Source organism: Triticum aestivum, chromosome 2A, assembly GCF_018294505.1.
Source record: "Triticum aestivum cultivar Chinese Spring chromosome 2A, IWGSC CS RefSeq v2.1, whole genome shotgun sequence".
Taxonomy (NCBI): Eukaryota; Viridiplantae; Streptophyta; class Magnoliopsida; order Poales; family Poaceae; genus Triticum; species Triticum aestivum.
In genome coordinates this window covers 787,523,578-787,595,666 of record NC_057797.1, presented here as the reverse complement: position 1 = coordinate 787,595,666, position 72,089 = coordinate 787,523,578, and the positions used below count along the sequence as shown (strand labels likewise).

The window sequence follows — 72,089 nt, the reverse complement described above, 5'->3', positions numbered from 1 at the left end:
TGATCTTCGACGGATTCGAGCCACAACCGAGCGCGCCGCACTGTCAAGTTGGGCATGATTTAGCTCTGCCGCCGGACAGTACCCTGGAGGCCGCACTCGAGCCCGCTCCGATCTTCAATTCGGAGCCGGCCGTGCAGATCAAGGACGGATGGCTAGACATCACCTCGGGTGCCGCAACCTCTACGGCGATAGAGCCGAACACTGATTTTGTCCCTCATGAGGCTCGTGACTCCGAGGTGCCGGACTCCCTGCCGGATTCCGAACCTCCCGCGCCCCCACCAATCGAATCCGGTTGGGCGCCGATCATGGAGTTTACAGCCCCGGACATCTTTCAACACTTGCCTTTTGGCGACATCCTGAGTTCGTTAAGGTATCTCTCATTATCAGGAGAGCCCTGGCCGGACTGCGTCCAGGACGGTTGGGATGCGGATGACGAAGAAATTCAAAGCCCACCCACCGCCCACTTGATAGCCACTGTCGATGATCTAACCGACATGCTAGACTACGACTCCGAAGACATCAATGGTATGGACGACGATGCCGGAGACGACCAAGAACCAGCGCCTACCGGGCACTGGAAAGCCACCTCGTCATATGATATATACATGTTGGATATCCCGAAGGATGGGAATGGCGAAGGGGCAGCGGAGGATGACCCCTCCAAGAAACAGCCCAAGCGCCGGCGTCAGCGGCGCCGCTCTAAATCCCGCCATAGCAAGAATGAAGATTCTGGCACCGGAGATAATAATACACCGGATAGTGCCGAAGACAACCCACTCCAGCAAGATCCAGCGCAGGAGGAGGGGGACGCCAGCCCTCATGAGAGAGCGGCTGAAGAAGAGGTAGAGGACTACATGCCTCCCTCCGGAGACGAGGCAAGCCTCGACGACGATGAATTCGTCGTGCCTAAGGATCCCGTCGAACAAGAGCGTTTTAAACACAGGCTTATGGCCACGGCGAACAGCCTCAAGAAAAAGCAGCAACAGCTTAGAGCTGATCAGGATCTGCTAGCCGACAGATGGACTGAAGTCCTCGCGGCCGAAGAGCATGAGCTCGAACGCCCCTCCAAAAGCTACCCTAAACGTAAGCTGCTCCCCCGATTAGAGGAGGAGGCATATGAACCCGCATCACTAGGAGAAAATACGGCTGATCGACCACCCCGTGGTCGCGACAGAGAGGCCTCTAGGCCCTTCACTAGACCCGTACCCTGGCATCGCTCGAAAAGCACAAGGCCACAGGGGAACGCTCCGGACTTGCGAGATATATTGGAGGATAGGGCAAGACAATCAAGATCAATCTATGGATCACGTGGGCGCCCCACGATACATGACGATTACCGTCACCCCGGACACAGTAAGTCCGGCTGGGCCAAACACAACAGACAAAGTTCTTTTGAGCTCCGTTGCGATATCACCCAGTACAGAGGCGCCGCACACCCACTATGCTTCATAGATGAAGTAATGGATCATCAAATCCCCGAAGGGTTTAAACCCGTGAATATAGAATCTTACGATGGCACAACAGACCCCGCGGTTTGGATCGAAGACTATCTCCTCCACATCCATATGGCCCGCGGTGACGATCTTCACGCCATCAAATATCTCCCCCTCAAGCTTAAAGGACCAGCCCGGCATTGGCTTAACAGCTTGCCAGCAAAGTCAATTGGGAGTTGGGAAGACCTGGAAGCCACATTTCTCGATAACTTCCAAGGCACGTATGTGCGACCACCTGACGCTGATGACCTAAGCCACATTCAACAGCCAGACGAATCGGCCAGACAATTCTGGACACGGTTCTTAACCAAGAAAAACCAAATCGTCGACTGTCCGGATGCGGAGGCCCTTGCAGCCTTCAAGCATAATATCCGCGACGAGTGGCTTGCCCGGCACCTGGGACAGGAAAATCCGAAATCCATGGCAGCCCTCACATCACTCATGACCCGCTTCTGTGCGGGTGAGGACAACTGGCTAGCACGCAGCAACAACCTTAGCAAACATTCTGGCAGTCCGGATACCAAGGACCGTAATGGCAGGCCGTGTCGTAACAAAAACAAACGCCGCATTAATGGCGACAACAGTGAAGATACGGCAGTCAACGCCGGATTCAGAGGCTCTAAACCCGGTCAACGGAAAACGCCATTCAAAACAACTACTCAGGGTCCGTCCAATTTGGACCGAATTCTCGACCGCTTGTGCCAGATACATGGCACCCCTGAAAAGCCAGCTAACCACACCAACAGGGACTATTGGGTATTCAAGCAGGCAGGCAAGTTAATTGCCGAAAACAGCGACAAGGGGCTGCATAGCGATGACGAGGAAGAGACCCGACTGTCGAACAATAAAGGATAGAAGGGTTTCCCCCCCACAGGTGCGGACGGTGAACATGATATACACAACGCACATACCCAAAAGGGAGCGGAAGTGTGCACTCAGGGATGTATACGCGATGGAGCCAGTTGCCCCGAAGTTCAATCCATGGTCCTCCTGCCCGATCACTTTTGACCGAAGGGACCACCCCACCAGCATTCGCCATGGTGGATTCGCCACATTGGTTCTAGACCCAATCGTCGATGGATTTCACCTCACCAGAGTCCTGATGGACGGCGGCAGCAGCCTGAACCTGCTTTATCAGGACACAGTGTGCAAAATGGGCATAGACCCCTCAAGGATTAAATCTACCAAGACGACCTTTAAAGGCGTCATACCAGGTGTAGAAGCCAATTGTACAGGCTCAGTTACACTGGAAGTGGTCTTCGGATCCCCGGATAACTTCCGAAGCGAGGAGTTAATCTTCGACATAGTCCCGTTTCGCAGCGGCTATCATGCCTTCCTCGGACGTACCGCATTTGCAAAATTCAACGCGGTGCCGCACTACGCATACCTCAAGCTCAAGATGCCAGGCCCTCGAGGAGTCATCACGGTCAACGGAAACACTGAACGCTCCCTCCGAACGGAGGAACATATAGCGGCTCTCGCGACAGAAGTACAAAGCAGCCTCTTAAGGCAATTCTCGAGTCCGGCCGTTAAGCGGCCGGACATAGCTAAGCGCGCCCGGAGTAACCTACAACAAGACCACCTGGCACGTTCCGAGCACGTGTAGCAGTGCGGCCCCAACCCCAGCCCCTGTAAAACGTCGAGACAGGTCCTTCGCGTATACCATTACGCTCTGAAGATACCATGGGCATGGGGATAGGGGCGCGACCACGATAGGCCCAGACTGCGGTTCAACCACACCAGGGGCTCTCAAGTGTGTCGTTCTTTTTTTCCTTTTCTTTCTTTCTATTTTTTACCCGCAGGACTCCGTTCGTCAGAGGCCCTATCCGACAATAGACCTGCCGAACTCACGATGCAACCGCCAGGGAAGAAGAAAGGCTACAACAAATATTCAGGTGGTCTCCATTACGAGCATTAAATCTGTTTTATGTACCATTCCGCAGCCTACCCCTGGAGGGGGACATATTTTACAGTCCCATCCCTTGCTTATCGCACCATTTGTATCGTTCCGCACTTATAGCAGTTTTTCATGCATCAGTAATGCAGCATCCTTTCGCTTCCAATTGCATTTCTCCTTTATACATATGTTCATTTATGACATTAAGCATCCATATGTTTTGGTACGGCTAAATACACCAGGGGCTTATGTTTCCCGCATCATGGTGTGATCAGTCCGAACACTTTCACAAGTGCGGCACCCCAAACTTATAACACTATATGCATCAACTCCGAATCATGTCTTGGGTCAATAGTTGGGTTTGCCAGGCTCCCATGTTTTGGTGCCTTACATTCCGTTGTATCGGCTAAGGTAGCACTGGGAGAACCACTGCGATTGCACCCCAGTTGAGCTGGGTTAACGCCTCAGTGGAGAAAGCTAAAACTGACCGTCATCATGAGGCGAGAGCTGGTCGCTGTTCGAGAGGTTTTTGCGAGTCCTTAAAGACTTATGCCGCTTAGAGCGAGGAACCGGATTTTGTCCGGCCCAGGCGTGGATAGCGCCCCAAATTCGGCCTTCCAAAGACTAGGGGCTTCGCCGAAATTTAAAATTATAGAATTCTATGGCTAAGTGAGAGTGTTCAAGCACTATAAGTCCGGTTGCCTTGTTCATTGCGTTGAGCGCCTCCCTAGATGGACCCAAATATGGGAACAAGAGCGCTCAAATTTATCCCGAACACCCTAGCACTCGTGGCGTGGGGGCTGAAGCCGACGACTTGCCATCTCTCAGATTTGATAAACAGCCGTACAGAAGGTAATATTTTAAATTAAAAAGCGTTGCTTCACGCAAATGAGCTAAGTTTTCAGCGCACAGGATAACAAAATGCGAGTCTACTAAAATATTACATCTTTTGAGCACTCACCCGCAATAGTGCGGGCGCCCTTCAGCACACTCTTATAATACATCTCGGGCGTGCGATGCTCCTTGCCCTCTGGTGGGGGGTCCGTCACAAGCTTCTGGGCATCCATCTTGCCCCAGTGCACCTTTGCGCGGGCAAGGGCCCGACGGGCACCCTCAATACAGGCGGAGTGCTTGATAACTTCAACCCACGGGCACGCATCCACCAGCCGCTGCACCAGGCCGAAGTAGCTCCCAGGCATAGCCTCCTTAGGCCACAACCGAACTATGAGGCCCTTCATGGCCTGTTCGGCCGCCTTGTGGAGCTCGACCAGCTGCTTCAGCTGGTCGCTAAGGGGCACCGGATGTCCGGCCTCAGCATATTGAGACCAGAAGACCATCTCCGTCGAGCTCCCCTCCTCGGCCCGGTAGAATGCGGCAGCATCGGACATGCTACGAGGAAGATCTGCGAACGCTCCTGGAGAGCTCCGAATTTGGGTAAGCGACAGGTAATTAACACTCACATGCTTACTTTGCGTGAAAAATGCCTTACCCGCTGCTATTTTCTTTACCGCCTCGATCTCCAGGAGGGCCTTGTAGGCTTCGGCCTTAGCGGCTTTGGCACTCTTAAGAGCCGTTGCAAGCTCAGACTCTCGAGTCTTCTAGTCACGCTCCAGGCTCTCATGTTTCTTCACGAGATCCTGGAGCTCTTGTTGTACCTCCGCCACCCGCGCCTCCTGTTTCTCTCGCTCGGTGCGCTCCACAGCCGCATTGCGTTCGGCCGCGGCCACTGCCTCTTTCAGGGTCGCCACCTCGTTAGTGGCCCCTGCAATACCCATGTTATCCTCGTCATTCTTTTTGCAACCAAAATCCTTTTCTATAAGGTGCAATTTTAATAAGGTGTTACTCACCTTCCTTGTCCTCGAGCTTCTTCTTGGCACGGCCGAGCTCGTTCTCGGACCGCTCGAGGTTCTTCTCAAAAGTATCGACCTCCGCAGTCAGTGCGGCAGAGGTCAGCAGTGCAGCCTGCAATCCCATATTGACATATTTTTCATGTCTCATGTGTACATCTTATTAGATCCTCACACCGGCTTTTCTTTCCGAACACCGGCCCGAGCATCAGGGGCTACTGTCTATGCAGTACCATTTTATACATATTGAAATTCTTACCTCAAAGCCTGTTAGAAGGCTGCTGCAGGCTTCGGTCAGCCCGCTCTTGGCGAGCTGCACCTTCTGAATCACCGCACTCATAACAGTGCGGTGTCCCTCTTCAATAGAGGCGCCATTGAGCGCCTCCAGCAAATTATCCGGCACCTCCGGTTGGACGGAGGCAGCCGGCGTCACGGTCTTGCCCTTCTTGCGAAGGTGTCGCCCGCCGGACTCCGGAGCCACTGTGGGTTCCGAAGCCGAGTCCGGTGCAAAGTCCGGAAGGTTGTCCTGCGACACCTCCGGGGCCTCCTCCTCCTTGCGGGTCCCTTCCTGGGATCCCACCTCGGCGTCGTCCGTGTCACGGGGGGTGGAGGCGGTCGGAAGAGAATCCATATCCGACGCACCTAAGGACCCGCTCGACGAAGCGAGGAGATTGTCCTTGGGCGGACTGTAGGGTTGTATGCGACATTAGAAAGACATTGCATAAACCGTGAAGTTATTCGGGAGTCCGGATACTCACGATCTTGCCAGGGGCTTGGCCCTTGGAGCCCAGTCCTCGTCGTCGTCACTGGCGTTGGCGGAGCAGTCCGGGGGAAGAGTTTTTCCCCTCTTGGACCCTTCGGCCTCCCTTGTTGGGGTGGCCTTCCTTTTCTTCTCTCCCCCCGCTGGGGAAGAGGCTTTCTTCTTCTCCTCCTCACCTTGGTGAGAGGAGTCGGCCTCGGATTCATCATCCGATAGCACCTGAAACCGGGAACTCTTCCGAGTCCCCGTGGCCTTCTTCTTGGCCTTCTTCTCCGGCACCACATGGGGTGCCGGAGCCAGCAGCCCCGTCAAACGGGCGTCTGCTGGGTCCTCTGGCAATGGGGCCGGACAGATAGCCTGTGCGGCCTTCTTCAGCCTCGGCGCATAGAGTCCTGTCAAAGGAAAGGGAGTTTAGATCCCGCATAGAGTCAAACTATGGAAAACACGCGTCCCTTAAAGGACAGAATCACTTACCTCATCAGCTGGACGCTCCAAGCTGAATCCGTGATCTTCGGTAGCGGATGCGGGAGCCTCGGCGCCCTTGAACAGCACCTTCCAGACATCTTCATACGTAGTGTCGAAGAGCCCCTTCAGAGTCTGGTGCTGCACCGGATCGAACTCCCACATGTTGAAGCCTCGTCGTTGGCACGGGAGAATCTGGCGGATGAGCATGACCTGGACTACGTTGACAAGCTTGAGCTTCTTGTCCACCAGCTTTTGGACGCAGGCTTGGAGTCCGGTCAGCTCCTCCGAATCGCCCCAAATCCGGCCACTCTCTTTCCAGGAGGTAAGCCGTGTGGGGATGCCGGATCTGAATTCGGGGGCCGCTGCCCAACCAGGGTCACGCGGCTCGGTGATGTAAAACCACCCCGATTGCCACCCCTTGATGGTTTCCACAAAGGTGCCCTCCAGCCACGTAACGTGGGACATCCTGCCCACCATGGCGCCTCCGCACTCCGCTTGGGTGCCCTTCACAACCTTCGGCTTGACACTGAAGGTCTTGAGCCACAAGCCGAAGTGGGGCTGGATGCAGAGAAAGGCCTCACACACGACGATAAATGCCGAGATGTTGAGGATGAAATTCGGGGCCAGATCGTGGAAATCCAGGCCGTAGTAGAACATGAGCCCCCGGACAAAGGGATGGAGCGGGAAGCCCAGTCCGCGGAGGAAATGGGGAAGGAATACTACCCTCTCATGGGGCTTGGGGGTGGGGATGAGCTCTCCCTCAATGGGGAGCCGGTGCGCGATGTCGCTGGACAAGTATCCGGTGTTGCGCAGCTTCTGGATCTGCCCCTCCGTGACGGAGGAGGCCATCCACTTGCCTCCTGCTCCGGACATATTTGGAGAAGGTCGAGGTGAAATGTGCGGGCTTGGGCGCTGGAGCTCGAGTTCGCAGAGATGGATAAACCAAGGAGGAAGAAGGCGCAGGTAAAAGGGTTGGATCTTTATCCCCTTATATGGGTGGACGCAAACATGCGTCCCCACCGGCCTGATAAAACTCGCTTATCCCCAAGCGCCGCAATCAATGGCGCGGTTGGGTTACCCACGTCCGTATTGATGGGAATCCAGGAATAAGGGGAACACGATCTCTGCTTCGACAGGACGTGCCAAGGAAACCGCTTCGCTAAACGCACTGAGGTGGTACAATAAAGACAATTTCAGTAAAGGCTTGGTAGTGGTGTGACGTCACGCCATTAAATACGTCGACAGATTGAACTTATGTAAATATTATTCTCTCTACGGTGGTATGTGGAAATTATTTTGCAGAACTGGACACTATCTTGGTGTTCACAATCTTCTATGAATTATTCGGAGGGAGAACCCGCCTTGCAATGCCGCAGACAACATGCGCGCCGGACTCATCGTTATTGAAGCCTGGTTCAGGGGCTACTGAGGGAGTTCCGGACTAGGGGGTGTCCGGATAGCCGAACTATCATCATCGGCCGGACTCCAAGACTATGAAGATACAAGATTGAAGACTTTGTCCTGTGTCCGGATGGGACTTTCCTTGGCGTGGAAGGCAAGCTTGGCGATACGGATATGTAGATCTCCTACCGTTGTAACCGACTCTGTGTAACCCTAGCCCTCTCCGGTGTCTATATAAACCGGATGGCTTTAGTCCGTAGGACGAACAACAATCATACCATAGGCTAGCTTCTAGGGTTTAGCCTCCTTGATCTCGTGGTAGATCTACTCTTGTAACCCACATCATCAATATTAATCAAGCAGGACGTAGGGTTTTACCTGCATCAAGAGGGCCCGAACCTGGGTAAAAACATCGTGTCCCTCGTCTCCTGTTACCATCCTCCTAGACGCACAGATCGGGACCCCCTACCCGAGATCCGCCGATTTTGACACCGACAACGAGTGTGTGCACAAATTTTAGTGTTGGGACATCGGAACACCTTGACTCTATCGTTGTGGGAAATGACAAAGAGTCAAAAGGTAATGATGAAATCTCCACTATGTATATGATATCGGGAGAATCATATAATAAAGACTACATTATGTCGACATTTATTTCTCCTCAAGAATTGCAAAAGACCTTGAATTGGATCTAGAACTTAAGTCCATGCATGGCTGAGTGTCTTAGACGCTCTGGTTGATCCAATGGAAGGCAACAATTGAGTGAGATGAAAGACTTGGTTGAGACCAAACTTTGCTTAAGTTCCAAACTTATGCATATTCCTTCAGGAATACTTGTTCATCAGTCCACATCAATCCATAAGATATTTGAATAATTCAATATGGATAAATCATATCCATCAAGAACTATGGTTGTCAGATCTCTTGATAGAGATTAAAACCATTAATACCTAAGGGCAGTGATGAAGAGATGTTTGGACATGAGTTTTAATATCTTAGTGCAATGAGAGCAATAATGTATCTAGCAACTGCACCAGGCTTGGTATATTATTTATATTGAATTGATTGGCTAGATACAATGCATCACCGATTAAAAGGCGTTGGTTTGGTGTGAAGAATATTTTTAGATATCTTCTGGACACCATAAATCTTGGATTGTTCTATAAATCAAGAGAGGACCATGGTTGGATATTGTGATGCTGGGTATATATTAGATCCCCATAATCCTAGATCACACAGTGATTTTTGTCTCCTCGAATGAAGGTGTGACCTTCTCTGGGAAGTCGAGAAGACATATTTTAGTGGCTGCATCCACTAATCATTCTAAAATCGTTGATTTGTATGAAGCATCACATCAATGTATGTGACTTCGCAGAATGATGAACTTTGTGGAAAGTTCAAGTGGGATTGGTTGATAGGAACCACCCACCCTTATCTATGAAGATAGTGTTTTGTTTGTATTACGCAGATGTAGACATGTTATAAACAGCAACACTAGAATGTGTATGGCTCTAAAAAGTATTTTATTCCCTGTGAGTTAAAGAAAGGTGGAAAATAAATATCTTGCAAATGAAGTCATGTGATAACTTTGATGATTTATTCACAAAGTATTTACCAAGTTCTTCATTCCAGAAATAAGTTAATAGAATTGGTATGAGATGATTTTGTTATTTGCAAGGTTCAGGGGGAGTGTACTCCTGAACGATAACATGTTCGAGATCTTCGGATCTTTTGTATTGCACTCTTTTCCTTTATGAGATTTTCCTGAATGGTTTCTCATGAAAGGTTTTTAATGAGGCAATAGTAATACAAGCATTTTGATATGTCATTTTCTCCTTATTGTTCCACTAGGTTTTGGAAGGAGTTTTTCATGGCATATTATGTATATCTCCTCATATTTTTCCTGCAGGGTTTTTGGAGGAGAGTATTTCAAGGATAATCATTCACAAGGACAAGCGGGGATTAGGGGGAGTTTTAGGATTTAATTAATAATGTTATTAAGTAGATAATCCTCTCTTGTGTAACTACACGTGTGTTCGCAACAATCACGACGGTTCCCTCGTTCCCCATCAAGTGGACGGGCCTCTCCACTTGCGTCCCCTCCAGTTGTATATAAGGATTGATCATCAATGGAATTGACCCCGGTTGGATTCTTCTACATCTCTCCTGTTTACTCATATCAAAGACAAAGTCATTGCCGTTGAAAGAATCTGGCTGGGTAGCACCACAACCATGCCATCAAACTCCAGATCTAAGATGCCAGGACCCTTTCCAAAGATTACCTTCAAATCCTTGACCATATCATGTACACCATCACCAGTACGGACAAGGCTTCATCCGGTGATCTGCCTCACCTTTGAACTGCTTGCCTATCTTTCTTATGGGATGCCTGCTTGGAAGAAATCGACGATGTCCCAGGTACACATTCTTGTTACAATTATCCAAATATATACTGTCAGTGTCACCCAAACAGTGTGTGCATGCGCGGTATCCCTTGTTTGTCTGTCTTGAAAGGTTACTGAGAGCAGGCCAATCATTGATGGTCACAAACATCAACGCATGTAGGTCAAATTCCTCATGTCCGTGCTCATCCCACGCACGCACACCTTTTTCATTCCACAGCTATAGGAGTTCTTCAGCTAATGACCTTAGGTACACATCAATGTCGTTGTCGGGTTGCTTAGGGCCTTGGATGAGCACTAGCATCATAATGAACTTCCGCTTCATGCACAACCAAGGAGGAAGGTTATACATACATAGTCACAGGACAGGTGCTATGGTTGCTACTCTGTTCCCCAAAAGGATTAATGCCATCCGCGCTTAGACCAGACCATACGTTCCTTGCGTCACCTGCGAAGTCCTCCCAATACTTTCTCTCGATTTTTCTCCACTGCGGCCCGTCAACGGGTACTCTCAACTTCCCGTCTTTCTTATGGTCTTCTCTGTGCCATCACATCAACTTGGCATGCTCTTTGTTTTGGAACAAACGTTTCAACTGTGCTATTATAGGAGCATACCACATCACCTTGGCAGGAATCTTCTTCCTAGGGTGCTCGCCCTCGACATCACCAGGGTCATCGCGACTGATCTTATAGCACAATGCACCGCATACCGGGCACATGTTCAAATCCTCGTACTCAATGCGTTAGAGGATACAGTCATTAGGGCATGCATGTATCTTCTGCACCTTTAATCCTAGAGGGTAGACAACCTTCTTTGCTTTGTACATACTCTCGGGCAATTCGTTGTTCTTTGGAAGCATCTTCTTTAACATTATCAGCAACTTTCCAAATCCCTTGTCAGATACACCATTCTCTGCCTTCCATTGCAACAATTCTAGTGCAGTGCCCACCTTTTTCTTGTCAGCTTCGCAATTTGGGTACAACAATTTCCTCCTCTAACATGCGCTGCAACTTCAGCCTATCCATCTCACTTGCGCAGTTTCTCTTTGCATCGGCAATGGCCCGACCTAGATCATCAGTGGGCTCATCTGATGCCTCTTCTTCAGCTTCTTCCCGCATTGCCAGCTCAACTTCTTCCCGCATTGCCGGCTCAACTTCTTCCCCCATTGTTGTACCATCGTATTCAGGGAACCCATGGCCAGGATAGCTGTCGTCGTCCTCTTCTTCTTCATTGTCTTCCATCATAACCCCTCTTCATCCGTGCTTGGTCCAAAAATTATATTGGGGCATGAAACCGGACTCAAACAGGTGGATGTGATTGGTTTTTGACTTAGAGTAATTCTGATCATTCTTACAGCCAGCACATGGACAAGACATAAAACCATCCGCCCGTTTGTTTGCCTCAGCCGCAAGCAAAAAAGTACGCATGCCGTTAATGAACTAGGGAGAGCATCGGTCATCGTACATCCATTGCCGTCTCATCTTCATTACAAATCACCGAAAAGACCAAATTAATACAAGTTCATGTTCGAAATATGCCCTAGAGGCAATAATAAAATAGTTATTATTGCATTTCCTTGTTCATGATAATTGTCTATTGTTCATGCTATAATTGTATTAACTAGAAACCGTAATACATGTGTGAATACATAGACCACAACATGTCCCTAGTGAGCCTCTAGTAGACTAGCTCATTGATCAATAGATGGTTATGGTTTCCTGAACATGGACATTGGATGTCATTGATAACAGGATCACATCATTAGGAGAATGATGTGATGGACAAGACACAATCCTAAGCATAGCACAAGATCGTGTAGTTCGTTTGCTAAGAGCTTTTATAATGTCAAGTATCATTTCCTTAGACCATGAGATTGTGCAACTCTCGGATATCGTAGGAATGCTTTGAGTGTACCGAACGTCACAACATAACTGGGTGGCTATAAAGGTGCACCACAGGTATCTCCGAAAGTGTCTGTTGGGTTGGCATGAATCGAGACTGGGATTTGTCACTCCGTATGACGGAGAGGTATCTCTGGGCCCACTCGGTAATGCATCATCATAATGAGCTCAATGTGACTAAGTAGTTAGTCATAGGATCATGCATTACGGAACGAGTAAAGTGACTTGCCGGTAACGAGATTGAACGAGGTATTGGGATACCCACGATCGAATCTCGGGCAAGTAATGTACCGATTGACAAAGGGAATTGCATACGGGATTGCTTGAATCCCCGACATCGTGGTTCATCTGATGAAATCATCGTGGAACATGTGGGATCCAACATGGGTATCCAGATCCCGCTATTGGTTATTGTCTAGAGAGCTGTCTCGGTCATGTCTACATGATTCCCGAACCCGTAGGGTCTACACACTTAAGGTTCGATGACGCTAGGGTTATAAGGGAAGTTTGTATGTGGTTACCGAATGTTGTTTGGAGTCCCGGATGAGATCCCGGACATCACGAGGAGTTTCGGAATGGTCCAGAGGTGAAGATTTATATATGGGAAGTCCAGTTTCAGTCACCGGAATAGTTTCTAGGTTATCGGTATTGCACCGGGACCACCGAAAGGTGTCCGAAGGTCCACCGGGTGGGGCCACCTGCCCCGGGGGACTTGATGGGCTGAATATGGGAGGGAACCAGCCCCTAGTGGGCTGGTGCGCCCGTCCCCAAGGGCCCAAGGCTCCTAGGGTTGAAAACCCTAGGGGAGGGGGCACCTCCACCTTGCTTGGGGGGCAAGTCTCCCCCTCCTGGCCGCCGCCCCCTGATACGTCTCCAACGTATCTATAATTTTTGATTCCTCCATGCTACTTTATCTACTATTTTAGGCAATATTGGGCTTTATTATCCACTTTTAAATTATTTTTGGGACTAACCTATTAACCGGAGGCCCAGCCCAGATTTGTTGTTTTATGCCTATTTCAGTGTTTCGAGGAAAAGGAATATCAGACGGAGTCAAAACGGAACGAAATCAACTGGAGAAGTTACTTTTGGAAGGAAATCAACCTGATGGACTTGGAGTGCATGTCAGGGGAGTCCCGGGCTGCCCATGAGGGTGCCCCCCCCCGGGCGCGCCCCCTGCCTCGTGGGACCCCCGTAGCTCCTCCGACGTACCCCCTACACCCATATATACCTACGTACCCTAAAACTTCTAGAACAGAAGATAGATCGGGAGTTCCACCGCCGCAAGCCTCTGTAGCCACCAAAAACCAATCGGGACCCTGTTCTGGCACCCTGCCGGAGGGGGATCCCATCACCGGAAGCCATCTTCATCATCCCGACGCTATCCATGACGAGGAGGGAGTAGTTCACCCCTGGGGCTGAGGGTATGTACCAGTAGCTATGTGTTTGATCTCTCTCTCTCATGTTCTCGACTTCACACGATCTTGATGTATCCCGAGCTTTGCTATTGTAGTTGGATCTTATGATGTTTCTCCCCCTCTACTCTCTTGTGATGAATTGAGTTCCCCTTTGAAGTTATCTTATCGGATTGAGTCTTGATGAGAACACTTGATGTATGTCTTGCCGTGATTATCTGTGGTGACAATGGGATATCATTTCATACATGTCACTCTTGATTCATTGCACCATCCCAGTACACCGTCGGAGGCATTCATATAGAGTCATATCTTGTTCTAAGTTTCGAGTTGTAATCCTTGTGTTGTAATCAATAGAAGTGTGATGATCATCATTATTAGAGCATTGCCCAAATAAAAAAAAGAGAAATGCCAAAAAGAAAAAAAAGGAAGGCCCAAAAAAAATAAAAAAAATAAAAAGGGCAATGCTACTATCACTTTTTCCACACTTGTGCTTCAAAGTAGCACCTTATTCTTCATGTAGTGAGTCTCATATATTGTGCTTCAAAGTAGCACCTTGTTCCTCATGTAGTGAGTCTCATATGTTGTCCCTTTTTACACTAGTGGGAACCTTTCATTATGAAACTTGGCTTGTATATTCCTACGAGGGGCTTCCTCAAATGCCCTAGGTCTTCATGAGCAAGCGAGTTGGATGCACACCCACTAGTTTTCTTTTGTTGAGCATTCATAGCTCTAGTGCATCCGTTGCATGGCAATCCCTACTCCTCATGTTGACATCAATTGATGGGCATCTCCATAGCCCGTTGATTATCCTCGTCAATGTGAGACTTTCTCTTTTTTTGTCTTCTCCACACAATCCCCATCATCATATTCTATTCCACCCATAGTGCTATATCCATGGCTCACGCTCATGTATTGCGTGAAAGTTGAAAAAGTTTGAGATTATTTAAGTATGAAACAATTGCTGGCTTGTCATCGGGGGTATAGAAGTTGGGAACATCTTTGTGTGATGAAAATGAAGCATAGCCTAACTATATGATTTTGTAGGGATGAACTTTCTTTTGCCATGTTATTTTGAGAATGATTGTTTTGATTAGTATGCTTGAAGTATTATTATTTTTGTGTCAATATGAACTTTTGTCTTGAATCTTATGGATCTGAATATTCATGTCACAATTAAGAAGATTTACATTGATTATTCCAAAGTATCACTCCGCATCAAAAATTCTTTTTTATCATTTACCTACTCGAGGACGAGCAGGAATTAAGCTTGGGGATGCTTGATACGTCTCCAACGTATCTATAATTTTTGATTGCTCCATGCTACTTTATCTACTGTTTTAGGCAATATTGGGCTTTATTATCCACTTTTATATTATTTTTGGGACTAACCTATTAACCGGAGGCCCAGCCCAGATTTGCTGTTTTATGCCTATTTCAGTGTTTCGAGGAAAAGGAATATCAGACGGAGTCAAAACGGAATGAAATCAACCGGAGAAGTTATTTTTGGAAGGAAAGCAACCTGATGGACTTGGAGTGCACGTCAGGGGAGTCCCGGGCTGCCCACGAGGGTGGGGGGCGCCCCCTGGGCGCGCCCCTTGCCTCGTGGGACCCCTGTAGCTCCTCCGACGTACCCCCTGCACCCATATATACCTACGTACCCTAAAACTTCCAGAACAGAAAATAGATCGGGAGTTCCGCCGCCGCAAGCCTCTATAGCCACCAAACACCAATCGGGACCCTGTTCCGGCACCCTGCCGGAGGGGGATCCCATCACCGGAGGCCATCTTCATCATCCCAGTGCTATCCATGACGAGGAGGGAGTAGTTCGCCCTTGGGGCTGAGGGTATGTACCAGTAGCTATGTGTTTGATCTCTCTCTCTCTCTCTCTCGTGTTCTCGACTTCACACGATCTTGATGTATCCCGAGCTTTGCTATTGTAGTTGGATCTTATGATGTTTCTCCCCCTCTACTCTCTTGTGATGAATTGAGTTTCCCCTTTGAAGTTATATTATCGGATTGAGTCTTTATGAGAACACTTGATGTATGTCTTGCCGTGATTATCTGTGGTGACAATGGGATATCATGTGCCACTTGATGTATGTTTTGGTGTTCAACTTGCGGGTTTTGTGACATTGGGAACCTATGCATAGGGGTTGTCACACGTTCTTGACTCTCCGGTAGTAGCTTTGGGGCACTCTTTGAAGTACTTTTATGTTGGTTGGATGAATCTGAGATTGTGTGACGCATATCGTATAATCATGCCCACGGATACTTGAGGTGACAATGGAGTATCTAGGTGACATTAGGGTTTTGGTTGATTTGTGTCTTAAGGTGTTATTCTAGTATGAACTCTATGATGGATTGAGCGGAAAGAATAGCTTTACATTATTTTACTATGAACACTTGAATAGATAGAACAGAAAGGATAACTTTGAGGTGGTTTCATACCCTACCATAATCTCTACATTAGTTCTCTGCTATTAGTGGCTTTGGAGTGACTCTTTGTTGCATGTTGAGGGCTTGTTATATGATCTATCTATGTTATTATTGTTGAGAGAACTTGCACTAGTGAAAGTATGAACCCTAGGCGTTGTTTCCTATCATTGCAATACCGTTTACGCTCACTTTTACCGCTCGCTACCTTGCTGTTTTTATTATTTCAGATTACAAAAACTTTTATCTACTATCTATTTTGCACTTGTATCTTCATCTCTTCGCCGAACTAGTGCACCTATACAATTTACTATTGTATTGGGTGTGTTGGGGACACAAGAGACTCTTTGTTATTTGGTTGCAGGGTTGTTTGAGAGAGACCATCTTCATCCTACGCCTCCTACAGATTGATAAACCTTAGGTCATCCACTTGAGGGAAATTTGCTACTGTCCTACAAACATGTGCACTTGCAGGCCCAACAACGTCTACAAGAAGAAGGTTGTGTAGTAGACATCAAGCTCTTTTCTGGCGCCGTTGCCGGGGAGGCTAGGTAAAGGGTACTCACACTCTGTCAACTAAGCTCTTTTTTGGCGCGGTGAGTGCTTGAAGGTATATCTTTAGATCTTGCAATCGAATCTTTTTGTTTCTTGTTTTAGCACTAGTTTAGGTTATAAAAGAAAACTACAAAAAAATGGAATTGAGTTTGTCTCATACGCTTCATCTTTTTAATATCTTTCGTGAGTACGATGGAAAGGATAATTGTGCTCAAGTGCTAGAAGAAGAAATCTCTAAATTGTTTGGCACTAAATATGTGAATGATGAGCATGATTGCAATGTTGTTAGTATGAATTCCCCGAATACCCATGATGCTAATGATATGCAAAGCCACAAGCTTGGGGAAGCTATGTTTGATGAAGATGATATTTCTTGTCCCCCAAGCTTTGATGAGCAAATTTACTATGATGAAAGCATGCCTCCTATCTATGATGATTATTGTGATGACATGTATGCTTTAAAGAATAATGATAACCATGAAACGTGTCATCTTGATCTTAATTTTCAATCACATGATAGTTATTTTGTTGAGTTTGCTCCCACTACTATTCATGAGAAGAATTTTTCTTATGTGGAGAGTAGTAAATTTTTTATCCTTGTAAATCATGAAAAGAATACTTTAGGTTCTGGTTATATTGTTGAATTCATTCATGATGCTACTGAAAACTATTATGAGAGAGTAACATATGCTTGTAGGAGTTGCAATAATGTCAAATTTCCTCTCTATGTGTTGAAAATCTTGAAGCTATGCTTGTGTTACCTTCCTATGCTAGTTGATTATTGTTCCCATAAGTTGTTTGCTCACAAAATGCCTATGCATAGGAAGTGGGTTAGGCTTAAATGTGCTAGTCATATGCTTCATGATGCTCTCTTTATGTTTCAATTCTTATCTTTTATGTGAGCATCATTGTCATCATCATGCCTAGCTAAAAAGGCATTAAAGAAAAGTGCTTGTTGGGAGACAACCCAATATTTATCCTTACTGTTTTTGTGTGTCCACATGATTATGCTAATTTAGTAATCATGTTTTATAGCTTTTGTTTCAATAAAGTGCCAACTAGAACCTTTGGGAAGACTTGGGTGAAGTTTATATGATCTTGCTGTAAAAAACAGAAACTTTTGCGCTCACGAGAATGGCTGCCATATTTTACTGGAGAGTGCTTTTAGGTTGATTCTTTTTGAAGATGATTAACAGACTAATTCCTCAGGTCCAGAAATTTATTTCATAAGTGTTGGGGTTCCAGAAGTATACGGTTTATACAGATTACTACAGACTGTTCTGTTTTTGACAGATTCTGTTTTCTATGTGTTGTTTGCTTATTTTGATGCATCTATGGATAGTATTAAGTGGTATGAACCATAGAGAAGTTGGAATACAGTGGGTTTAACACAAATATGAATTTAGAACAAGTTCATTACAGTACCTAAGTGGTGGTTTTATTTTCTTATACTAACGGAGCTTACGAGTTTTGTGTTGAGTTTTGTGTGGTTGAAGTTTTCAAGTTTTGGGTAAAGATTCGATGGACTATGGAATAAGGAGTGGCAAGAGCCTAAGATTAGGGATGCCCAAGGCACCCCAATGTAATATTCAAGGACAACCAAGCAACTAAGCTTGGGGATGCCCCGGAAGGCATCCTCTCTTTCGTCTTCGTTCATCAGTAACTTTACTTGGAGCTATATTTTTATTCACCAAATGATATGTGTTTTGCTTGGAGCGTCATTTTATTTTGTTATTTTTTGCTTGATGTTAGTTAGAATAAAGTTTTGCATCTTTAGTTTCAATAAAAAAAGTCAAGGATAGCCTTTGCCATGCTTATTTTGCTTGTATGCATGTTGCTGTTTGAAATCAGAAAGTTTACCGCTGTTGCAAAAATTCCCTAGAAAAGTCAGAGCATGGTATAACGTTGAATATTTTTGAATATTGAGCTCTGATAAATTTATTACAGTGGGAATTTTAGTTCATAATTTTTGGAGTTAGGGAAGTATTGATACTCTTGCATTCTTTACAGACTGTACTGTTTTTGGCAGATTGCTGTCATGTTTGCATTGTTTGCATATGTTTGCTTGTTTAATGATTTTATTTGAGGATAGGAGTATTAATTATGTAGCGACATTTAGTATTCAATGTTTAATAATAATATTAGTGATTTGTTACAGTAGAAAATGATAAGGTTTTGCATTGGTTTATACTAACCTATCTCACGAGTTCTTGTTGAGTTTGTTGTGAATGAAGCTTTTGATAAAAAGAGAAACCATGATATGAGAGGAATTAAGGAGAAACAAAAGTTCAAGCTTGGGGATGACCAAGGCGCCCCAAGATAATATTTCAAGAAGTCTCAAGCATCTAAGCTTGGGGATGCCCCGGTAGGCATCCCACCTTTCTTCTTCAACAACTACCGGTTAGTATCGGTTGAGCCTAAGTTTTTGCTTCTTCACATCAGTTGTGCTATCCTTGCATTGTAGTTTTCTTTAGCTTTGCTTGCTGTTTGAATGAAGTATCAAGATCTGAATTCTTTAATGAGAGAGAGCCATACACAAATTGGAATTTGCTAGAATACTCTATGTGCTTCACTTATATCTTTTGAGCTTGATAATTTTTGCTCTAGTGCTTCACTTATATCTTTTAGAGCACGGTGGTGGATTTGTTTTAAAGAAACTATTGAACTCTCATGCTTCACTTCGATTATTTTGAGAGTCGTTAATATCATGGTAATTTGCTTAATGTTAATATACTTGGTATTCAAGATATGTGAAAGTTTCTTTTGAGTGAATTGAATACTAAGACAAGTTTGATGCTTGATAATTGTTTTGAGATATGGAGGTGATAATATCAAAGTCGTGCTAGTTGGGTGATTATGAATTTAAAGAATGCTTTTGTTGAAGTTAGCAAGTCCCGTAGCATGCACGTATGGTTAAAGTTGTGTAACAAATTTGAAACATGAAGTGTACCTGGCTTGTGCATCCTTATGAGTGGCGGTCGGGGACGAGCGATGGTCTTTTCCTACCAATCTATCCCCCTAGGAGCATGCACGTAGTACTTGAATTTTTTGATGACTTCTAAATTTTTGCAATAAGTCTATGAGTTCTTTTGACTAATGTTGAGTCCATGGATTATACGCACTCTCACCTTTCCACCTTTGCTAGCCTCTTCGGTACCGTGCATTGCCCTTTCTCACCTTGAGAGTTGGCGCAAACTTCACCGGTGCATCCAAACCCCATGATACGATACGCTCTATCACACATAAACCTCTTTATATCTTCCTCAAAACAGCCACCAAACCTACATATTATGGCATTTCCATAGCCATTCCGAGATATATTGCCATGCAACTTCCATCATCATCATCATGACATACATTACTTTTGTCATATTGCCATTGCATGATCATGTAGTTGACATCGTATTTGTGGCAAAGCCACCATGCATTATTTTTCATACATGTCACTCTTGATTCATTGCACCATCCCGGTACACCGCCGGAGGCATTCATATAGAGTCATATCTTGTTCTAAGTTTCGAGTTGTAATCCTTGTGTTGTAATCAATAGAAGTGTGATGATCATCATTATTAGAGCATTGCCCAGATAAAAAAAGAGAGAAAGGCCAAAAAGAAAAAAAGAAAGGCCCAAAATAATAAAAATAATAATAAAAAGGGCAATGCTACTATCTCTTTTTCCACACTTGTGCTTCAAAGTAGCACCTTGTTCTTCATGTAGTGAGTCTCATATATTGTGCTTCAAAGTAGCACCTTGTTCTCATGTAGTGAGTCTCATAAGTTGTCCTTTTTATACTAGTGGGAACTTTTCATTATAGAACTTGGCTTGTATATTCCTACGATGGGCTTCCTCAAATGCCCTAGGTCTTCATGAGCAAGCGAGTTGGATGCACACCCACTAGTTTTCTTTTGTTGAGCATTCATAGCTCTAGTGCATCCGTTGCATGGCAATCCCTACTCCTCATGTTGACATCAATTGATGGGCATCTCCATAGCCCGTTGATTATCCTCGTCAATGTGAGACTTTCTCCTTTTTTGTCTTCTCCACACAATCCCCATCATCATATTCTATTCCACCCATAGTGCTATATCCATGGCTCACGCTCATGTATTGCGTGAAAGTTGAAAAAGTTTGAGATTATTTAAGTATGAAACAATTGCTGGCTTGTCATCGGGGGTATAGAAGTTGGGAACATCTTTGTGTGATGAAAATGAAGCATAGCCTAACTATATGATTTTGTAGGGATGAACTTTCTTTTGCCATGTTATTTTGAGAATGATTGTTTTGATTAGTATGCTTGAAGTATTATTATTTTTGTGTCAATATGAACTTTTGTCTTGAATCTTATGGATCTGAATATTCATGTCACAATTAAGAAGATTTACATTGATTATTCCAAAGTATCACTCCGCATCAAAAATTCTTTTTTATCATTTACCTACTCGAGGACGAGCAGGAATTAAGCTTGGGGATGCTTGATACGTCTCCAACATATCTATATTTTTTTTATTGCTCCATGCTACTTTATCTACTGTTTTAGGAAATATTGGGCTTTATTATCCACTTTTATATTATTTTTGGGACTAACCTATTAACCGGAGGCCCAGCCCAGATTTGCTGTTTTATGCCTATTTCAGTGTTTCGAGGAAAAGGAATATCAGACGGAGTCAAAACGGAACGAAATCAACTGGAGAAGTTATTTTTGGAAGGAAAGCAACCTAATGGACTTGGAGTGCACGTCAGGGGAGTCCCGGGCTGCCCACTAGGGTGGGGGGCGCCCCCCTGGGCGCGCCCCCTGCCTCGTGGGACTCCCGTAGCTCCTCCGACGTACCCCCTGCACCCATATATACCTACGTACCCTAAAACTTCCAAAATAGAAGATATATCGAGAGTTCCGCCGCCGCAAGCCTCTATAGCCACCAAACACCAATCGGGACCCTGTTCCGGCACCCTGCCGGAGGGGGATCCCATCACCGGAGGCCATCTTCATCATCCTGGCGCTATCCATGACGAGGAGGGAGTAGTTCACCCTTGGGGTTGAGGGTATGTACCAGTAGCTATGTGTTTGATCTCTCTCTCTCTCGTGTTCTCGACTTCACACGATCTTCAGTATCCCGATCTTTGCTATTGTAGTTGGATCTTATGATGTTTCTCCCCCTCTACTCTCTTGTGATGAATTGAGTTTCCCCTTTGAAGTTATCTTATCGGATTGCGTCTTTATGAGAACACTTGATGTATGTCTTGCCGTGATTATCTGTGGTGACAATGGGATATCATGTGCCACTTGATGTATGTTTTGGTGATCAACTTGCGGGTTTCGTGACATTGGGAACCTATGCATAGGGGTTGTCACACGTTCTAGACTCTCCAGTAGTAGCTTTGGGGCACTCTTTGAAGTACTTTTATGTTGGTTGGATGAATCTAAGATTGTGTGACGCATATCGTATAATCATGCCCACGGATACTTGAGGTGACAATGGAGTATCTAGGTGACATTAGGGTTTTGGTTGATTTGTGTCTGAAGGTGTTATTCTAGTATGAACTCTATGATGGATTGAGCGGAAAGAATAGCTTTACGTTATTTTACTACGAACTCTTGAATAGATAGAACAGAAAGGATAAATTTGATGTGGTTTCGTACCCTACCATAATCTCTATGCTTGTTCTCCGCTATTAGTGGCTTTGGAGTGACTCTTTGTTGCATGTTGAGGGCTTGTTATATGATCTATCTATGTTATTATTGTTGAGAGAACTTGCACTAGTGAAAGTATGAACCCTAAGCCTTGTTTCCTATCATTGCAATACCGTTTACGCTCACTTTTACCACTCGCTACCTTGCTGTTTTTATTATTTCAGATTACATAAAACCTTTATCTACTATCTATTTTGCGCTTGTATCTTCATCTCTTCGACGAACTAGTGCACCTATACAATTTACCATTGTATTGGGTGTGTTGGGGACACAAGAGACTCTTTGTTATTTGGTTGCAGGGTTGTTTGAGAGAGACCATCTTCATCCTACACCTCCTACGGATTGATAAACCTTAGGTCATCCACTTGAGGAAAATTTGCTATTGTCCTACAAACATGTGCACTTGCAGGCCCAACAACGTCTACAAGAAGAAGGTTGTGTAGTAGACATCACCCCCCCCCCCTCTAGATGAGATCTAGAGGGGCCGGCCCCCTCTCCCCTTCCCCTATATATAGTGGGGTTTTTGGGGCTGCCAAGAACACGAGTTTCCCTCTCTCCTGGCGCAGCCCTACCCCTCTCCCTCCTCGTCTCTTGCAGTGCTTGGCGAAGCCCTGCTGGAGTGCCATGCTCCTCCATCACCACCACGCCATTGTGCTGCTGCTGGATGGAGTCTTCCCCAACCTCTCCCTCTCTCCTTGCTGGATCAAGGCACGGGAGACGTCACCGGGCTGCACGTGTGTTGAATGCAGAGGCACCGTTGTTCGGTGCTTAGATCGGATTCGGCCACGATCTGAATCGCTTCGTGAACGACTCCATCGACCGCATTCTTGTAACGCTTCCACTTAGCGATCTTCAAAGGTATGAAGATGCTCATCCTCTCCCTCTCTTGTTGCTTGAATCTCCATAGATTGATCTTGGTGATGCGTAGAAAATTTTGAATTTCTGCTACGTTCCCCAACAGTGGCATCATGAGCTAGGTCTGTTGCGTAGATTCTATGCACGAGTAGAACACAAGTAGTTGTGGGCGTTGGTTTTGTTCAATATGCTTAACGTTACTAGTCCTATCTTGTTTCGATGGTATTGTAGGATGAAGCGCCCGGACCGACCTTACACGTACACTTACGTGAGACAGGTTCCACCGACTGACATGCACTTGTTGCATAAAGGTGGCTAGCGGGTGCCAGTCTCTCCCACTTTAGTCGGATAGGATTTGATGAAAAGGGTCCTTATGAAGGGTAAATAGCAATTGGCATATCACCGTTGTGGCTTTTGCGTAGGTAAGAAACGTTCTTGCTAGAAACCCATAGCAGCCACGTAAAACATGCAACAACAATTAAAGGGCGTCTAACTTGTTTTTGCAGGGTATGCTATGTGATGTGATATGGCCAAAAAGAATGTGATGTATGAGATTGATCATGTTCTTGTAATAGGAATCACGACTTGCATGTCGATGAGTATGACAACTGGCAGGAGCCATAGGAGTTGTCTTAATTTAGTGTATGACCTGCGTGTCATTGAATAACGCCATGTAATTACTTTACTTTATTGCTAAACCGTTAGCCATAGTAGTAGAAGTCATAGTTGGCGAGACAACTTCACGAAGACACGATGATGGAGATCATGGTGTCATGCCGGTGACGAAGGTGATCATGCTGTGCCTCAAGATGGATATCAAAGGCGCAAAATGATATTGGCCATATCATGTCACTTTATGATTTGCATGTGATGTTTGTCATGTTTACATATTATTTGCTTAGAATGATGGTAGCATAAATAAGATGATCCCTCACTAAAATTTCAAGAAAGTGTTCCCCCTAACTGTGCACCGTTGCGAAAGTTCGTTGTTTCGAAGCACCACGTGATGATCAGGTGTGATAGATCCTTCACACACGGGTGTAAGCCAGATTTACACACGCGAAACATTTAGGTTGACTTGACGAGCCTAGCATGTACAGACATGGCCTCGGAACACAAGATACCAAAAGGTCGAACATGAGTCGTATAGTAGATACGATCAACATGAAGATGTTCACCGATGATGACTAGTCTGTCTCACGTGATGATCGGACACGGCCTAGTTGACTCGGATCATGTATCACTTAGATGACTAGAGGTATGTCTATCTGAGTGGGAGTTCATTAGATGAACTTAAGTATCCTGAACATAGTCAAAAGGTCTTTGCAAATCATGTCGTAGCTTGCGTTTTAGTTCTACTGTTTAAGACATGTTCCTAGAGAAACGTTTAGTTGAAAGTTGATAGTAGCAATTATGCAGACTGGGTCCATAAACTGATGATTGTCCTCATGCTGCGCAGAAGGCTTATGTCCTTAATGCACCGCTTGGTGTGCTGAACCTTGAACATCGTCTGTGGATGTTGCGAACATCTGACATACACGTTTTGATGACTACGTGATAGTTCAGTAATGTAGAAACGGTTTAGAATTGGGGCGCCGAAGACGATTTTAAAATGTCGCGGAACATATGAGATGTTCAAAGGGCTGAAATTGGGATTTCAAGCTCGTGCCCACATCAAGAGGTATAAGACCTCCGACGAGTTTTCTTAGTCTACAAACTAAGGGATAAAAGCTCAATCGTTGAGCTTGTACTCAGATTGTCTGGGTACAACAATCGTTTAAATCGAGTGGGAGTTAATCTTCCTGATGAGATAGTGATGTTTCTCCAAAGTCATTGCCACCAAGCTACTAGAGCTTCGTGATGAACTATAACATATCAGGGATAGATATGATGATCCTTGAAATATTCACGATGTTTGACACCGCGAAAGTAGAAATCAAGAAGGAGCATCAATTGTTGATGGTTAGTGAAACCACTAGTTTCAAGAAGGTCAAGGGCAAGAAGGGATACTTCATGAAATGGCAAATCAGTTGCTGCTCTAGTGAAGAAACCCAAGGTTGAACCCAAACCCGAGACTAAGTGATTCTGTAATGAGGGGAACAATCACTGAAGCAGAACTACCCTAGATACTTGGTAGATGAGAAGGCTGGCAAGGTCGATAGAAGTATATTGGATATACATTATATTAATGTGTACTTTAGTAGTACTCCTAGTAGCACCAGGGTATTAGATACCGGTTCGGTTGCTAAGTGTTAGTAACTCGAAATAAAAGTTGTGGAATAAACGAAGACTAGATAAAGGTGAGATGAGGATATGTGTAGGAAGTGTTTCCAAGCTTGATGTGATCAAGCATCGCATACTCCCTCTACCATCGAGATTGGTGTTAAACCTAAATAATTGTTATTTGGTGTTTGCGTTGAGCATAGACATGATTGGATTATGTCTATCACAATACGGTTATTCATTTAAGGAGAATAATGGTTACTCTATTTATTGAATAATACCTTCAATGGTCTTGCACCTAAAATGAATGGTTTATTGAATATCGATCGTAGTGATACACATGTTCATGCCAAAAGATATAAGATAGTAATGATAGTACCACATACTTGTGGCACTGCCATTTGAGTCATATTGATATAAAACGCATGAAGAAGCTCCATGTTGATTTATCTTTGGACTCACTCATTTTTGAAAAGTTTGAGACATGCGATCAATGTCTATTGGTATGTATGCATGAAGAAACTCCATACAGATGGATCGTTTGGACTCACTTGATTTTGAATCACTTGAGACATGCAAATCATACCACATGGGCAAGATGACTGAAAGGCCTCGTTTTCAGTGAGATGGAACAAGAAAGCAACTTGTTGGAAGTAATACATTTTGATGTGTGCAGTCCAATGAGTGTTGAGGCATGCAGTGGATATCGTTATGTTCTTACTTCACAGATGATTTGAGTAGATGCTGAGTATATTTACTTGATGAAACACAAGTTTGAATTATTGAAAGGTTCAAGTAATTCCAGAGTGAAGTTGAAGATCGTCGTGACAAGAGAATAAAATGTCTATGATATGATCATAGAGATGAATATCTGAGTTACGAGTTTGGTACACAATTAACACATTGTGGAAATTGTTTCACAACTAACACCGCCTGGAACACCATAGTGTGATGGTGTGTCCGAACATCATAGATGCACCCTATTGGATATGGGGCATACCATGATGTCTCTTATCGAATTACCACTATCGTTTATGGATTAGGCATTAGAGACAACCGCATTCACTTTAAATACGGCACCACGTAATTCTATTGAGATGACACCATATGAACTATGGTTTAGAGAAACCTAAGATGTCGTTTCTTGAAAGTTTGGGGCTGCGACGCTTATGTGAAAAAGTTTCATCCTGATAAGCTCGAACCCAAAGAGGATAAATACATCTTCATAGGACACCCAAAACAGTTGGGTATACCTCCTATTTCAGATCTAGAAGCAAAAGTGATTGTTTCTAGAAACGGGTCCTTTCTTGAGGAAAAGTTTCTCTCAAAAGAATTGAGTGGGAGGATGGTGGAGACTTGATATGGTTACTGAACCATCACTACAACTAGTGTGTAGCAGGGCACATGAAGTTGTTCCTGTGGTGCCTACACCAATTGAAGTGGAAGCTGATGATAGTGATCATGGAACTTCGGACCAAGTCACTAGCAAACCTCGTAGGTCGACAAGGATGCGTACTACTTCGGAGTGGTACATAATCCTGTCTTGGAGGTCATGTTGCTAGATAACAATGAACCTATGAGCTGCGGAGAAGCGATGGTGGTCCCGGATTCCGACAAATGGCTTGAGGCCATAAAATCGGAGAGAGGATCCATGTATAAAACAAAGTGTAGACTTTGGAAGAACCACTTGATGGTCGTAATGCTGTTGGGTATAGATGGATTTTAAAAGGAAGACGGACAATGATGGTAAGTGTCACCATTAAGAAAGCTCGACTTGCCGCTAAGATGTTTTCCGACAAGTTCAAGGAGTTGACTACGATGAGACTTTGTCACTCATAGCGATGCCAAGAGTCTGTTGGAATTATATTAGCAGTTACTGCATTATTTATGAAATCTTGCAGATAGGATGTCAAAACATTGTTTCCTCAAAGATTTGCTTGAGGAAAGGTTGTATGTGATACAACCAGAAGGTTTTGTCAATCCTAAAAGATGCTAACTAGTATGCAAAGCTCTAGCAATCCTTCTAAGGATTGGAGTAAGCATCTCAGAGTTGGAATATACATTTTGATGAGATGATCAAAGATTTTGGGTTTATACAAAGTTTATGAGAAACTTGTATTTCCAAAGAAGTGAGTGGGAGCACTATAGAATTTCTGATGAGTATATGTTGTTGACGTATTGTTGATCAGAAATGATGTAGAATTTCTGGAAAGCATATAGGGTTATTTGAAAAGTGTTTTTCAATGGAAAACCTGGATTAAGCTACTTGAACATTGAGCATCAAGATCTATAAGGATAGATAAAAAATGCTTAATAGTACTTTCAAATGAATACATACCGTGACAAGATTTTGAAGGAGTTCAAAATAGATCGGCAAAGAAGGAGTTCTTGGCTATGTTATAAGGTGTGAGTATTGAGTAAGACTCAAGACCTGACCACGGCAGAAGAGAGAGAAATGACGAAGGTCGTCCCCTATGCTTTAGACGTAGGCTCTACAGTATGCTATGATGTGTACCGCGCCTGAAGTGTGCCTAGCCATGAGTCAGTCAAGGGGTACAAGAGTGATCCAGGAATGGATCACAGGACAGCGGTCAAAATTATCCTTAGTAACTAGTGGACTAAGGAATTTTTCTCGATTATGGAGGTGGTAAAAGAGTTCGTCGTAAAGGGTTACATCAATGCAAACTTTGACCCTAATCCGGATGATTCTGAGTAGCAAACCGGATTCGTATAGTAGAACAGCTATTTGGAATAGCTCCAAATAGAGCGTGGTAGCTGCATCTACAAGATGACATAGAGATTTATAAAGCACACACGGATCTGAAAGGTTCAGACCCGTTGACTAATAACCTCTCTCACAAGCGAGATATGATCAAACCCCATGGGTGTTGAATTCATTACAATCACATAGTGATGTGAACTAGATTATTGACTCTAGTGCAAGTGGGAGACTGTTGGAAATATGCCCTAGAGGCAATAATAAAATAGTTATTATTGTATTTCTTGTTCATGATAATTGTCTATTGTTCATGCTATAATTGTATTAACTGGAAACCGTAATACATGTGTGAATACATAGACCACAACATGTCCCTAATGAGCCTCTAGTAGACTAGCTCGTTGATCAATAGATGGTTATGGTTTCCTGACCATGGACATTGGATGTCATTGATAACAGGATCACATCATTAGGAGAATGATGTGATGGACAAGACCCAATCCTAAGCATAGCACAAGATCGTGTAGTTCGTTTGCTAAGAGCTTTTCTAATGTCAAGTATCATTTCCTTAGACCATGAGATTGTGCAACTCCCGGATACCGTAGGAATGCTTTGGGTGTACGAAACGTCACGACGTAACTGGGTGGCTATAAAGGTGCACTACAGGTATCTTCGAAAGTGTCTGTTGGGTTGGCACGAATCGAGACTGGGATTTGTCATTCCGTATGATGGAGAGGTATCTCTGGGCCCACTCAATAATGCATCATCATAATGAGCTCAATGTGACTAAGTAGTTAGTCACATGATCATGCATTAAGGAACGAGTAAAGTGACTTGCCGGTAACGAGATTGAACGAGGTATTGGGATACCGACGATCGAATCTCGGGCAAGTAACGTACCGATTGACAAAGGGAATTGCATACGGGGTTGCTTGAATCCTTGACATCGTGGTTCATCCGATGAGATCATGGTGGAACATGTGGGAGCCAACATGGGTATCCAGATCCCACTATTGGTTATTGGCAGGAGAGGTGTCTCGGTCATGTCTGCATGATTCCCGAACCCGTAGGGTCTACACACTTAAGGTTCGATGACGCTAGGGTTATAAAGGAAGTTTGTATGTGGTTACCGAATGTTGTTCGGAGTCTCGGATGAGATCCCGTACGTCACGAGGAGTTCTGGAATGGTCCGGAGGTGAAGATTTATATATGGGAAGTCCAGTTTCAGTCACCGGAATAGTTTCTGGGGTTATCGGTATTGTACCGGGACCACCGAAAGGTGTCCGGAGGTCCACCGGGTGGGGCCACCTGCCCCGGTGGACTTGATGGGCTGAATATGGGAGGGAACCAGCCCCTAGTGGGCTGGTGCGGCCCTCCCCAAGGGCCCAAGGCGCCTAGGGTTGAAAACCCTAGGGGAGGGGGGTGCCTCCACCTTGCTTGGGGGGCAAGTCTCCCCCTCCTGGCCGCCGCCCCCCTCTAGATGAGATCTAGAGGGGCCGGCCCCCTCTCCCCTTCCCCTATATATAGTGGGGGTTTTGGGGCTGCCAAGAACACGAGTTTCCCTCTCTCCTGGCGCAGCCCCACCCCTCTCCCTCCTTGTCTCTTGCAGTGCTTGGCGAAGCCCTGCTGGAGTGTCACGCTCCTCCATCACCACCACGCCGTTGTGCCGCTGCTGGACGGAGTCTTCCCCAACCTCTCCCTCTCTCCTTGCTAGATCAAGGCACGGGAGACGTCACCGGGCTGCACGTGTGTTGAACGCGGAGGCACCGTTGTTCGATGCTTAGATCGGATTCGTCCGCGATCTGAATCGCTTCGTGAATGACTCCACCGACCGCGTTCTTGTAACGCTTCCGCTTAGCGATCTTCAAAGGTATGAAGATGCTCATCTTCTCCCTCTCTTGTTGCTAGAATTTTCATAGATTGATCTTGGTGATGCGTAGAAATTTTTTAATTTCTGCTACGTTCCCCAATAGTTCATACATAAAGTTCCATACACACTTATTCTCATAAAACAACATACAAACTCTCTAGCTAAAGCATTTAAATGCAACAACAACAAATGCGATCAAGCTGGAAACTAAGGTAACAATTGATCCAACAACATAATGATACCAAGCCTCACTATCAATGGCATATTTTCTAATCTTTCTAGTCTTCAAGCGTTTTCTCCATCTTGATCTTGTGATCATCGAAGACATCGGCAAGATGCAACTCCAATTCCATCTTCTCGTCCTCAATTCTTTTCAATTTTTCTTTCAAATACTCGTTTTCATTTTGAACTAAATTTAACCTCTCGACAATAGGGTCGGTTGGAATTTCCGGTTCACATACCTCCTAGATAAAAGTATCTATGCCAACTTGATGGGCATAACTTTTTATAAACACGAAATGCAACAAATAGTTATAAAAGAGAATATACCACATGCGAATCTATAAACCGGACGAGGGCCGACGGGGCGGATATAAAAACCATGACACTATGTATAACAAACAACATACAAGTAAGATAATTATACAAGTAACTATATATCTAAATCACAAAAATAACATGATTTTTTATATAAAAAGATAAGAACAAGAGGCTCACCGCAAGGTGGTGCCGGCGACGGGACGGTGCGGGTGATCGACGGTGGTTAGGATGGAGACGGGAAGGCACTAAGTAAACCACACCTACATATGCAAACTAAGAGTTATTTTGAGCTCAAATTGCATATAAATCAAATAAACTACCACATATAATTCCTCCCAAATTACTAAAACCCACAAATCACTATACTTATAGAGCATTATAAGAGCTAATCTAGCAATGAGAGGTGAAAGGACAAAGTTGCTAACCTTTGTGATCATTTGGATGGATGGGGTGCCTTCAAATCTTGACAAATTTTGTGAAAAATGAAGGATGGGCTCGAGAGGAGAGGAAGAAAACAGAGAGGAGAGGAAATGGAAGAACATAGAGCTCGGGCTCGACGAAGGGTTTGTATAGGATGATCTTTAGTCCCGGTTGGTTATACAAACCGGGACTAAAGGTGCATCTCCACGAACCGGGACTAAAAGTGTTGGTGGGGCCGCAGCCTGACAACAGCCTGCCACCACCTCTTTAGTCCCGGTTCGTGGCACGAACCGGTACTAGATGTTTGCCATGAACCGGGACTAATGACCATCGCCCGCCTAGCCGTTGGGACCGGCACTAATGTTCACATTAGTGCCGGTTCAACCACAAACCGGGACTAATGAGCTTCACATTAGGTCCTTTTTCTACTAGTGTAAGTATTTAGGACGAAAAGATGTGTCTCGAGAATACTGAAAACCTGGAGATTCATGCTTTTGGGCCAGTCTGATGGCGGCAAAGAAACATCTCTTCCGCTCAGGGTCCTTTGCGATAAATGACAGCCCGAAGATATATTTCTGTGAGGATAAATGGTTAGGCAATGCCACTCTCCGAGAACAATATCTAGTCTTGTACCGCATATGCAATAAAAATGATACACTTACGCACATGCACCGGCCATACGGGCCAGATATTTACTTTAGAAGGGATTTGATTGGACCCGTGAAGGGATTTGATTGGACCCGTATCTCATCATGGCAAAATCTTCTATCCATATTAGATTAGATTAACCTCACACATGGAGTGGATATTTTTCGCATGAGTCTCACTACTTCTTGGTCCTTCATAGTTGACTCTGTGTACCATGCTCTTAGGCATCCAGAGATCTCAGTGGAGAATAATAAGAAAATTTGGAAATCACGACGAGTTTCATACGATTTTTCTAATGCCGATTTATTAGTTTTTTTTTAAGTTTAGGAAGTCTAAGTTTGGATGTGTGCATCCTAACTATGCAGAGGCCGGATGTTACTCATAATGCATTGTATCCTCTTGATGCTACATTTTGAGTTAGTAAAGGCGTCATTTATATGTAAAAAAAAAGACCTAGTTTATCAGCACCGCAGTAAAGTGACCATCATCTCGAGGTCCTATAACTTGTCTTTTAATTACCTTGTGTTGATGGAGAGACAGAGAAGAGATGACAAAATGAGGTAGGAAATAGATTCAACTTGCTTGATTGTATTGATGAGGGGCTTATAAAGCCAATTACAAATCGGAGTAAAACAAAACAATTCAAACTGAATTTGGAGACAGCAGGAAAACCTTGTTCGGGGCGAACCTTTCCATATCCAAACTCTTATAGTATTCTAAACTAACAATAATAACTAGGGATAACTAGTCACGGCATGGGTTCGACAGTGATTGTAGTATCAGACACACTAACACCCCTATAAATGCCATCTGTGAAGTGGTGAGTAATTTCCTGTCCATTCAACAGAACATCCTTCTGCTTGTATGAGTATGGGACATCACATATACCTTGTGACTGAATCGCTGTCACCAAGACCTTGGACATTGGAGGCACAATGACTTGATATTTCATGGTGGTCTCTCGTGTTTTCGTTATAGTTTCTCCCCAGCTATATCCTCCTTGAAATTCAGCACTAATTTGTATTTCCCCTTTCACTATGAGTGGAATCCCAGAGTCAATGGTTGACTTGATAGCCACTTTCAATGAAACACTAGAACTCCAGGTACTCTCCCTGGTCTCTTGGAGTTTGAATTCTACGTCTTGTGTGCCGGGTGTAGGGATGTCATTGATAAGATGAGCAGTTTTTACATCCTCGAGTTTCTTGAGCTGAACCTTAGCCTCATCCAGGTGGAACTCAATGTCATAGATCTCTCGAGAAATAACCGGCTCTTCCAGATGGAATCTTGCTCGTCCTACCATGCTATCAGCACTAGCATTGAGGCAGTCAATCTTGCCGTCTGCGGTTAGCCTCTGACAGAAGCTGCCATTGCCAAGGTTTCGAAGCGCTACGAAGTCATCCCCGATGATCACCGCCTCGAACAAGGTGTCACGGTTGTTGTTGGTGGTGTCGTGTGAGTCGGCCCAAATCCAGTCCGGGCTGCGCCTCCAAAACTTGCTCTGGAAATCAGATTGTAAACGGATGGATCCATCATCATTGTTGGTGAGTGTGTGCGACGCCCTTGGATCTGTGATGTCATCTTTCGAAACGCATACATAATTATGATAGCCGTTGCTCCATACACCCAGGTACTTGCCGTTGTCACCTTTGAAAGATACATGTGCAGGCAATTGCTTATGCTGCGACAAATCCACAACAGTGAAGCCACTACCAACCAGCAGAGACTTGTCATCTTCTTGGTCAGATGCTAGTATATGCAAATGGGCGACATCACCACTGGATAACACGCCAACATATTTGCCCATCTGGGAGTGGAGGAACCTGCCATGCAAAGCATAGACAAAAGAGTTAACACCCTAGCTACTGTAGTACTGTCAATCTATAGATTACCAAAGATAGACAATCTAGAGTTAACTAATTGGGATACAGATAGAGAAAACCGCTTCGTACGTGGTCTAAGCTACAACAAGCGGAGGTCCGACCGCTATTCAAGGCGGTGTCTACGCGGTTGGAGCAGGTGGCTACGGAGGTTTTTACCCAACATGGATGGCAGCATAACCTCCGGATCGGTCCATCTCACCTTTCGACATAGGCACAGTGTCGGTCTATAGGACTGTACAATTGCCAATTTGTCGGTTTTTGTTTTCTTCTGGTTGTCAGACTTTTGTTGTTCGGCTGTGTGCATCCTAATTATGCAGAGGTCGGGTGTTGCTCATAATGCTTTGTATCCAATTCATGGTACATTTTGAGTTAATAAAATCGTTCTTTATCGTAAAAAAGATAGAGAAAAACGGGAGATTGTTTATTCAAGGGACCTAAGACTAGCTTAATTGGGTCCATGCGTAGTAGCAGGCATTCATATACAATACAGTATATATGTTTGAAGAAAACGACAGCCGCACGACACATTTCTGTGTAGAGGAGGTGTGAGCCGTAGTGTTCTAAATGGAACATAACAAAGCTCCAGGCCCTGACGCCTTCCCGACACGGGATGGGAATGTTTACATTTTAGTGCAAGTTTGCACGTTCTACGTGGTCAGTCATCCAAATTGCGTCCAATTTGTATCCGTCCCCAAGTTTTATAAAAAAAATTGATCATTGATTGGACGGTACTCCAAATATGTTCAAAGTGGGAGCGTATGCCTTATTATATGGTCTCCTTAGCTATATAGAAACGATTTGGTTTTCAATGGCAACAGCTCTCTCCGTCAGATTATTTTTTGATGTGGTCTATGCTACACCGAACAGAATACTGACCGTTGTTCAAGACGATGGGTACGTATGCGGTTGGAGCGGGTGGCGAGGGAGGTTTTTACCCATCATGAATGGCAACATAATCTTTGGATTGGTCCACAACCTCCGTCGACATAGGTATAGTATCGGTCCTATATGACTCTACTGTTGTCTCAATATGTCGCTTTTTTATATTATCTTTTGTGAGACTGTTGGTAGTTGGCTGTGGTTGTGAGGAGGCCAGATGCTACTCATTATGATTTGTATCCACTTAATGTTTCATCTTAAGATAATAAAGTGCCCTTTATTAAAAAATGTTTGACTCGAAAGTTGGTAAACTTGATTTTCCTTTTGTCATGAAAGCCTTTTTTCCAGCTCAAACCATCCGGATATGACCACATCTGGAATGTTAGAATATACGATGAAACAAATAAATTGAAGCTTTTGTAAACTTTGTTGAAAATGGTACCCCCACCCATCCATAATAAGTGTTGTGGTTTTGAATAAGGTTGAACTAAGGTTAGTTTAAAACTATGACATTTATCTTGGATTAGAGGGAGTAGTATACCTTAATAGTAAATTATTTACTCAACAAACCAAATAATCTTGGTACAAAGCAAAAATAAATAAATAAAATAAAATATTGTATGGAGCCAGAGGTGAATCGAGATGCCCCGGGAGGTAGAACAAGCCCGCAAAGCCGGTCAATACCGACATTGCACAAGCATGAACTACGAATCAATGAAACTACAAATGAACCAAAGTCGACCCAAAAAAGGAACCAACATTCTTTCTCAACTCATGATGATGATAACATATCATCAAACACAAATAACGTAATCCTATGTTGCAACGGTCAGAGCAAAGACAGTGCGCATATGTGTGGTGTAGCCGTTCGTCGCCACAAAATATTGATGGTGTGCCTAATGTAGTAGCATGAACTTTTCATATCACCCTAATCTCATCATATTGTGTATTTTCATTATATTGATGCATCCAGGCATTTCTAATCTTTGCCAAGTGAAACCTGCACTGCCAATTTCTTTTTCAAATTTGGGAAGTGAAGCAAATAAAGTGGATGCAGAGAAGACCCGCACGAGGGAGGAAACAGGATATCCACACGGTGGTAATAGGATGGGGATATGATATTCAGAACGTGATGAAAAACTGCATGCTACCTACGCCCAAGAGACGTGGAGTGTAGCCGAGGCGAGGAAAGCATGGGAAAATACATCTGAATATGTATTTCCTTTCGTAGAATCGTATTGGACAAGATTCAATTTGGTTCTTACCTCTCTTGAATTTAGATTGTTCTAGTCTCTTTTCATTAGAGTATCAGAAAAGCATGTGGATAAATGCTTCTAGAACACATGAGATGGTAGAGTTGGGTGTTTAGTTAAAAGTCCACGTGACAGAATTCTATGAGTTGAAAACTTTATCCAACGGATGATAATGCTCGAATTTGCATCTCTTGACTGTTGGATAGGCATATCCAATGACTAATATTTGAAGTTATTGGCACACTATATAATGGAATAGATAATGTAACACAAAAATGGATACTAGCTACTAGCTACGCGTACTAAGGTAGTAGTAGAATAGAAGAAGAGAATGCAAAGTAGACTAGTAGTGTAAAAAAGATGCATGCATGGAGCCGGCCAACCTGACGGAGCCGTCCTCCTCCGAGGCCGGGGTGGGCTTAAACAGGGTGCATGACGGCTTGGACAGGTCCGCCTCCGGTTCATTGGCGGTGCCGATGACCCAGCGTGCGTCGCCGTCGCCGTCGCCGTCGCCATGCACGCGCTGCTGGGACACCCAGTACTTGTTGTTGTGGCAGCACCTGACGTGCAGGTGCCCGTCGTGCTCCTCGGACGCCTCCAGATAAAACCGGCAGCGCGGGTTATTGACGCCGCCGTCGCCACCGCTGCTTAGCTCGACGATACTGCCGCCCTGGCTCTCGTCGTGGACGGAGCACAGGTAGGTGTTGTCATGGTTTGATCGGAGCGCAACACATTTGGGCGACCCGGCCGTCACTAGTGGAAACATTTTCTATCACTCTCTACTAGCTACACACACCTACTCAACAAAGGAGGAGAGGAGTATGTATGTATGTATGTATGTATGTATGTATGTATGTATGTGGGTACTGATCAAGAATACTGTTGGTTTGGTTAGGGCTCGATCAGCATATTTATAAACCGGCGCGCCAGATCTAGATCTTCTTTTTTAGGCGACATCTCATCTTTCCATTTGCATCCAAGCATTTGGGATTGATCTCATCTTCTTAGTTTTTTTCTTTTTTTTTGAGAGAGCGAGAGAGAGAGAGAAATGTCATCTTGTTAGCTGCTGGGACGAAGGATGATGTACGTACGTTCATGGGCCCCCCTTTCATTTGGATAGAAAGATAACGTCGCACCAAGTATGTTGGATTATCTGTCCTGCTGTCATTTACAACGTCCATATTTTCTGCTTGTGTGTTACTACAAGTTATAATAGAATTGTTACTCCTTTTCCAATCTATATTACGCATATTACTTGTCGCTGCTTCAGCATAAGGAACTATTTTACATTTGCACACCGCGAGTCTAAATGCTAAAGCTACACACTAATACTCAAAACACTTTAAACACCAACTATATACCATCAAACTCTTTTGCCCCGCTTTATATATAAAAAAACCCGTAAGCACTATAAAAAGAAAAACCAATTCCGTGGTAATATGTGTATGTCACAGCAGGTCACGTTTTCTGTTACACATGTACATCCATCACGATTTTATGACGGAATGAAGATATTTATACATGTGATGTTATAAAAATGTTTCATGACAATACTCAAATTATCATCACGGAAGTGTCCACTTCCAGGACAATAAATGGCGCGTCATAAAAGTGATTTCGTTAAGGGTAACCGACACGTGGTAAGAATCTGCTATGTCACCGGCCTATTGTGTACATTTATAGGTACAGCCCGTAAGAATGGTGTAATTCGGCCCGTCACCGGCCTATTGTGGATTTCTCATCATTACGGCTCATGGTCACTTCTGACCCGTTAACAATCTGCTATGTATTTTGGCTCAATTATGGTCCGGTGTGTTTTCTGCCCTAGGCAATGAGGGAATCATACATATAAGAAAATTATATTTTAATAGTGTAAATTATAGTTTGAATTTATCATGTAAAATCACATGTCTAAGCACCATGGGATCCCAATTAATTAGGCTATAATATACACACTATTTCCTTACTACTGGGTGAAATTACTGTCTTGTGGGAATACTATTGGGTGCAATTGTTCTGACATATTGTTTAATACTAGAAATGTAGTGGTGGATCCAGTCCAATGGACGAGAGTGTCCATTAGTAGAATTGTTCATATGGATTTATTTATTTATGTTATGATAGGAAATGTGAGGGTGCCTAATTACCTGCATACTTTTGCAGATGCTATGCCAGGAATGTAAAGTGGAAATGCTAATAGTCCCTGAAGAAATGCATCGAATTGCTTCCACAACTTCCCATCCGAGCTTGAGGAGTCGTAGCTGATTAATCGCTTTGCCGTGATGCTGAATATCATCTACGATAAGGAATTTTTGGAGTTGCTTTAACCATCATGTATATATTATAAGCTTTGCTAATTAAACAATAATAACTTGTAGCATATCCTAATTAATCAAGTTGTTTAGCTTAAACCATAACACCATTAACATAGGAAGAGGCTGATACAAGGACATACACTAGAGGTTGCCTCTCACTTCGATGCTAGGATGATCAAGCCAGGAGAGCAGACTAGCTTGGGCCGTCTGCTGCACTTCATGGAGCAGAACCAGCCTGAGGTTTTCTGGGCCGAAGAGTTGAAGTACCAGTGTCCTGAGGTGCTTGTGGAAGGTCTCGAGTTTTGCAATAATGCAGTCGGCTCCCATGATTCTCATGATTTACTCGGGATACCAAATTTGGAATAGATTCTCTTCTTTTTGGAACACTAAGTTGTTCAACTCTTGATCCAATGCATGGAGACGATGAGGTCTTCACCGATCAAATTTGTCCTAAAAATCGGACCATACCTGAAATTGCAGCCGTCGTGAATTCCTTCAAATTTGGAATTGTCCTAAAAAAATGTTCTTCTTGATCCATGAACACATATGTGAACATAAACGTGCATACCTATATATCGAGACGTCGCTTCAAGAAGGGGATGAGCTCCAGCGATGGGTTCCGGGCGAAGAACTCGAGCGACTCCGGCCCCGAGGAGCGGGAGACCCCTCGACCCCCGCGCTGTATGGTGGACCCATGTTCCATCTCATGACCAAATGGATTAACCACGCAGTTAACATGCTCACAGCCACAAGAAGAACCCAAGGCATGGCCGGAGCAGACTGCCCGACATCTGCATTGCATGTGTGTTGTGTTCACCTTCACTGGCAAATTAAGGTGCAGCGACCCGGCCGGGCAGTTCTAATTTCCACACTCCGACCTGGCCCCTATTGTACACACAGGCATATACTCGTATAAACGTGCAAGTGCAATGCGTGGTCCGCCGTCTTTGAAGAAAATTAAGCTCAAGGATCTATCTATGTTCGTGGGCAAACATATATACATATATATAAAAATGTGGTCATATATAGATCCGCAATTACAACAGAAACATATAGCTAGTCTTCTTCCTGTTACAACAACAAACATATAGTGTTACACCGACGGCAACGTGTTCGTAGCAACACATCAAAAACTGCTTTGTTTTCCACGAGGCCTCCCGGCCACCTCCCTTCTTTAATTTCACCTAGTTGATAGTTTCTACCGCTCCAACTATATGCCCACATTTTCCTTGGAAATTCAGTTGCTAGCATGCTTCTCTGATCTACCATCGAACCCATAAACCGGTCTAATGAAACGTGATGAACCTGAGTCTAGGCAAAAACTCTTCCATGAGTTTGGTGCACCTCAAATTTCCATCCTTTTTTTTCCTTCCAAAAGTTCGCGGGCTGAATTACTTGAAATGATTGTGTGCGATCTTTAATGGCAAAGCCCATATAAGACAATAATTCCCGATTAATCTCTAAAGCTCATATAGGTTCATTAAATGGTGGTTAGACGTGGGCCATTGCACTGTTCATTAAACCATCGTCATCTAAGAATACAATGCCATACAGAAGCTAGCACGCTAGCGCACACATCACAAGGAGACCCGTGGTCCAGATTTCAGGAGTATCTGGACCGCCAAAGGGGATTTCGGATCCAAAAGCCAACTTCTTACTTTTGTCTATGAATAAGTGTACATCTAACTTTTGTATTAAGTTAAGGTTTTAAACTTTGACTAACTTTGTAGGAAAAAATAGCAACATTTATGACACTAAATTAGTATCAGTAGGTCCGTTTTGAAATGTACTTTCATAATATACCAATTTGATTTCATATATCTTACTACTCTTTTCTATATAGTTTGTCAAAATTTTAAAACTTTGATTTGAGACAAAAGATAAATGTACACTTATTCGTGCACAGAGGAAGTACTCTTTATAATGGCAGTAGGTGATACTACATCTCTCTATAGCCAGCATGCTCTCAAAAAATATAGCTAGACCACTTTTGAGGAAGGAGCATGGTCCATGCATTATCAAAGATTTATTTTGTTTTTTCTTTCCAGAAAGCAAAGCAGTTCTCCTCCTTTGACAAGTCCGTTTCTTTGATCATGCTTTGCATGCATGCAGAAGTTCAAGTGTACACATTATGCATCAATCATATACTGGGGTTGCACCTACCTACCTAGCACGTTTATACATGCATGGAGCACGCATGCATATATACGTACGTGTAGGCTTATTATTACATTGGCCTGGCCATGCTATATATACGTACTTATCTTGCATGCCGATATATTATATATATACGGGCGGGCGGGCTAGTTGAGGAGCCTGCAGTTGAGCCTGACGTTGCCGTCGGGGTTGAGGTCCAGCTGCCCCATCCTCCCCATCCCCTGCACGAACGTCTCGAAGAACGCGTCCGGGCTCTCGGCGAACTGGTTCACATACATGGCCGTCTCCGGCGACCCGGTGAGCAGCGTCTGGTCGGACGTCAGCAGCCCCCTCCTGGTCTGCAGGCCCTTGAAGTACTCCACGTCGAAGGCGTTGCTGGTGGCGTCAAGCTTGGCCGTGCCGCCGTCGCCGGCGGCCTTGCAGGTCTTCGCCAGGGACGCCGCCATCCCGGCCTCCAGCGTCGGGTCCATCCCGTTGCCGGCCTTGCCGAAGCCGCTGAGCCGGTTCTTGAAGTTGGCGCAGTGGGCCTGGCCCAGCGTGTGTCCGCCGGAGAGCGCGACGAGCTCCGGCACCGTGAAGCCGTGGTCGCCGACGAAGACCTTGATGAGCTCGGCCGCCTTGAGCGTGGCGGCGGGGAGCGCGGAGGTGTCGTCGGCGCGGGAGAGGGAGCCGTCCTTGCGGCCCGTGGGCACGTCGTAGTAGGGCCCGCCGGCCATGTAGACGGAGTCCCGGGCGGCGAGGGCGAGGACGTCGGCGCAGGAGACGGTGCCGGGGCACTGCGCCTCGAGGGCGGCCTTGACGGCGTCGATGACCTCGAAGCCGCGCAGTGACTTGTTGGTGAGCGCGTCCTTCTCGGCGGTGCCGTGGGCCTTGGTGGAGTCGAGGAGCACCGAGGCGTCGCAGCCGCGGACGAAGCAGTCGTGGAAGTGGAGCCGGAGCAGGGAGGCCGCCAGGGTGGGGTCCTTGGCAAGCGCGGCGCTGACCACGTCGCGCACGATCTCGCCGGCGTACGGGCACGTCATAGAGTAGTACTCCATGCTCAGACCGTCACCACCGGGAGGGCCCATGCCGCCGCCGCCGCCTCCCCCTCCACCTTGATAGTCGTCGTATCCACCGTCGTATCCGTACCCACCGCCACCACCGTATCCTCCTCCTCCTCCTCTTCCGCCGCCGCCACCACCACTATATCCTCCTCCTCCATACCCTCCACCACCACCGTATCCTCCTCCTCCTCCTCCTCCATACCCACCACCGCCACCACCACCATATCCTCCTCCGCCGCCACCGTAGCCTCCTCCTCTTCCTTGTGCGGCTACGCCGCCGGCCGCCGCCAGGAGCAGCATCAGCACGGACGCTAGGGCAGCAGTGGTGACACTAGTGGAACGCTGCCGCTTGATGTTCATCGTGGCCTTGCCCATTGTGGTTTAGATGGATATGTGTTGGAGGTTTGAGATGGGTACTGGGGTGCATGCATGCATGGGTATTTGTAAACCGGACAGATGAATCCATGGATCTGCGTGCAGCGTGGTTGCATGAATAATAATGCGTGCGTACGTCAGATGGCATGCAGCTAGCTAGGTATTCATGCATGGAGTATAATATTCAGACATGCATGTGCGCGCACCAAACCATGCACACCGGCCGCCACTAGCATATATACACTCGATTCTAATGCAATATTGTAAACTACTAGTCAACGGATGGTTAGAGCATCTCGCAAACGCTGTCCAGACAGCCGAAGCCATCTAACATGGGCTTGTATCGATCCGCGAGGCGGTCCAGACACATTTTCTCTTTTAAGCCGGAGACAACTCACGTTTTCACCCTCAAGCCAGAGACAAATGTGGGGAGCTTTGCGGGAGTCCGGACACCAGACACGTAGGACTCCGACACCGCCACCCACTCAAAACCCTTTCCAGACCCTGCGCCTCCATCTTCCCTATTTATTCTTCTTCCATCTTTCTCTCTTGCCTTCACCGCTGCTCCACCACCCCATCCATCACGCCACACTCCTACCGTAACTCTACATCTTCGTCACCTCCAGCGATCCATCCCGCTTCTCCTCCCTCTCCGTTCAACCCTTGTCTTCCGGTTGCCCCACTAGGTACCATCCGCTACTGCTATACTCACCATGCCCGGCAACTGTTCGATGGATCGCTGGAGCTAAAAAACAGTTTTCCCTTCTTCTCTGTAGCAATGAATTTCGATTTGGACTACATATACAAGCAGTATGTTGAGTCGTACGACGAGGAGGAGTACTCCGATGAGACAGCGATGATGCATGTGGTCCTTGAAGACGCGGAGAGGAGGAGGAGCATGTTCTAAATTTCAAGGGCTCGGTCAAGGGTTCAGCTGCAATAGGGTGTGCGGCCATTTGACACTGATGGCCGACTACTTTGCCCCAAATGCACTCTTCGCTGACCATTTTTGCCGACGTTTTCGAATGCGCAAGACTATCTTTGATCGTTTCTACCATGTCGTCCGGTCCTATGATGGCTACTTCATCCTAAATAAGGACGCCGTGGGAACGATTGGGATCCCTGGTTACCAGAAGTGCACGGCCGCACTCCGGATGCTTGCATATGGCACGACCGCTGATTCGTGGGACGAGTACCAACGGATGTTCGAGTGCACATGCGGAGATGCCGTGGTCTTCTTTGCAATTGTCGTGGTCGAGGTGTTTGGACTTCAATACCTGAGAGAACCAACTATGGCAGACACCGAGAGGATCTTGGCAGTCTCACAAGATCTTTGGATTTGGCACGCTTTCTTTGGCATGCCCGGGTCTCACAATGATATCAATGCGCTGCAGTGATCATCATTGTTTGTGTGGCTGACTGAAGGAAAAGCTCCTCCTTGCCACTATACTGTCAATGGACATGAGTACAACATGGGCTACTATCTGGTTGACGGTATCTATCCTCCATGGGCTACCTTTATCGGCCCATCTCTAACTCAGTTAGCCAGAAAAAGACTCACTTTGCCCAAAGACAAGAAGCAGCTAGAAATGATGTCGGGAGGGCATTTGGAGTTTGCAGTCTCGTTTTACAGTTGTTCATGGACCTGCTAAACAGTGAGATACGGAGACCTTGTGGGAGGTGATGACATGTTGTGTGATCATGCACAACATGATCATCGAGGATGAGGGTGAGAATGATGCCGCGGCTCTAGAATTTGAGAACATGGCTGATCCTATCCAACTTCTTGACCAGCATCTAGCCACATTTCAAGAGTTTATTCAAATGCATCAACAAATTCGGCACCGACCAACTCACGAGCAGCTAAAGGGAGATCTGATTGAGCATCAATGGACAGTTAAAGGGGAAAATAATGTTGGGATGTAATATTTAAACTTTTTAAAATTTAAACTATTGCGGAATGCGGCTATTTGAACGTCTATACCCTATGTATACAGCTATTTGATCATGCGGACTTAAAAAAATGAAAAAGGCCGGATGTATGTAGCTACGATTGGATGATCCAGCATTCGTGTTCACGGACTAATCCCCCTATCTACATATAGATGTGGGAGGAAATTTGTGGGTCAGCCGTTGGAGAGGCCCTTATCATCACGTTCGTTGGTTCGTCGGTTCTAGTAAGGTTTACCTGCTGTGTGCCATCGGGACGATGGATGGATCGATCTCAAGCTGGCTAGCTAGCTAGTGGACAACTTAATAATGCTACCAGATTAAGTGAAGTGACAGTTCACTCATCTTTCTTTCAATAAGCCTGTTCCAGGCTAGGTATGTAATCAAATCGGATTAAGATACGTTATGCGTGGGTGGGTGTCGAGTGTTTACATGAACGTTTATTTTTTTTCTTAAGCCACCCAATTTGAGGTACCTAGCTAGCTAATGGATATCGATGAGTGGAGTATAATGCATGCGTGTGTGATATGGATCATCATGCATCCATCCTCTCAAGGGAAGGCATGAGCATGAGCATGGCTAGTGTGCATTGTCAACATCCAAGTTACGGAGTGGGTCACTAGCTAGCTAGCACTACTCTCTCCCTGCTCTACTCCTTGCAAGCAAGCATGTGTTTAGCCCTCATTAGTTCAGTTATACTCCCTGCACACTCATAATATTAGATGTTGTTACAATCCGTTTTTATAGCTTAAAAAACATCTTATATTGTGGGATGACGGTAGTGTGTACGTCTTGTTTTACATTGCGCTCCAGCCTAGCTGGCTCAAGATGTATAATGAAGTTTGTAACTTATTCCCTCCATTCCTAAATATTTGTTTTTTTAGAGATTTCAAATGGACTACCATATATGGATATATATATATATATATATAGACATATTTTAGAGTGTACATTCACTCATTTTGCTTCGTATGTAGTCACTTATTAAAATCTTTAGAAAGACAAATATTTAGAAACGAAGGGAGTAACATGCATGGCCTACTATTTTCTTCTAGTGTTGTGGCTGCATGTGTTGTTGTAGACGGCACGTATGTACGACTGTACGTTGTCAAATGGATGCGCCAGCCACACCCATGCATGCTGCCATGATGCATACATCCAACTTAAACTTACTTAGCGACCATGCATGCATGTTGTGAATAAGTTTAACTGCAGTGAGTGCATGCATGTAGATGAGCAGATACATGCATCGATCGATAGTGCACGCATGCACGGTCCACTGCTAAGTGGAATAATCCGCGCGCATGAGACGGTACAAGCTGACCTCAACACTCCACTAACCAATGACACATGCATTTTTGCCAGCAGCCTTTCCTTTTTCTCTTCTTTAAAGATAAAAAATACTCCCTCCGTTTTTTTACTCTGCATATTAGAGTTGACTGCAGTCAAACTTAGTAAAGTTTGATCAAGTTTATTCAAAACAATATAAACATTTATTATAATAAATCTATATGATGTGAAAGTTCATTCAATAATAAATGTAATGATGTCGATTTGCTATCGCATAATTTAATATTTTTGTTTACACAAAGCTTGACTTTGACCAAAGCTAATACGCGGATAAAGTTTTTTCTAAATGATTAAGTTTTTACTATTACTTTATTGATACATGACCCCACCAAACTCTTTCACAAAGTCTCTAGGAGCACTTCTGTTAATCTGTAGCCCGCTTTTTTCCCCTCTCTTCAATAACTCAACAAATGTCTGTCTCAAAATATATGACACTTTTGGTCTAAGTATAGACAAAGTATTACATTTCGAGACAGATTGAGTATTATATATTTAAATTCTTACAGTGTGTCTATATCACCTTGTTGTCCTTGCTCTTAGTGGGAAAGAAGGATAGCGTAGGTCTAGCATTTTGTAGAGTTGAGGGACCAAAAAACAGACTCGGGGGGGGGGGGGGGGCAAATCATACTAGAATTTAATTATCGTTATTAATACTAATTTCAGGAAAGATGGACAAGGTAGCTAGGATGAACTCGGTACGTGTCTAAGTTGAGGAGGAGGGAGCTGAATTAGCGGGTCGCAAGCGTGCATGCATGCACACCAACCATACAAACAAAAGCCAAGCAAAGCATGTCTAATTAAGGCATGTTCAAGGGGCTTAATTTTGCGTGGAAGAGAAGTAGTAGCAATTAGCTAGCCAAGCTAAGGGTCGATCCAAGAAAGAAACAAAAACAAAGACACACACAGTACAGGGCCGGCCGGCAAGGAAGGAAGGAAAGCAAACTAAGGAAGGAAGGGATGGCATCGTTCGGCGAGGCGCCGGCGGGCAATGCGGCGAGCGGCGAGAAGATCTTCAGTGAGCAGACCGGCCCCTCCTTGGTCACACGACCGGCGGTACGGTGGCGAGAAACGCCTCATGCATCATCAGTGAGCAGACCAAGGCCGAGCTGCTTGCTGGATGCCTCGCTTCAAGAGGCGCCACTCGAGCAGGACGTACGTCCTTGGTCACGCGGCCGGCGGCAAGTGTGCTACCCTCATGATTTGAGTATCAAGTAACATTTTCTCTCATGAAAAACGCGTAAGGCCTTGTTCGGTTGAGGTGGTTTTTGAAGGGGAATGGCAGGGTTTGAGGGTTTGAGGCGTAAGAGTGATACCCACAGGTTAGCACAAAGTTGGGTCATCTATTTTGGAACGGAGGGAGTATGTTGGGACGGGATGGGACTAGTATTTTCTCTCATGAAAAAGGAAACGCATTCTAGACGATGGGCGCAATATGTACAGTACGTATGTTGTAAGCCTCAGTTTAAGCACGGCAGCTTGAATCATCTGCATCTTCTCTCACAACATAAGCAGAGCCCAGTCGTCCTGCTACACTACTGACCACAAGCCAAGTGACACAGTACTGTACCTGCACGTAGTATATATGTTGGCCTTGCCACGTCCTGTCGGGTTTGAGCCTCTTATGTACAACCGTCTCCAATTTGCTTACTAGCTAGGTCCAACTAACGTGTAGCAAGCACACTGTCAGCTTTGGTGGCGACCGGCTCTTGTTGCGACTCGATTGCCCGCTTGTGTAAACATGGTATTCACTCTCGTGGTATTCATGTCAAGGCATGTGTCGTGCCTGTAGCTGCTGGGATCGTGGAAGGTGGCGGCGACAACGCTTGATGATCGACTTTGGTTTGGTGGTGCTTCTCAAGTACTTGTCTCTGAGCTCCGGGGTGCAAACGTAAGGCCTGGCACTAATTGGTTATATCTGACAATGGGGATATTTTTCGTGTTATTACCTTGTTGTAGGCATTACTAATTGGTCATATTTGGTAATGGCGATGTCTTTGTGTGGTTACCTTGTTGTGGGATTTATTATATTGCTAGGATTGCTCGGACTTGATTCCCAGGGTGAAAAACAATAATCTGACCTTGGGCGGTTGGACTTTGCAATGGTGGCGCTTGAGAGTCGTTCCCTTCTTAAAGGCGTTGTTGTTGGAGAACATTTTTCGTTGTACTCATGATGTTAAGGGTAATTGATGTGGGTATGGTCGCTGTTGTAACTTGTTGTTTTGATCACTTGTAAGTATTCCTTTTTTTACTCCATCAAGGCGTAGCTTTGGGTCTTGAATGTGAGTGTGCTTCTTTGTGCGCGTGTGCATTGTTGTTGGTTGCGTGCATACTAACTATATATGCAGAGGCTGGGTGCGTGTGCTCATTGTATTTATAATCCGTTGATGTTTCATTTTGAATTAATATATGCATCCTTTATCGAAAAAGTATAGATAGATAGTATTAATTACTGCTCATCTGGATTGGATGGATCAATAAATTTTGTAGAGGCTTGGCTTGGTTTTGACTACTCCCTCTCTCTCAGTTTACAGGGCGTGCGCGTACCCTTAAGTCGTCAATTTGACCAACCTAATACAAGTCATATATTACGAAAAATATACCAATTTAAACTTCAGATGTTTTATTTTTAAAAGGTATAATTTTTGTGTTATATAGTTTATATTAGAGTGATAAAATTGGCAATCTAGATATACATGTAGGACTTGTAAACTGAAACGGAAGGAGTAGTAGATAGCTATGATAAAACGGTCTCACCTGACCGTGGACGAAACGAAAAAGCAATGATAATGTGTGTTTGCACATGTTTCCAGGCAGGCTTTAGAAGAAGCTTTGATCAAATTTCATTTTAGACGAAGAAGCTTCCAAAATAAAAACCTTTTCCCTTTTTTGATCAGTTTTTTTTGGTAAGAGAAGAGAAAGAAGGCGCTTGGGTTTTCGTTCTGAGGCTGGCTATTAGACCGGCCCGGGATACCTGACTCACGCTACGGGCCGACCAAGGCCTTTTAACGGCCCACCTTCAGTTTGAACGGCCTTCTTCTCTCCGTGATGAAAGCAAACGAGGGGCCCACTCACGGACACACAACACACGCTGATGATTCTGAGATTCTTCTCAAAAAATAAAACCCTGCTTTGGTAGATGTTTAGGCAGGAAGGAGACTGAGTAATTCTTCTTGCTTTGATTTTGGTTTTGGTTTATTCATTCATGGACAACACCTACCTACCGCTTTTTCTTAGAGATAGATAGAGATAGAGATAGAGAGCGTGTGTGGGGTACCCTTTTGTATTCTTGCATTCCACTTTTTTGTTGTTCACCTCCTCAACCTTGTTTTTTTGTATGACCTCTAAATTTTGTTCTTTTCTCATCTCCACATATCTTATTTTTTATATATCTTACGTATTTTGTATAGTTACGTACGTCCCACTTTTTGTTGCGTGTTCATCTCCTCAACTTTGTTGTGTCACCTCTCAATTTTGTTCTTTTCTCATGTGAAGATATCTTATTTTTATTTCTTTGAGAGAAGAAGATATCATATATTATTATTATTATTATTATTATTATTATTATCATCATCATCATCATCATCATCATCATCATCATCATCATCATCATCATCATCATCATCATCATTATTATTATTATCATTATCATTATTATTATCACCACCACCACCATCATCATCATTATTATTGTTGTTATTATTACTATTATTATTATTATTATCACCACCACCATCATCATCATCATCATCATTATTATTATCATTATTATTTGAGGGATAAGAAGATATATTATTATTGGAATAAAATAATGAAGCACACTAATAACGAGGTAGGCCAAGAAGGTGGCAGGTCGGCCCAACATACCAAATAGAATGGTTCGGGGCAGTAACATGGGTTGAGAGAAGAGTAACGAAAGTTGAGTTTGGACAACAAGGTAGAGCTAGCAAAGCCAAGCCAAGCCAACCACCTCCCCTTCTTGCTCCAAGAGCAGAGCGGTGGATACGTCCTCTTCCATCATGGCCTCGCCTCTCCTTCGACCAATTCGTTATTCCCATTGATCTCCTCCCCCAAGCAAGCTTCAGTCAATTTTTCAGATGGTACAAATTTATTATTGATGGCTTCGTGAGTCCGTCATATGGCGCTAGAGCTAGTACCACATGGTTGCCTCGAAAGATTGAAAGACGACCATTATATTTCTACCACCTTCTCCCAATCACACAAGCACTTAAACTACATCATGTATAGATTCTCCTCCAGAGAGGATACACATGAACACCTTGTGCTAAATCTCCCACGCACATTCTTGTAAAACCAAAATTGACTACATTCCTTCTTGGTGCGAGCGTGGGCGATTTCCCCCTCCTTTTGCCCAGATTGCTTCTCAAAGACGGCATCGTACAAACGATCCTCTTGTGGCCCTCATTGTTTCATCATTGACTCTAGATTGCCTGGTGCGCTCCATCCGACACAAAAGATCTGTCGCCATCGCAAACCCTAGGTCGATCTAACCCTAATGAGAAGAGAAGTGTGGAAACCGGCAAACTCTAGTGAACCAACGTCAAGATAGCACGGCGAGGAAAATTGGAACGCCCTTGAGAGAAGCCGGTACGAGCGATGAGCGAAGACAAGGGGGACAAAACCGGTCGACGTTGTAGAAGACGGGGAGGGGATAAATTAACCCCTAAAGTGAGGGTTAGACCCATCTAACGGACGACTTCCTCATCCTGTTGCCGAGCTTGCTTCTCAAATACGGCATCATCGAAACGATCCTCTTATTATGGCCTAGTTGTTTCACCGTCGACTGGTTCGCTCGAGCCGAGATGAAGGCTCCAACGCCATGACAAACCCTAGATTGAAGTAACCCTGATGATGAGATGTGTGTGTGGAAGCCAGCAAGCTCCGACAACCCCATATCGAGACATTTGGCCGAGGAGGCGGGACCGGGCGTCCCCGCACGGAGCCGTTGCGGGCGACGGCCGGAGACAAGAGGGACAACGCTCACCGACGTAGAAAAGGGGGAGGGGACAAAACCCTAGAGCGACGAGGAAGGGGGGGGGGTTAATTCAGGGTATATATCCATTCCCTATCAATGGAATGCATTAATGAGGATATTGTTTTTTGAGGGTGAGCATTAATGAGGATATATGTCATAGTTGGAATGCATTAATGATGGGCGCGGATAACGAGGGAGGCCCGGCCCATGGAGAGGAGGCCCAAGCTAGCGGGTGGGGGGGGGGGTTGTGTGAGGGAGAAGTAACGGAAGAGTTTGGGCGACAAGGCACCGCACCGCAGACAAAGCCAAGCCGCTGCGTTGCCACCCCCCCCTTCCCCCTCCTCCTCCACCCCCCCCCCCCCCCCCCCCCCCACCAAAGAAAACAGCGGCGCGGCCACGCGACGCCACCTCCTCCGCCTCCTCCGCCGCCGCCTGTCCCCTCCTCCGGCCAACACACACACTACCCCCGCCGTCTCGCCACTCTCCTCCGGCCGCCGCGTCCCCCGTATCCGCTCTGTCGCCAACAGCACCGGGCGGCGGCGTAAGTCCCTCGCTCCCCTCTTCTCCTCGCCCCAACAACTCTCTGTTCGTTCGCCCTAGATAGATAGATCTCTCGGCCCCATCTCAGCTCGATTCTATTCCTTATCAACGGAACGGAATGAATGTCGATCCCATCCCCATCTAGTATTAGGGGGTATTATTTACCATCTATCTTTATCTCTATATCTGTATTTGTATTTACTCTCAACAAAATTCAGTCTGCATCTGCATTGTTTACTCATGTTTGTTTACATCATCTGCTCTCTTCTTCTTCTGCTATTTTCTTTCTTGTTATACATAGATAGATGCATACAATACATACATACATACATACATACATAGCAGCCTGTCTGTCTGTCTGTCTCAACTCTAAGGATACATACTGAATTTTGTAACAATTTCGTTTTCCTCATACTTACAGGATGGTGCCACAACAAAGGACTATATGTGATTTCTTCAGTGGGGCTGTCACTATCGCTCCTCATGTTCAATAATATTAATTTCAGCATTGGACCTCATAGTCACCCAAGCCTCGCTTCAACCAATCCACCCCTGCTTCGACTCTGCTTCTCTCTTTTTTTTTTCCATTTTCTCTTATTTAATAAGCTAAGCTAAGATTCTGAGTTTGCATCCATCTCATTACACTAGCTAGCTAGCACAATATAAAAATAGTTAAGGCAACTCTACTACATATCAATCAATTTCCCCTAATGGAGATGCCGCCGCTCCCCCCTGGATACCGCTTCCACCCAACCGACGTCGAGCTCACCCTCTACTATCTCAAGAGGAAGCTGCTGGGAAAAAAGCTGCTCTGCAACGCCGTTGCAGAAGTTGATATCTACAAGCACGCTCCCTGGGATCTTCCAGGTATATACATATTTTATTTTTCTATTTATTACTTATCACCCTCTTGTATTATTGCTAACATTTCCAACCACAGACATGTTTATATCTACATTTGAGTGATTCTCCTACAACGTCTTCTGACCGTTTGTTTCTTCAACTATGTTCAGCGAAATCGTCCATGCCGACCGGGGATCTCCAGTGGTACTTCTTTTGCACCCGTGGCAGAAAGTACTCTGTTGGCCAAAGAGCTAACCGTTCAACCGAAGGTGGGTACTGGAAGGCTACTGGAAAGGACCGGCAGGTGGTGTATGAAAATCGCACTGTTGGGATGAAGAGGACCCTGGTGTTTCACGCTGGCAAGGCGCCCAAGGGTACAAGGACCGACTGGGTCATGTATGAATATAGGCTCGTCCAAGGTGAAATACCTGACGCTGGTGTTAGACTGGTATGCTTTGCCATTTCTTTTTTTCCTACTAGTTTGTTTCACTATCTATTCTATATATGAAATGGGTTCTTTCTCTAAACTACACGTCCAGCGACAACGACGTAGCATGCCATGCACGATTCAGCAAATTATCGCTCAACACGTGTCTCAACTACTTAATGTTGAGTAAGACACAAGCTTTCCTTTTCAATTACGAGCTGAACCGTTTTTTCTAACGTCAATTAGAATAATATACACGTGCCACTAACGTACATTGAATGCTCCAAATATCCTTTTTGTTTCTGCTAAATTAAATCCTGAGACTATATTTGGGAATTGCGTTATGAGTAGCAAAGATAGAAAGGTCCAAACAGCTAAAAACAAGGGCTGTGTCATAATCAAAGGATTGCAGCGATTACCCACTTCTTAAACTGAAGGCGGTTTATTCTTCAACTGAGAAAATTTAGCACTGATGTGATCTTTTGTTGGCGCCACTGATTCTTGTTTACCCCTTATTGCAGGATGATTCCGTTCTCTGCAAAGTCCATAAGAAGAGCGGTCCAGGTCCCAAGATTGGGGAACAATACGGCGCCCCATTTGAGGAAGAGGAAGAGGAATTGAATGATGCGAATGGGAACGCTTCCTGTTTATCCCCATCCGCGCCCCCTGCTGCGCCCCATTCCGCCCCTGGACCAAGTCACGGTGGCGTGTTGAACTCCGTGGGTCAAAAACTGGCCGCCGCTAGTCACGGCGGCGGGGATTCCTTGTCTGTTTCGCCAGCAAATAACGGCGGTACCAGTGGCGCCGGTCCTGACAGGGCCTCTTGTCTGGATGTTAACTGGGACAGCATACATGTAGAGCAGTTAGCTGATATCATCGGTCGTCTTTCTACAAATCCTGTAAGCCAAGATGGACAATCGGTAACTTTTCTTTCTGTGTCTGGCGTCCACTGCATGCTTATCAGGTTAACCGGATTGATCTTAATTATATTTTTTATTTAACTTTCTTTTTCTTCGGTTTTGATGATGCAGTCTGATTTGACGACCGCTAACCAAGACACCGAAGCAGTTTTTGGTGACAGCGAAACAATATTTGAAATAACGGACCAGATCGTCCCTTCCTCACTGTGTAGCAGCCTTTGCAAGCAGTGTGACAAGTGTGGCGTGCGGCTGGTCGACCCTTTGCTGGAACCGGCGGCGGGAGAGCCATACGTGGAGCTGAATGACCTGTTGTCGCGGTGCCGTGCTGCCGGGCAGGTTGCAGATGGCAGCAGCAGCCAGGCGGTGGTGGTGTCGAATGGCGAGGGCCCTGTGCTGGATCTGGAGCTGAAGCTTGGGGTTGAGTCTTCTGACAGCGTTGGCCATAGTAGCGGCGCCGTGTCTGCGGCGGCTTCTGGGTCAGGGGCGCCGTCTAGCTAGAAGAAGTGGTGGTGTCTCTCTCTCAGGGGTATGTATGCTCTCGCCTGTCACTTTAGTAGCCTTGTATTCTATTTGTGTTTGTGTGTTAATCTTGTGTGAAGTAAAGTAGGAGACTGACAAGGCGTGGTATTATTTTGTTGTTGTTGTTGCAGGCATGGGTAGGTTCTTCATCGGCGTGAGACGGTGAAGGATCCACAAGCAAGCGTTTTAATTTTATTGGTTCGGATGATGATGAGGCTGATAGATATGGAAGGAGGAGAAGATGTGAATATTGGGAGCGGAGGGTCCCTTTCCCTCCCTCCCTTGAGTTTGTTTGGTTAGTGATTGGATTGGATGGAGAAGCATTGGTTTGGCTTGGTTGGTTGGCTGGATGGACAAGTAAAAAAAGTTGACTGGTTGCAGGAGCGAGCATATACAGAGAAAGAGAGAGCATGGTGGTGCTGTTTTGCATTTCATTAGATTAGATTAGATTATTCCTCTTGGCTGGGCTTGACTGACTGTAACAGCAGTGAGCACTGAGGTCTAGAGTGGATTAATCAATGAGAATGAGATTAGGAGGCAGATGTTGGTTGACTCTTGACTGTTTAATTGTTTGGTTGTTTGGTTGTATGTACCTTTACCTGTCTGTCCTGACCTGAGACTGGGACTGAGACTGAGACTGTGAGACATGATGATGATGAGGCAAACAAACAAATTTTGCTTGCTTGCAAGTCTGCGTCTTGTCGTCGTCGTCGTTGTTGTTTTTAGTTTGGTTCATTCAGTTTGTTTGTTGCTTTAGTTTTTGCTTAAATCATGAATCCTTTATATTGCTGTTTGTTTCATTTTTAGTTGATTCAGAGATGCTTGTGGGCAGGATTTATGGATGGATGATTAGACAAGACTAGTCTGCTTTGTTTGTTTGTTGACTCATGTCTTAGAGGTAGGTCGGTAGGTAGAAGAATTTTTTAATGGCAGATAAGTACATACAGAACGAACACTGTACTATGTTTATTTATGCTAAAATTCATAGTGTTGGCATTGACATTGAGATTCCACCTATGTTTTTGTTTTAAGTAGATTTTTTTGATGCAGATAGTTCAATGTTGGCATACGCTATTAGTACTACTCCCTTTTTTGACACTAGACGGAGAGAGTACTTTGCTAATTAACTAGTAATAAGAACTGTCCTAGCAATATGGTAGTATCTCCCCCTCCCTCTCTCATCTGTCTCGCATTCTCCCCTTATAATTAATTAAAAAGTCGTAGGATTTCTAAGGAGCTTAGGGTTTACATAATTTTCAACTCAAAAGGAATACTAGAGAAAAGTAAAAGTATTGGGATGCCCTCTCCACTCAAGTCCAAAGGTAGAGACCAATATAGACACTATTCTAAGAAATTTATTTAGTACCTCAATTAGTGCGGAATAAATGAAGGTATCCCCGTTGTGGGTCGAAAAACAGAGGTGGGGAACATACAAAGGGAGGGGAAAAGACTAGGCTGCAATAGTAAAGCAAATAAACAGAGCTTGAATTTGTTGTTTATGGCAGATAATTTAGTGTTGGCATAGACTATTTTTTATTTTACTTGAGCCATCTCCAACATCGACCCGTAAACCGTGTACACCGCATCCGTCCGCAGACAGGGGAGGACTAGTCCGTGCACACTGATATGGGAGCCGGCCATCCAACACTGTCCGTATATGTCCGGTTACATTTTTGAAGAAATTTTAATGAAATGAACAAATTTGATGCATCAGACAATATTCGTTCATACTTGATACTTTTTACATAAAATTGAATGATTTTCATCTAAACCGAAGCAAATTCATTACATTTAGACTTATTTCAACTAGATTGGACTCTAAATCTAGCCTAAAATGATCACTGACGCCCGTTACCTATCTCCAGCCGGCCATGAGCCCCGGAAAATGAAGCCCCACCTCCTCCGTGGCCATGAACATCGGAAAGTGAAACTATCCGCCTCCATGGCTTAGGCGTCGTGGCGGCAGGGGGTGGCCGAGCTGGCGACCTCGTCTTCATCGTCGCTCTTGCGGAGCACCTCATCCACGGTCTCGTTGAACTCCTTGTAAGCGGCTGCTAACTCCGCCCGACGTTGGCTGTACCGCCAACGGTTGCGGCGGATGCCTCGAGAGGAGCGATAGGACTCTAGCAGCGCCTCCTGCTTAGGCACGTTAACGTCCGACGCGAGGGTCATGCCGACGACGAGTAGCTCCTCCACGCGCTGGTGCTTGTCGAAGTGGTGGAGGTTGTAGGAACACGCCGTCCCCCTCCTCCAATACTATGTCCATGCAGTGAGCAGGTGATGACGACATTGGCCGGCGCGGACGGCGGCACTGGCTCGTGATCGGCCGCGGCGGCCATAGGCATGTCTGCCTCTGGTGAGCTCGTTGGTCTGCACACATCATTGATGGACCGAGGTAGTACCGTGTTGGATAACTGGATATACATCGGATCGCACGTACGGTCCGGACGGTTTGAGGGTCGGCGTTGGAGATGCCCTTGTTACTTTGCCACATAGTTTAGTTTAGTATTTTTAACTTTGTGATGATGAAGATGTGTTGTCCACCTCTCTCTCTTTTCCCCTTCTCCTCACCGCAAAGCAAACCCTCCTCTCCCCGCCGACTAGTCAATAGTAAGTAGATCTCATCTCCGATCCGATCCGATCCAGCCGGCGATCCCGCGCGGCGCGGCGGAGGGCGGGATCGATCTCAGCCATGGACTCTTCTTCCTCGTCGACGGCGTCGTCTTCCCAGGCGCAGGCGCAGCCGGACTTCGACTACCTGTTCAAGCTCCTCCTCATCGGCGACTCCGGCGTGGGGAAGAGCAGCCTGCTCCTCCGATTCACATCGGACTCCTTCGAGGACCTATCCCCGACCATCGGTATCTTTCTAGTTTCTTTCTTTCTCTCCTTCCTTCCCCCCATTGGTACACATGGCTGGGCCGGAGAGGAATCAAATCAAATCAAATCAAATCCAATCCAATCGAATCAAACCTAGCCGTCTAACCCGTGGAAGGGATCGAATCCTGATGAAATTGCAATCAATTGCAGGCGTCGACTTCAAGGTGAAGATGGTCAACATTGCCGGCAAGAAGCTCAAGCTCGCCGTCTGGGACACCGGTATCCACTAGCGTGTCTCTCTTTTCAACCCACCACGCCTGTTAAAATGTCCTGTCCTTACTCCACAGTAAAACCATTCATCCTTGTTCTACTTTAGAAGATAATATAAGATGACACTTTGGAGTCATCCTTGTTTTACTCTTATGTTACATCTAACACATGAATGTTACCAACAGTGCAATTGATTTACACTTCTTTTTTCTTTCTTTCTTTCTTTCTTTGTTATTAATTAATCCTTGCCATGGCCTGGGATCAAACGTTATAATATATAATCAACCGTCTCCGATTTGCTTAGGCCCACTCGCATGTGAAACTACACATACTCTGTTTCTCCAATCTCACTACTCTGTGCTTTCTTTTTTTAACTGTATAGTGTAATGGTTGTTAAATTGTCCTGTCCTGCCCTGCCCTCACTCCTCAGTAAAATTATTTCATTGCCTTCGGGTGGAGCTGAAAGTGTCATCTTGTTATCCTCTAAACAAAGTAGAGCAAGGAAGAATAGTCCCTGGTTCCAAGCTTTTTTAGTCTTATGTCACGTCTAACACATGTCAATTGGTTTTGACTGCCTGATGCTTTCGTAGAATTATTATTAACTAATAAAACCCCATTGCTGCGCTACTCCTTAAGTGCCTACTGAATTTCCCCTTCATTTTGTTTCCGAGTAGATTATGTGTGCAATGCGATTGTGTTTTTTTTCTTTGTTTTCTTAAATGCCCCAGTTCACCCTTTTGAGTTCTGATGATTTAGCTTCTCACGTCGTGTGCCTGTTGTGCAGCTGGACAGGAACGATTTAGGACCTTGACCAGCTCTTACTACAGAGGGGCACAAGGGATCATCATGGGTAATGTTTACCATGTCATACTCCTTTCTTCTCCCCGTCGTACGTATGTATATTCGTGCAACTTGATGGCACATGAATAGGCTAGTTTTGTGAGCAAACTACTCTGTCAATTTCCTTATATATCAAAACTACACATCAGCTTAAGATTCAGTTATAGATGATTAAGCAAATGAGCTTGACTTTGGTGACAGAAAATTACAGCATCTATAGAGCACCCTTTCAGGCTTGTTGCAACTTTTGAGATCCTCATACAAGGGTACAACAGTTTTTCACTACCATGGGGTCGCAAAGCCTTTTTTTGTTGTTTCTGTTTCTTTCATTTGTCTGTTTCTTGCTGTGTTCTAACGAGCTGTCTAATTTTGAGAAATGCCACTTAATGAACGTTTTCCAGTGTACGATGTTACTCGCCGAGAAACATTCACGAATCTCTCTGACATATGGGCCAAGGAAATTGACCTGTATTCGACAAACCAGGACTGTATAAAGATGCTTGTCGGAAACAAAGTGGACAAGGTACCGCTTCTGTCCACACCTGTACATTCTTATGTTAGTTATATCTGTATTTGTGTTGAGGCATGCTGCATAGTAGGTTTCTCGGGTGGATGTTTTTTCCTGTCTGTGTTTAGACTTGAGCGCATAGCTGAATGTGGATAATGCTTGGTTTGGCAGGAAAGTGAGAGGGCTGTCACCAAGAAGGAAGGCATTGACTTTGCCAGGGAGTATGGGTGTTTATTTCTGGAATGCAGTGCGAAAACCAAAGTGAACGTGGAGCAGTGCTTTGAGGAGCTCGTGCTGAAGGTATGATGTATGCTGTGACTCTTTTCAGCTGTCAGTTCGTTCTGTATCTAGCATGGTTCTACTACCGCGAAACTGCCCCTCAGACGGTTGTCGATGCATCAAGGCGTGTCAGTCTTGTTACATGTGGAATGCTTGTTTCTGTTTATGTGTCAACAAAAGGACCAGTATAAATTAGCTCTTGTTGGTCAGTCTTGTTACTTAACACGTGGAACACTCTCACAGATAGAATAGAGATACTAACTAGTGCAGATGATTCAGTATCAATTTTCTGTATTGAATGGAGTTTTCCTTTCCCATGTGTCGGAACTGACATGAATGTTGCCCGAACGATGGTGCAGATATTGGACACTCCGAGCCTGCTGGCGGATGCGTCGTCGGGGGCGAAGAGGAACATCTTCAAGCAGAAGGCGCCAGAGGCTGATGCTGCGGCGAGCGGCTGCTGTTGATTTCATTCACGCACGCTAATCCCGGGCATCTATCTATGATCTATCTTTATCTTTGTGGAGGATGGATGAAAACGTTTGTTGTTTGACGAAGTGACATCTAAGCAGCTCGTTTGTGTCGTTTTCTTTTGCTTGTGTTGCTGTATATGATATGAATCAGTGGGTCAGTTGATGCTCCTCATGTTGAATCATCACAAAACAAAACAGAGTACCTTGGCAGCTATATAATGTACGTATTATTAAGCTTAAGCTCTATAGATTTACTCACGAGGAATTAATCTATTTGTGCTGAACTTTAGTTTGTGCATGCAGAGAGACAGGCATACATCAGGTTCCTCTATTAGAGAGGCTAATGAATTTGTTGGGTCAAGTTTGTATTCATCAATTCTATCAATTTGAACTCGTGCACGCAGACATCAATTGAGAAAGAGAGCTCCCTCTTTGCTATATGTTCATCGGTTCACAGCGATTGTCATCCCCGAATGAGTAATTTAATGAATTCGTCTCAGCAATGTAATGCTGACGCAGCACAGCAAGCACAATTCCTTTAGAAATCAAAACTTGCACATACCCTGTATCCAGCTGCGACGGTTGCATGTATTGCAAAAGGCAATCCGCTGAAAAAACAAAGGCCAGTAAGTCAACAAACATTCACAAAGAAGCAAGAGAAGAAATGTGCACTTGTGTTCTGTCATCAGTGATCAATCAAAGGATATATAAGAAAGAAAGAGGAAGTATACAACTGCCATCACGACGAGTTCCAAACAAACTCTAGGCTTCAATCTCAGTTCGTATGCCTTATATCCTACCTCTGTACAGTTGTTGAACAAACTGTATCTGTATGTAAAACAAACACAAGCAAGGAAATAAACAAACACAACACAATTTTGGCCAGAGTAGACAGTAGAGTATATTTGATAGCCTGATTGGGAGGTTGAGCTCAACCGATGGATTGGTTGTTGAGGAAAGGCAGAGCATTACATGTTCAAATGGACTACCACATACGTATGCATATAGACATATTTTAGAGTGTAGATTCACCCATTTTGCTCTGTATGTAGTCACTTGTTGAAATCTCTAGAAAGACAAATATTTAGGAACGGAGGGAGTAATACGTAGTGGGAATACAAGTATAAGCATACAATACATACACATCTTTCAGTTAGTCTCCAGTATGCTATGCACATGGATGGGATGGACAGTATGTGTGATCACACTACCCGAAGCATTTTTTTGTCACTACCTTAAGCTATATTAAATCGTTTCGCCTCCAACTGTGGCTGGAAACACCTTGTTGCCAGAAATAATTCTGAATCTTGAAGGCTCATGTCAGGTGCTCATATATTGTGCTGACTGAAATGTTGAAGTTGATCAGAATTCTTTAAGGAGCACGAGGCTCCTTAATTTTGTATTACCAATTGTACTTACCACATGTAGTTTGACAGGTACTGTTTGTTGATTTGTTCAGTTTGATTTGTTGATTCTTGGAGGCAAAATTGTTTGAGGCCAGGGTTTGACTGAAATGGCAGTGTCGGCTCCGGCAGATGATATATAGTTTGTTGTTTTTCAAGGCGGATTGAGAAAAAGGGACCTTCTACTCGTGCAGTGCAGCAAAGGTAGGTATTACTGAGGCAGCTCAAGTGAAGCAGCAGACAGATCGACGGCAGGCAGCAGGCCCAGCAGATGACCAGGGCCAGATGGTGGCCGCCAAATCTCTTGTATGCCATCTCTTTTTCACATACCCAACTCTGAACCCAGATTTGGCTCCGTGCTAAGGATTATCCCGCAAAATGAAAATCACAACTTACCAGCAGCTAGCTCTAGGTTTATTATTAGTATATATCTCTTGTGGGCCAAATATGCAATTTCAGGCCTAGTGAGTCATATTGTTCTTACTGTTAAAAAAAAAAAGAGTCATGTTGTCTTGGTATGCAACAGGGGAACCACATGTTGCATTTTCAGTTTGGGTCCGTCGAAAAGAAGAAGAGTAAAGTATAAGTAGGTTTACATCCTCCTTAAGACTCCAACAAGGCCCCCAGCAAAAAAAAAAGACTCCAACAAGGCATTGAGATACAAATTCAGGAACATGCACACAAAATACAGAAATGAAAATGGGACAGAAAAACTTTGGAGAGGAGGATGGCACAAGAGAGCGTCCAGTGTGGAGAGAGAGTCGTGGTGAAGAAAGCCAGGCGACCGCAAATTACATCAAGCAACTCATAACACCGTCCTTGTGCAATACAAGAAACCAGAGCACAAATGGAATCACTCGTTCAGACCAAATTATAATCATAATCTGCAAGGCAAACATATAGTAGATGTATTAACAAACATAAGTACATAACTACTTCCTGAAGCAACGCTCCAAACGGTAAAAAGAAGGCAACAAAATAAAGGGGACTCTCTTCTTACTTGCGGGGTCACACAAAATATATTTCCTGGGGATGTGTTGAATCTTTTGTCAGTTTGGATGTCCAACTGTTTCACAAGACATCATAAACTCATCGTTACAGCTAGAGAGCACAAAATACTCGAGAGATTGTGGTAGCTTTGGAAGCGACCAAAAATTCAAACAACCTTGGATCCATAGTTTCTGGAGCGAGCTGAGGTGCTCCATATTGCCTGGCAAGGAGAGTTGTGAGTGTGAGGGCGAGGAGAGCTAGGGCAAGGCCACGGCACCAACAGAAAAGACAACAAAATGGGGGTTGCGATCTTACTCAAACGGGACTACCCCAATATCTTTCCAGGGGATGTGTTGAATCTTTTGCCAGTTTGGATGTCCATCTGTTTCACAAGACTTCATAAACCCATCGTTGCAGTCCCGGAGTGTGAAAGACTCAAGAGCCTCTGGTAGCGTTGGAAGCGACCGGAGATTACAAAAATTGTGGATCCATAGTGCCTCGAGCGAGCTAAGGTGCTCCATATTGCCTGGCAAGGCGTTCCAACTGCAGTTCCATAGCTTGAGCTCACGAAGATGAATGAAAGCCTCCACCAGTTCAGGAGCAGGTCCTGGCTGCCTCCAATAGCCGAGTTCAAGTTTCTGCAGCTTCTCTGGTCCGCCATTTTGCCTGCCCACCATCCAGTTTGGGTATACCAAACCTTTGTAGCCTTCGATTCTCAGCTTTGCAAGCCCCACCGGAGGACAAAGGCCCTCAAGTACCTCTGCTGCAACTTTTGAACTTCCATTGAATCCGAGTGTTAGATCCGTGAGCCCTTTCTTGGCAGCTAGATCGACTTCATACAAAAATCCTATGGGTATGTCTTCGTATAAGATGGTTTATTGAAAGACATGTCATTTACCTCTAGAACTTGAACATAAAGCATATTGGGCTATCAAAGAGCTCAACTATGACTTCAAACTTGCTGGTGAGAAGAGGTTGTTTGACATTAGCTCACTTGATGAATGGAGAAGCCAAGCCTATGAGAATGCCAAGCTATTCAAAGAAAAAGTCAAATGCTGGCATGACAAGAGAATACAAAAGCGTGAGTTTAACGTAGGTGATTATATGTTATTATTCAACTCTCGTTTAAGATTATTTGCAGGAAAACTTCTCTCTAAATGGGAAGGTCCTTACGTTATCGAGGAGGCGTATCGTTCTGGTGCCATAAAAATCAACAACTTTGAAGGCACAAGTCCAAGGATGGTGAACGGTCAAAGAATTAAACATTATATCTCAGGTAATCCTATCAATGTTGAAACTAATATTATTGAAACCGTAACCCTGGAGGAATACATAAGAGACACTTTTCAGAACGTTTCAGACTCCGAAAAGGAATAGGTATGTGGTACGGTAAGCAAACCGACTCCAAAACAATTGTAATGGCAATTTTCATCAGTTTTGGAATATTTAAGAATTTTAGGAAGAAAGAAGTAGTCAGGGAAGGACACGAGGCCTCCATGAGGGTGGAGGGCGCGTCCACCCTTACTGGGCGTGCCCCCTGTCTCGTGGCCACCTCGTGTGCCTCCCGGACTCCATTTTCTTGCACGTTACGTATTTTGGTCGGTAAAAATTCATTATATAAACTTCCGAAGGTTTTGACCACCGTATCACGCAAATATCCTCTGTTTTTGTTTTGAGCTGCTTTCTGTTACAGATCTAGAGCACCATGGCGTCACCCTCCTTCAACAATGAAGACAAGGATGCTTGGCTATGGAAGATAGAGCTGAAAAGAGAAGAACCGGAAGAGATCAACAAGGATGAAGGGATCAAGAAGGCCATGGAGGTTCAAGCCCCAACAGTGAAATAAGAAGACATCCCTCAACCCTTACGTAACCTCTTTACTCCAACTAAGATTGAAGCTTTCAAGATGATTGAGTTAGCTCGCATACAGAATAAGTATCTCACACAGGAGAATATTTTACTGAAGGATCATATCGCCGGACTCAAGGGCATTATCAGCAAGTTGGAGGAGCTTTTACGCTCGATGTGCGATTATCCACCATCATCATAACCACCTCCATCACCTCCGAGGACATAATTACATGGGTATAGGCACTCCCCTTGGCAACTGGCAAGCTTGGGGGAGGTGCCCCGGTATCGTATCACCATCACACTCTTATCTTTACCGTTTTATTTAGTTCGATCCTTTTAGTAGTATCTTGATCTAGTAGATTGAAGTTTTGATATCAAGTAGTTTTGAGTTTTGCTTTGTGATCTCTTTATGTAATCGAGTCCGTGAGCTATATATAATAAAGATTAGTGTGAGTCAAGGGCTTTGCTATCTTGCTATGATCTTGGGAAAGTAGAAAGAATAAAAGAGTTCATATTGATCTTATGGATAGTAATGACTTCACACATAGAAAGTATGAGGCATAAAAGTTGTTGAGAGTTGATAAACGTAGTTTTGGTCATAGTTGCAATTAATAAGAAGTAATAAGGAAAGAGAGGTTTTCACATGCAAATATATTATCTTGGACATCTTTTATGATTGGGAGCACTCATTAAGTATGACATGCTAAAAGAGTTGATGTTGGACAAGGAAGACAACGTAATGGTTTATGTTTTCTCACATCTCAGTTAAAGTATATTATCATTGACCTTCCAAACATGTTGAGCTTGCCTTTCCCCCTCATGCTAGCCAAATTCCTTGCACCAATTAGAGATACTACTTGTGCTTCCAGATACCCTTAAACCCCGTTTTGTCATGAGAGTCCACCATACCTACCTATGGGTTGAGTAAGATCCTTCAAGTAAGTTGTCATGTTGTAAGCAATAAAAATTGCTCTCTAAATATGTATGACTTATTAGTGCAGAGAAAATAAGCTTTATATGATCTTGTTATGGAAGCAATAAAAGCGACGGACTGCATAATAAAGGTCCATATACAAGTGGCAATATAAAGTGACGTTATTTTGCATTAAGATTTTATGCATCCAACCCTAAAAACACATGACAACCTCTGCTTCACTCTGCGAAGGGTCTATCTTTTACTTTATGTTTTTACTTTATGCTTGAGTCAAGGTGATCTTCACCTTTCCCTTTTTTTCATTTTATCCTTTGACAAGCTCCTCGTGTTTGAAAGATCATGATATATATATCCAATTGGGTGTAAATTAGCATGGACTATTATTGTTGACATCATCTAAAGGTGAATACGTTGGGAGGCAACACAATAAGCCCCTATCTTTCTTAGTGTCCGGCTGAAACTCCATAACCACAAGTATTGCGCGAGTGTTAGCAATTGTAGAAGACTACATGATAGTTGAGTACGTGGACTTGCTGAAAAGCTCTATTCTTGACTCTTTCTGATGTTATGATAAATTGCAATTGCTTCAATGACTGAGATTATAGTTTGCTAGCTCTCGATGAAGTTTCTGAACCATGCTTGACATTGTGAATTGATCGTTACTTGAGCATAAGAATTCATATGATAAAATCTATAGATGTTGCTGTTATAAAAATGATCATGATGCCCTCATGTCCGTATTTTATTTTTATCGACACCTCTATCTCTAAACATGTGGACATATTTTTCGATTTCGGCTTCCGCTTGAGGACAAGCGACGACTAAGCTTGGGGGAGTTGATACGTCCATTTTGCATCATGCTTTTATATCAATATTTATTGCATTACGGGCTGTTGTTACACATTATATCACAATACTTATGGCTATTCTCTCTTATTTTACAATGTTTACCATGAAGAGGGGGGATGCCGGTAGCTGGAATTCTGGCTGGAAAAGGAGCAAACATTGGAAACCTATTCTGCACTGCTCCAAAAATCCTGAAACTCCACGAAACTTATTTTTGGAATTAATAAGAATTATTGAGAGGAAGAAACACCTCAGGGGCCCCACACCCTGGCCAGGAGGGTGGGGGCGCGCCCACCCCTACTGGGCGCGCCCCCTGTCTCCTGGCCCCCCTGGTGGCCCTCCGGTGTCCATCTTCTGCTATATGAAGACTTTTAACCTGGAAAAAATTGTGGGCAAGCTTACGGGGCGAAACTCCACCGCCACGAGGCAGAACCTTGGCAGAACCAATCTAGAGCTCCGGCAGAGCTGTTCTGCTGGGGAAACTTCCCTCAGGGAGGGGGAAATCATCACCATCGTCATCACCAACGATCCTCCCATCGGGAGAGGGTCAATCTCCATCAACATCTTCACTAGCACCATCCCCTCTCAAAACCCTAGTTCATCTCTTGTATCCAATCTTGTATTCAAACCACAAATTGGTACCTATGGGTTGCTAGTAGTGTTGATTACTCCTTGTAGTTGATGCTAATTGGTTTACTTGGTGGAAGATCATATGTTCAGATCCTTAATGAATATTATTACTCCTTTGATTATGAACATGAATATGCTTTGTGAGTAGTTACATTTGTTCCTGAGGACATGGGTGAAGTCTTGCTATTAGTAGTCATGTGAATTTGGTATTCATTCGATATTTTGATGAGATGTATGTTGTCTTTCCTCTAGTGGTGTTATGTGAACATCGACTACATGACACTTCACCATTATTTGGGCCTAGAGGAAGGCATTGGGAAGTAATAAGTAGATGATGGGTTGCTAGAGTGACAGAAGCTTAACCCCTAGTTTATGCGTTGCTTCGTTAGGGGATGATTTGGATCCATATGTTTAACGTTGTGGTTAGGTTTACCTTAATACTTATTTTGTAGTTGCGGATGCTTGCAATAGGGGTTAATCATAAGTGGGATGCTTGTCCAAGTAAGGGCAGTACCCAAGCACCGGTCCACCCACATATCAAATTATCAAAGTACCGAACGCGAATCATATGAGCGTGATGAAAACTAGCTTGACGATAATTACCATGTGTCCTCGGGAGCTCTTTTCTCATTATAAGAAATTGTCCAGGCTTATCCTTTGCTACAAAAAAGATTGGGCCACCCAGCTGCACTTTATTTACTTTCATTGCTTGTTACTCGTTACAATTTATCTTATCACAAAACTATCTGTTACCTACAATTTCAGTGCTTGCAGAGAAAACCTTACTGAAAACCGCTTATCATTTCCTTCTGCTCCTCGTTGGGTTCGACACTCTTACTTATCGAAAGGACTACGATAGATCCCCTACACTTGTGGGTCATCAAATCTTTTTCATATAAGCATCGCAACCCCAAACTTTAAGAAACGATAGCTTAGGTTTGTTTCCAAACCACCGTTCATACAGTGTCGTCTCAACGATATTTGATGGTGCCCTGTTTAACGTGAATGCAGTTGTCTCTAATGCATAATCCCAAAATGATAGTGGTAAATCGGTAAGAGACATCATAGATCACAGCATATCTAATAAAGTGTGGTTACGACGTTCAGACACACCATTATGCTATGGTATTCCAGGTGGCGTGAGCTGTGAAACTATTCCACATTGTTTTAAATGAAGGCCAAACTCGTAACTCAAATATTCACCTCCACGATCAAATTGTAGAAACTTTATTTTCTTATTACAATGATTATCCACTTCACTTTGAACTTTTCAAATGTTTCAGACTTGTGTTTCATTAAGTAGATATACCCATATCTGCTCAAATCATCTGTGAAGGCTAGAAAATAATGATACCTGCCACGAGCTTCAACACTCATCGGACCACATACATTGGTATGTATTATTTCCAACAAGTCATTAGTCATTCCATTGTTCCGGAGAACGGAGTTTTAGTCATCTTGCCCATAAGGCACGGTTCGGAAGTATCAAATGATTCATAATCAAGTGATTCCAAAAGCCCATCAGCATGGAGTTTTTTCATGCGCTTTACACCAATATGACCTAAACGGCAGTGCCACAAATAAGTTGCATTATCATTATCAACTTTGCATCTTTTGACATCAATATTATGAATATGTGTATTACTACAATTGAGATTCAATAAACCATTAAATTTGGGTGTATGACCATAGAAGGTTTTATTCATGTAACATAATAACAATTTATTCTCTGTCTTAAATGAATAAACAATTTGCAATAAACATGATCTAATCATATTAATGCTCAACGCAAACACCAAATAACATTTATTTAGGTTCAACACTAATCCCGAAAGTATAGGAAGTGTACGATGATGATCATATCAATCTTGGAACCACTTCCAACACACATCGTCATTTCACCCTCAACTAGTCTTTATTTATTCTACAACTCCTGTTTCGAGTTACTAATCTTAGCAACTGAACAAGTATCAAATACCCAGGGGTTACTACAAGCACTAGTAAGGTACACATCAATAACATGTATATCAAAAATACCTTTATTCACTTTGCCATCCTTCTTATCCACCAAATATTTGGGGTAACTCCGCTTCCAGTGAACATTTCCTTTGCAGTAGAAGCACTTAGTTTCAGGCTTAGGTCTAGCTTTGGGCTTCTTCACGGGAGTGACAACTTGCTTGCCATTCTTCTTGAAGTTCCCTTTCTTTTCCTTTGCCCTTTTCCTGAAAGTAGTGATCTTGTGTAATCATCAACACTTGATGCTTTTTCTTGATTTCTATCTTCATTGATCTCAGTATCACGAAGAGCTCGGTTGTCACCCCTTGCATATTTTAGTTCATCACGAAGTTCCAGTAACTTGGTGATGGTGACTACAGAACTTTGTCAATCACTATCTTATCTGGAAGATTAACTTCCACTTTCTTCAAGCAATTGTAGTACCCCAGACATTCTGAGCACATGCTCACTAGCTAAGCTATTCTCCTCCATCCTTTTAGGCAAAGTACTTGTCAGAGGTCTCATACCTCTGGACACGGGCATGAGTCTAAAATACCAATTTTAGCTTTTGGAACATCTCATATGCTCCGTGGCGTTTCAAAACGTTTTTGAAGTCCCGGTTCTAAGCTGTAAAGTATGGTGCACTAAACTATCAAGTAGTCATCATATTGAGCTAGCCAAACGTTCATAACGTCTGCATCTGCTCCTGCAATAGGTTTGTCACCTAGCGGTGTATCAAGGACATAATTCTTTTGTGCAGCAATGAGGATAAACCTCAGATTATGGACCCAGTCTGCATCATTTCTACTATCATCTTTCAACTTAGTTTTCTCTAGGAACATATCAAAAAACACATGGAAGCTACAATGTGAGCTATTGATCTATAACATAATTTGCAAATACTATCAGAACTAAGTTCATGATAAATTACAGTTCAATTAATCATATTACTAAAGAACTCCCACTTAGATAAACATCCCTCTAGTCATCTAAATGATCACGTGATCCATATCAACTAAACCATGTTCGATCATCACGTGAAATGGAGTAGTTTTCAATGGTGAACATCTCTATGTTGATCATATCTATTATATGATTCATGTTCGACCTTTCGGTCTCAGTGTTCCGAGGCCATATCTGCATATGCTAGGCTCATCAAGTTTAACCTGAGTATTCTGCATGTTGATACGTCTCCGTCGTATCTATAATTTTTTATTGTTCCATGCCAATATTCTTCAACTTTCATATACTTTTGGCAACTTTTTATACTATTTTTGGGACTAACATATTGATCCAGTGCCCAGTGCATGTTCCTGTTTGTTGCATGTTTTATGTTTCGCAGAAACCCAAACGGAATCCAAACAGGATAAAAACGGACGGAGAATTATTTTGGAATATTTAGGATTTTCCGGAGGAAGAATCAATGCGAAACGGTGCCCGAGGTGGCCACGAGATAGGGGGGCGCGCCTGGCACCCTCGTGGGCCACTGATAACCCACAAGTGTAGGGGATCGCAACAGCTTTCGAGGGTGAAGTACAACCCAAATTTATTGATTCGACACAAGGGGAGCCAAAGAGTATTCTTGAGTATTAGCAGTTGAGTTGTCAATTCAACCACACCTGGATAACTTAGTATCTGCAGCAAGGTATTTAGTAGCAAAGTAGTATGATAATAATGGTAACAGTAGCAACCGTAAAGATAAATGTTTTTGGGTTTTTGTAGTAGTTGTAATAGTAGCAACGGAAAAGTAAATAAGCGAAGAACAATATATGAAAAGATCATAGGCAATGGATCAGTGATGGATAATTATGCAGGATGCGATTCCTCATGCAATAGTTATAACATAGGGTGATATAGAACTAGCTCCAGTTCATCAATGTAATGTAGGCATGTATTCCGTAAATAATCATACGTGCTTATGGAAAATAACTTGCATGACATCTTTTGTCCTACCCTCCCGTGGTAGCGGGGTCCTAGTGGAAACTAAGGGATATTAAGGCCTCCTTTTAATAGAGAACCAGACCAAAGCATTAACACATAGTGAATACATGAACTCCTCAAACTACGGTCATCACCGAGAAGTATCCTGACTATTGTCACTTCGGGGTTGTCGGGTCATAACACATAATAGGTGACTATAGACTTGCAAGATAGGATCAAGAACACACATATATTGATGAAAACATAATAGGTTCAGATCTGAAATCATGGCACTCGGGCCCTAGTGACAAGCATTAAGCATAGCAAAGTCATAGCAACATCAATCTCAGAACATAGTGGATACTAGGGATCAAATCCTAACAAAACTAACTTGATTATATGGTAAATCTCATCCAACCCATCACCGTCCAGCAAGCCTACGATGGAATTACTCACGCACGGCGGTGAGCATCATGAAATTGGTGATGGAGGATGGTTGATGATGACGACGGCGATGAGTCCCCCTTTCCGGAGCCCCGAACGGACTCCAGATCAGCCCTCCCAAGAGAGATTAGGGCATGGCGGCGGCTCCGTGTCGTAAAACACGATGAAACTTTCTCCCTGATTTTTTTCTCCCTGAGACGGAATATATGGAGTTCGAGATGAGGTCGGGGGTCCAGGGGGCCCATGAGATAGGAGGCCGCGCCCTAGGGGGGGGGGGGCGCCCCCCTGTCTCGTGGACAGGATGTGGGCCCCTGGCATTAATTCTTTCACCAAAAATTCTTATTAATTCCAAAAATTGCCTCCGTGGATTTCCAGGACATTCCGAGAACTTTTCTTTTCTACACATAAAACAACATCATGGTAGTTCTGCTGAAAACAACGGCCGTCCGGGTTAGTTTCATTCAAATCATGCAAGTTAGAGTACAAAACAAGGGCAAAAGTGTTTGGAAAAGTAGATACGTTGGAGACGTATCAACTCCCCCAAGCTTAAACCTTTGCTTGTCCTCAAGCAATTCAGTTGATAAACTGAAAGTGATAAATAAAAACTTTTACAGACTTTGTTTGCTCTTGTTTTTTGTAAACATGAAAAGCCAGCTTTCAAGTTTCAGCAAATACTATGAACTAACCATACTCACAATAACACATAGGTCTCACAACTACTCACATCAATAGCATAATCAGCTAGCGAGCCATAATAATAAAACTCGGATGACAACACTTTCTCAAAATAATTATAACATGATATAACAAAATGGTATTTCGCTAGCCCTTTCTGAGACCGCAAAACATAAATGCAGAGTACCTTTAAAGTTCAAGGACTGACTAAACATTGTAATTCATGGTAAAAGAGATCCAGTCAAGTCATACCCAATATAAACCAGTAATAATGAATGCAAATGACAGTGTGCTCTCCAGCGGGTGCTTTTAATAAGAAGGATGATGACTCAACATAAAAGTAAATAGATAGGCCCTTCATAGATGGAAGCAGGGATTTGTAGAGGTGCCAGAGCTCGATTTTAAAATAGAGATTGAATAACATTTTGAGCAGCATACTTTCGCTGTCAACGCAACATCTATGAGATGGCTGTATCTTCCATACTAAATGCATTATAGACAGTTCCCAAAAAGAATGATAAAGGTTTATACTCCCCCAACCACCAACAAGCATCAATCCATGGCTTGCTCGAAACAATGAGTGCCTCCAACATACAACAGCCCTGACGGAGTTTTGTTTAATTGCTTTGATTTGCTTTGATCTTTTTGGATCATGGGACTGGGTATCCCGGTTATCGGCCATTTCTCGTGAATGAGGAGCGGAGTCCACTCCTCTTGAGAATAACCCACCTAACATGGAAGATATAGGCAGCCCTAGCTGTAACATGAGCTGCTCGAGCATACAAAACATAATTTTATTAGAAGGTTTGGAGTTTGGCACATACAAATTTACTTGGAACGACAGGTAGATACTGCATATAGGTAGGTATAGTGGACTCATATGGAACAACTTTGGGGTTTAAGGAGTTTGGATGCACAAGCAGTATTCCTACTTAGTACAGGTGAAGGCTAGCAAAAGACTGGGAAGCGACCAACTGAGAGAGCGACAACAGTCGTAAGCATGCGTTAAAATTAATTCACAACGAGTACAAGCATGAGTAGGATATAATCCACCATGGACATAAATATCATGAAGGCTATGTTGATTTGACTCAACTACATGCGTGAACATGTGCCAAGTCGAGTCACTCAATTCATTCAAAGGAAGATACCATCCCGTCATATCACATCATAATCATTCTAATAGCATGTTGGCACGGAAGGTAAACCATTATAACTCATAGCTAATCAAGCATGGCACAAGTAACTATAATCTCTAAATGTCAATGCAAATATGTTTACTTCATAATAACTGACTCAGGAATGATGAACTCATCATATTTACAAAAACAAGAGAGGTCGAGTTCATACCAGCTTTTCTCATCTCATTAAGTCCATCATATATCGTCATTATTGCCTTTCACTCGCACGACCGAATGATGTGTATAATAATAAGAGTGCACGTGCATTGGACTAAGCTGGAATCTGCAAGCATTCAACTTAAGAGAGAAGACAAGTAATATGGGCTCTAAATTAAATAAACAATCATGCATATAAGAGCCACTAAGCATTTTCAATATATGTTCTTCTCGACCCCCAAAGGAAAGAAAATAAAATAAAACTATTTACACGGGAAAGCTCCCAACAAGTAAGAAGAAGAACTAGAAATCTTTTTGGGTTTTCATTTTAATCCTACTATAGGCAAGGAAATTAAACTAACTATTTTTTTTGGTTTTTCTTAAGGTTTATCAAACACACAAGAAGAAAACTAGAAAAAGAAATTTAAACTAGCATGGATAATACAATGAAAGAGTATGAGCACCGACGACTAGTGTGTGAACATGAATGTAAAGTCGGTGAGAAATACGTACTCCCCCGAACTTAGGCTTTTGGCCTAAGTTGGTTTAATACCAAGGACCTCTGCTACTCTCCCCGGTGTAATGAGAGGTGTAATCAGGATACCACTGGCTGGTCATCTCCGGATCGCACTGGACAGATGATGCACGATAAGTGTCAAGCTCAGGTTCCGGTTCAGGTTCTGGAGTAAAAGCTTGAGCTCGATGATCGTTCACTGCTTCCGGTGTGATGAGAAATTTTTCTGCAAGCAAATCAAACAACAGAGGCGCAGGCAAAATAATAATCTCAAAGTGTTTCTTATTGAATCTAAGTTTATACAAGAGCATCATATCTTCGTTGTCGACAATAAACTTATGTGCTACCATGCTCTTGTAATCTAAAGTGTGAGGAGGCAATG

At 44.2% G+C, this 72,089-nt stretch overlaps 4 protein-coding genes across 5 annotated transcripts; 2 read left to right on the top strand and 2 right to left on the bottom strand.

Moving 5' to 3' along the window:
• Positions 1 to 32,105: 32,105 nt before the first annotated feature.
• LOC123191268 (uncharacterized) lies at positions 32,106 to 36,442 on the bottom strand. The gene is made up of 2 exons (XM_044604086.1): positions 35,933 to 36,442; positions 32,106 to 33,357 (listed from the first exon to the last, which is right to left on the bottom strand). Exons 1-2 carry the CDS (start codon positions 36,313 to 36,315, stop codon positions 32,286 to 32,288), a joined length of 1,455 nt encoding a protein of 484 aa, XP_044460021.1. The 5' UTR covers positions 36,316 to 36,442; the 3' UTR covers positions 32,106 to 32,285.
• A 3,426-nt stretch (positions 36,443 to 39,868) lies between these two features.
• Positions 39,869 to 41,458, bottom strand: LOC123186813 (peroxidase 47-like). Its single transcript, XM_044598512.1, has one exon. The coding sequence runs from the start codon at positions 41,437 to 41,439 to the stop codon at positions 40,168 to 40,170; it is 1,272 nt and encodes a 423-aa protein (XP_044454447.1). The 5' UTR covers positions 41,440 to 41,458; the 3' UTR covers positions 39,869 to 40,167.
• Positions 41,459 to 50,107: 8,649 nt separating this feature from the next.
• LOC123191267 (NAC domain-containing protein 72) lies at positions 50,108 to 53,569 on the top strand. 2 transcript variants are annotated; one of them, XM_044604085.1, is made up of 6 exons: positions 50,108 to 50,273; positions 50,694 to 51,139; positions 51,286 to 51,563; positions 52,064 to 52,441; positions 52,574 to 52,988; positions 53,113 to 53,569. In XM_044604085.1, the coding sequence occupies exons 2-5, from the start codon at positions 50,983 to 50,985 to the stop codon at positions 52,958 to 52,960; spliced, it is 1,200 nt and encodes a 399-aa protein (XP_044460020.1). In that variant the 5' UTR covers positions 50,108 to 50,273; positions 50,694 to 50,982; the 3' UTR covers positions 52,961 to 52,988; positions 53,113 to 53,569. The 2 variants fall into 2 exon arrangements, with proteins under 2 accessions (XP_044460020.1, XP_044460018.1); XM_044604083.1 differs by having other exon boundaries at positions 52,064 to 52,462.
• A 1,942-nt stretch (positions 53,570 to 55,511) lies between these two features.
• On the top strand, positions 55,512 to 58,437 carry LOC123191266 (ras-related protein RABC1). The gene is made up of 6 exons (XM_044604082.1): positions 55,512 to 55,839; positions 56,009 to 56,077; positions 56,853 to 56,918; positions 57,310 to 57,431; positions 57,588 to 57,716; positions 58,055 to 58,437. Exons 1-6 carry the CDS (start codon positions 55,674 to 55,676, stop codon positions 58,160 to 58,162), a joined length of 660 nt encoding a protein of 219 aa, XP_044460017.1. The 5' UTR covers positions 55,512 to 55,673; the 3' UTR covers positions 58,163 to 58,437.
• Positions 58,438 to 72,089: the final 13,652 nt, after the last annotated feature.

Excerpts from the sequence above, each read along its gene's own strand:
- LOC123191268 (XM_044604086.1), bottom strand. The coding sequence starts at position 36,315 with ATGTTTCCACTAGTGACGGCCGGGTCGCCCAAATGTGTTGCGCTCCGA. Across the intron at positions 33,358-35,932 it reads GAGGAGGACGGCTCCGTCAG|GTTCCTCCACTCCCAGATGG; the intron begins GTTGGCCGGCTC and ends TTTGCATGGCAG.
- LOC123186813 (XM_044598512.1), bottom strand. The coding sequence starts at position 41,439 with ATGGGCAAGGCCACGATGAACATCAAGCGGCAGCGTTCCACTAGTGTC.
- LOC123191267 (XM_044604083.1), top strand. The coding sequence starts at position 50,983 with ATGGAGATGCCGCCGCTCCCCCCTGGATACCGCTTCCACCCAACCGAC. Across the intron at positions 51,140-51,285 it reads CGCTCCCTGGGATCTTCCAG|CGAAATCGTCCATGCCGACC; the intron begins GTATATACATAT and ends AACTATGTTCAG. Across the intron at positions 51,564-52,063 it reads CTGACGCTGGTGTTAGACTG|GATGATTCCGTTCTCTGCAA; the intron begins GTATGCTTTGCC and ends CCCTTATTGCAG.
- LOC123191266 (XM_044604082.1), top strand. The coding sequence starts at position 55,674 with ATGGACTCTTCTTCCTCGTCGACGGCGTCGTCTTCCCAGGCGCAGGCG. Across the intron at positions 55,840-56,008 it reads GGACCTATCCCCGACCATCG|GCGTCGACTTCAAGGTGAAG; the intron begins GTATCTTTCTAG and ends AATCAATTGCAG. Across the intron at positions 56,078-56,852 it reads GCTCGCCGTCTGGGACACCG|CTGGACAGGAACGATTTAGG; the intron begins GTATCCACTAGC and ends CCTGTTGTGCAG.